The sequence below is a fragment of the Natator depressus genome, chromosome 2 (genome assembly GCF_965152275.1).
Source record: "Natator depressus isolate rNatDep1 chromosome 2, rNatDep2.hap1, whole genome shotgun sequence".
Lineage (NCBI taxonomy): Eukaryota > Metazoa > Chordata > Testudines > Cheloniidae > Natator > Natator depressus.
The window spans coordinates 240,608,112-240,680,200 of NC_134235.1; the positions used below are offsets into that span (position 1 = coordinate 240,608,112).

A 72,089-nucleotide genomic window follows, 5' to 3' on the forward strand; every position below is an offset into this window, starting at 1 on the left:
TAATCCTGTATGCCTGCCACTTTCCCTTGAGAAATTCAGAATCCCAGCGGTTTCTTCAAAGCTGCCACCTGGATATGAAATAGGCTCCTCCAATCAGAGAACAATAAGAAAGTTATTTGCATCATGTGTTCAATCACAATCAACAAACAACTTGAATACTGAATATCAAATATTAACAATGAACTGTCTGCATAGAGGTTACTCACAGCTGTTGGGAAGATGTGAGGAATTGATACTTTTGAACTCTTAAAATGTATGCATTAAATGAACTCTGGAAGGACAAATATGAAATGATTTTCATAGTAATTACAACTATTTTTAAACGCTGAAAAACAAGAATTATGTTTACATATTGGTTTAAAAAGCTTTTAATTTCAAGGGATGTGGGTGGCTTGGGCTCCTCCCATTCTCTTTAGTTCTGATCCTGCCTGAGATTCTCTAACCCTCATGTCTACACTACAAAGTTAAGTCGACTTCATGTAAGTCGACATTGAGCCTCCGATTTAAGCAAGTCGATCTTGCGTGTCCACACTATACTCATTGAGTCGGCAGAGTGCATCCTTACTAGCAGGGTTTGCATCGATGCATGGAGCACTGCACTGTGGGTAGCTATCCCACAGTGCATGTAGCTGAGTGAAATTTTGGGTTGGGCTTGCAATGCCTTATGGGACCAAAACATTGGTGCGGGTGGTTACGAGAACATGGCGTTAGCCTCCCATGATGCACTTACTTCCCTCCCTTTCTGAAATCAACAGCAAACAAACCAAGCCTTTTTCACGCCTTTTTCGTAAACCTGGGTTACCTGTGCAGGCACCATACCATGATAAGCATGGACCCCACTCAGGATTAGGGTACATTGTTGTGAGCATTACAAACACCTCGCACCTTATCCTGCAGTATTTACACAGCCGATACATGAGCCGCCACACAGAACAATGTGATGCCACGCAAGCAGCCCTGCTGGAAGACATGGAGCGGAGCAATTCTCAGGTGCTGGCGACAGTCACGCATCACCTTGATACGGTTCAGCACAGTTTTTGGCCCCAGAAAACAAGCACTGACTGGTGGGATTGCATCGTTATGCCGCTATGGGGTGACAAGCAGTGGCTGCAGAACTTTCAGATGCATAAGGCCACTTTCCAGGAACTGTGTGAAGAGCTTTCCCCAACCCTGAAGCGCAGCAATATTAAAATGAGAGCTGCTCTGACAGTGGAGATGTGAGTGACGATAGCGCTGTGGAAGCTTGCAACGCCAGTCTGCTATTGGTCAGTGAGGCATCAATTTGGAGTGGGTAAATCTACCATGGGATCTGTTGTGACCCAAGTTTGTAGGGCTATCAACAGACTTCTGCTAAGAAGGGTAGTGACTCTGGGCAATGTGCAGGACATAGTGGATGGGTTTTGCTGCAATGGGGTTCCCTAACTGCGGTAGGGTGATAGACAGAGTGCATATCCCTACCTTGGCACGTAACCACCTTGCTAAAGAGTACATAACCTGAAAGTGATACTTCTCAATGGTTGCAAGCGCTGGTGGATCACAGGGGCCATTTCACCGACATGAACATGGGATGGTCGGGAAAGGTGCATGACGCATGCATCTTTAGGAACACAGGTCTGTTCAGAAAGCCACAAGAAGGAACTTTCTTTCCAGACTGCAAAATAATTATTGGTGACATTGCAATGCCAATCGTGATCCTGGGAGACCCAGCCTACCCCTTGCTCCCATGGCTTATGAAGCCGTACACCAGCAGTTTGGACAGCAGTAAAGACCCGTTCAACCATAGGCTAAGCAAGTGCAGAATGGTGGTGGAATGTGCCTTTGGATGTTTAAAAGGTCACTGTCATTGTTTGCTTACTAGGTTAGACCTCAGTGAAAGCAATGTCCCCATTGTTATTGCTTCCTGCTATGTGCTCCATAATATCTGTGAAACAAAAGGAGACAAGTTTCTGACGGAGTGGGGGGTTGAGGCCAATTGCCTGGCAGCCAGTTTTGAGAAGCCAGACAGCAGGGCAATAATTAGAGCACATCAAGGGGGACTGTGTCTCTGTGAGGCTTTGAAAACCAGTTTCAGCAAGGAGCCAGAGTAATATCTTATCTGTGTTGTTCCTTACCAAACTGTCCCCTCCATTGCATTTCCTCCCTTGTAAACTCCATCCCACAACCATGCACCATGTGTTGAATGAATAAAGAGCCTTTTCTCCTCAATCCGTTAGGTTTTATTATGCACACAAACATACAGACAGCGAAGAAAAGTAAGAAAAGTACTGTTTGGGGAGAAACAAGGAAAGCTGGCTTATGGATGCACTGCAATAAAAATCAAAGGTGTGGGAATGGGCGCCTTCTGGGCCTTGTATCCTCCCCTGGTGTTGAGTGCAAGGGATACTGAACTCCTGCCCCCCATAGGATGTTTGGGGGAGGAGGATATAGAACTGGGCGATGATGGCAGCAGGTTCAGCATAGGCTGCAGAGGGACTCTAGCATCCAGCTGCCTTTCTTGAACCTCAACAAAATGCCTCAACATGTCTGATTGCTCCTTCATAATCCATAGCATCTCTTCCTGCATGGCACGCTCTTGTTCCCAGCAGGGTCCCCTGTCCTCCCTGTCCATGTCCAGGTTCTCGGAGAGTGTAATCCTCCATGCTCTGAGCTACATCTTGTCACTCTCAGAGGCACCCATTAACTCACTGAACATGTCCTCCGAAGTCATCTTTTTCCACCTTCTAATCTGGGAAAGTCTCTGTCACGGTGTGGAGGATGCACCGACGGACAAGGTTTCAGCTACAAGGAATGCAAAGTACAAGGGTAGCATTGACAGTGCATATATTCTTTCTGGTACAAGGTTGCCAGTTTTGGTTGGACATATTCCTGGAGGTTTCATCACATGACATAGTCTTCAATTAAAGATTAATCTTTAATTCCTGGTGACTCTAGGATAATCCTGGAGGGTTGGCAGCCTTAATAGGGGTATGTTCCTGGGTGGGAGGAGGTGAGCTGGAACAGAGTACACTTCAGTGACCTCCTACCAATAGAAAGACTCTTAGGGGCCACTCTAGCTGGCACAATTTAGAGCAGCCTAAGGCTCTCAGTTAAGCTGGGGGGCACTGAGGGCCACTTTGTTCCCAGGGGGGCCAGGGATCAGGATTAGAATGGTACCTTCAGCCATTTTCACACACCCTTAATATGGGGTCTGTTCCAAGTACTACTTGGTCAGACCCAGATATCTGGCCTTTAGTCGAACACTCTATAAATCTTCTTTTTTAATATATGAGCCAAATCCTTAGATCCATCCATTTTTCACTCTGTACCTACTCAGGTGAACTCCTGTTGACATAAATAGAAGTTTTCATGGGTATCGAGTGAGTAAAATCCAAGTGAAGAGCAATGTTCCCTCTAATATTTTACATCCATGTATGGAATGAATTTTGTTATGTGCACCAATATGGAGGTGATGTGTGGCGGGGGTAGGGCCGACGGGTTCGGAGTGTGGGAGGGGCTTAGGTCTGGGGCAGAGGGTTAGGGTGGAGGGGGGTGAGGGCTTTACCTGGGGGTGAGGACTCTGGAGTGGGGCCAGGGATGAGGGGTTTGGGGTACGGGATTGAGCTCAGGTCTGGGGCAGAGGGTTGGGATGCAGGGGGTGAGGGCTCTGGCTGGGGGTGAGGGCTCTGGGATGGGGCCAGGGATGAGGGGTTTGGGGTGCAGGCTGCCCCATGGCTGCGGTGGGGAGAGAGGACTCCCCCCAGCCCTCTCTTACCTCAGCAGCCTGGGGCCGGGGGAAAGGTGTCTCTCCCTGGTTGCGGCAACTCCGGGGCTGGGGCCAGATTGGGGCCTGGGCCTGGGCCTGGGGAGAGGTGCCTCTTCCCAGCAGTAACTGTTCGGGGGCTGGGGCGGGGGGAGAGGCACCTCTCCCCTCCCGCGTCGCTCCTGCACTGCCCTAGAGGGAACTTAGGTGAAGGACCTCCCATTCTGAATGACTAATTAGCTTCCAAACCAACCTGGAATTTTAATTTGTGGATTGTTAGCACTTATAATACTTTTTGTTAATCTTACGTATTAGTAGTGATGTTTTAGAGAGCACATTGTATCAGCTGAAATATCTGCATTAAATTTGAGTAATGCAGAAAACTGAATGCAGATCATCATTTCAGAATACATAAAGCAAGCCACGAGCAGATGCGTTTCTATACAAATATGTCAGCTGATAAAAACTGATAATGTTCTGAATCATTTCAATATGTATACTCATCCACCAAATCATGCAGCATACCTGGATGTACCAAAATGAGGTTCGTGACAATCGTTTGCTCCCAAGTGCAATAAGATTTAATGTGTTGCTGCTTGCCGAGTTCTGAACCTTTTTCTTTTTGGAATGAGAAGGATGTTCAAAAGAATATATATCATATTATAATCTCTGTATCATCTGCAGTTTACATTCACTACATAAAAGCCCACAAAACTAAGGAAACTCATAGTTAAGGGAGTAAGGGGCCAATCCTGCAAGGTGCAGAGCACCCCCAGCTTCTGCTGATTGCAAATGATTGCCATCACCCTTGTGTTGTATACAACGGGAGGTGGGGATGCTCAGCAAATTGCAAGAAGTACAAGGCACCTTGCAGGATAGAATCCTAAAACTCCCATTACTTATACACAATAGAACTGTAGCTTAATATTATCTTAAAGTCAGTCAGGCTGCCGAAAGATTTGGGTTCAGTTACTAACTGAGAATTTCTTTGCCTTTACGGGTTTGTTGCATTTTGACTGTACATTTGAAATAGGTTTCACTGTGAAAATTAAATCCTTTTTTCAAATTAAATCTATTATCAATTCCTATACAAAAAACTATGTCAAGATGGAGTTTAAGGTTGAGAATACATATCAGTGATTTACGGGTGAAAATAAAACAGGGACACCGACTATCCCAAAAACAAGCCCTGGGAATTCAGAGATAAATTGAAAAGAAATCCAGATATAATGAAACATATGGAAATGCACAGCCAAGGCATCCAAAAGTCTTAACTCTGCCCTTTTAATGACATTTTGCAATAACCATTCAATTCACGATAAGTGCATTTTGGTATTTGTAGTTCCACAAACTGTAAACTCCACTGGCTTCTATTTGCTGCCCCAGTTGGAGTTCAAGGTATTGGTTTTAATTTCAAGCCCTTAATGATCTGGGATTGGATCTCCCTCTCACCCAGTGCAGTACTGGTTCTCAAACTGGAACATCTTCATTATAGATGGAAGAGTATGCTGGGAGGGCATTTTCCAAGGAGGGGTCCTCTGCTTTTCGCTTGCTTTCCCCTGAGGTCTGCTATAGCCAGGAGTTGATAACATTCCGATCATGTTTCAAAGCTCACCTTTTCTTGTGAGTATCTGGAGAGGAGTTAGGTTTATGGAATGAGACAGCAGGATTTTTTATGAGTAGTGTTGTTTATGGGGTAATATTTTGTATTGTTTGTGGCTACTTTTATTTCCTTGATTTCATTGTGTGAAATAAGAAGGTAAATTTTGTAGAGCACTCCTAGTTTAAGATGGGTGCTTAATCTAAATAAGTGGATAAATTACCTTTAAACATTCTTACTCTGGTCCTGCAAACCTGGTAGGAGCCCCATTGAATGGGAAACCAAAGGATTATTTTATAAAGGACAAAGTGACAGTAATATATCTGTTAAAAACATGTTTTTGTTCTTAGAGGACTGAAAAATGTAACTGTTAGCAATTCTTCAGCTCGCCCTATTTCCATTCTTCTTTTTTATTCTATTGGACAGTGTTGTGACATAATTACAGATTGACTTCAGCACATAAAACCTTTCCAATAAATTTCAGTCTTGTTTCAGATATTGGCACAGTACTGGAACTACTCTTGTGAGGGTTTGTAATGATGAAGTGTTGCTTCAAGCTAACTGAGATATGCTTTCTTTCATCGTCTTACTTGATTTATCAGTAGCTTTTGATACAGTTGAGCATGGGGTCCTATTATGTTGCCTTTAGCACTCATGAGTTTTTCTGGCTCGGTGCTGGCATGGCTTACTTCTTATTTAATGGAGCACCATCATTACAATTATGTATCACATCTCTCTTACCATCTTGATGCCTAAAGCTTTATTGTGCAATTGGATTTTGATGATGCAATTTGCCATGACAATACTGCAATAACTGTAAAATCTTCACTATTGTGTGTTAATTTTGTTATCTATAACATATGCACGACATGAGCGGAGGTGATAGACATGTGAGAAACTGTGGAACTATGTAGTACATTTTGTGATAATGTGACCTCTAATGAAACCCAGAACTTGAATCTAGCCCTGAAAGGCTCTACAGATGCAATTTTTTTTATGTGTAGAAAAGCTATTTTAGGCTATTTAAAGAGGTACTTAAAATGTATTAGTTTTATTTTTCTCTCCCCTGAGCCCTGTGTTGGGCACTTGGTAGTGAAGTACTGCTTTTCTGTAACATGTATGGCATCTACTGAATACAGTGTTTATATACTCATTCATCATATATAGTATGTACATGGACTAAGCAATGTGTTTATGTGGATGAATGTATAGGGATCAGCAGGGTAAGATCTGCCACATCCCCAAATCTAGGGCTAAGATGGAATGCTATTGGGCAGTCCCCTGTGCCTGCTACTTCAGCCTACTTTCAGGAAGCATGTTGATAACTTGGAGAGTGTTCAGAGAAGAGGCACAAGACTGATTGCTGTATTTTGAACCCATTACCTCTTGTTCTGTCCTCTCTGGCAAGAGAGAAACTTTTCTCCATCTTTCTTCTGGCAGCCTTTCACATATTTGAAGGCTGCTATCATGTCCCCCCTTAATCTCCTCTTTTCCAAACTAAACTAACCCAGTTCCTTCAGCCTTTGCTAATATGGCTTGCATGCCATCCCTTTGATCATCTTTGTCCCTTTCTTCTGGATCCTTTCCAGTTTCTCTTCATCCTTTCTATACGTTGGTGACCAAAACTGGACACAGTACTCCAGCTGAGGCCTAACCAGCGCCTGAATAGGGTGTGAATAGCATCAGGCCCCACTGACTTGAATTCATTCAAATTGGTCAGAAGATCTCTAACGTGTTCTTTACTTATCCTGATTTGCATCCCTTCTCCTTTATCGTCTATGGTAACTTTGCTAGTTGTCCAGTCATGTGGTGGGGTTTTTTTGTTTGTTTTCCATTACCAGCTCATCTTCTCCATTGAGCAGTGGACCCATACCATCCCTGTTCCTTCTTTTTTGTCTGACATATTTCTAGAACCCCATCTTGTCATCTCTAATATTTCTTGCCCACTGTAACTTATTCTTTGCCTTGGCTTTCCTGATTTTGTCCCTACACACTCGCACTATTCCCTATTCGTCCTTGGTGACTTGCCCCTCCTTCCATTTCCTGTATGTATCCCTTTTGGTTTTTAGATAGCTAAAAAGTTCCTTCTGCAGCCACATGGGCTTCCTGTGGCTCTTCTTATATTTCCTCTGTATATCCTGGGCCCAACAGGGCTACAACAATGCAGCATAAGAGCCATTATATTTTATTAATAAGAAGAGTCATAATTTCCCTTTTGAATCACATCTTAATATGTCATCTCTAGACACAAGTCCCTATTATTCATTGAGAGATCTGGGTACATATTTGATTCAGCTTCTACTGGGCAGCTCAGATGGTGTTCAGCACCCTATAAAAACTTGGATATATAGTCAGGCTGGGGAACCTATTTAACTTCCTTACTCTCACTTATTTGAGGGACCTTATATTCATTGCCACCTCCCCATCCCACAAAACATCACTATGCTGTACTACAGTATATTAGGTTTTGGGTTTTTTTTAAACACCCACGACCATTGTATATTATAGTACCAAAAAATTAACTTGATTTTTTTTCTTAGCCTTTTCTTCTCATTATTATGGGAATCCTGCAGGAATAGTAGTCAGTTCCTACTGGTCAGTGAAGAATTCCCTAGTATTTCAGACAAATCTCTCTCACCTACAGTTATTGGAGAACTTACTATCTTAAAAAAAAGGCTAGTTGATTAACTCAACACAAATGTATATGTAATTAACCCAGGGAACTCATTGCCTCAGGATGCTATTGAAACAGATACCACAGTAACATTCCAGAGTGGGTTAGACATTTAAATGATGAACAGCAACATTTTCACTTACACTGAATCTGAATCCTTCTTGATCTGGCAGGTGTCATTAGATAATCAACATGCTCCTCCATCTCTCTCTGTTGAGCTACTTGCCAGGATGGCCACCTTGTTGTGTCTCTGTAATAAATATATATATTTGAGCAATAAGGTTGTTGACTTATTGCTCAAGCTCTAACCTGGAGGACCAGTGGACTGTTTTTGTCTGATCCATACTCTTTGACCTGTCCTTGGGTGACCTTACCAGGATTTAAACCTCCTGCCAGCATAGCACACAAGATCATTGGAACACACAAGCCTTCCACCATGTCAAGGTGCAGTTCCCAGGGAAGTTTCACTTACATTTATGAAGTTAAATATGGCAAGGGATATCAGTCCCCATGCTTCAGAACATAAAGTGATCATGGGCTCAGGCTAGGAAAGGTACTTTCATAGATTAGTAGTTCACAACTGAGTATGTTAAGGCAGTGGTTCTCAACCAGGGGCCTGGGGCCCAGTGGGGGGCCCACAAGCAGGTTTCAGGGGGTCCACCAAGCAGGGCTGGCATTAGACTTTCTGGGGCTGAGGGCGGAAAGCTGATGCCCCACCGCCTGGGGCTGAAGCCTGGGGCTCCCAACCCTGCCACCCAGGGCTGAAGCTGAACCTGAGCAACTTGGCTTTGCAGGGCCCCCTATGGTGTGGGGCCCTGGGCAATTGCCCTGCTTGTTACCCCCTAACGCTGGCCCTGGCTTTTATATGCAGAAAAACAGTTGTTGTGGCACAGACAGGCCATGGCATTTTTATAGCATGTTGAGTGGCGGGGGGGGGCGGGCAGAAAGAAAAAGGTTGAGAACCCCTGTGTTAAAGGGTTGCAGTGCTGTCTTCTGAAGAGTGTGGCATTGTTTATTCTTGTAGACAGAGGATACTGGACTAGAAGGACCATTGGTCTCTTACAGTAGTAATCATAATATATTGTAATGGCAATATGTCAAGTCTCAGGATATATTTTCAGAGGGACTCTTGCAGTTTTTCTAAGATAAGATGCAAATTTTGTCCCTGCCTTTGGCCTAGCCTACATTATACAGGCATAGCTGTGTCAGTCAGACATGCAAAAAACCACACCCCCTAGCGATATTGTCAAGGTGCCAAAACCCTCAGTAATTATGGATGCAGCCATTTCAGCAGAAGAGGACTTCGGCCAGCATAGCTAACATCATTCGCAGAGGTGATGTTCCTATACCATTAGAACTCCTCCTTCTGTCATTGTACGCTGCAACTAAACCTTTTGTAGTGATAATCACCCATTTTTTCATGGTTTGTGTGTATAAAAATGTCTTCTGTACTTTCCCCAGTATGCATCCGATGAAGTGAGCTGTAGCTCAAGAAAGCTTATGCTCAAATAAATTGGTTAGTCTCTAAGGTGCCACAAGTACTCCTTTTCTTTTTGCAAATACAGACTAACACGGCTGTTACTCTGAATCCTGTCATTGTAAGGAGAGTGATCACTTTAGATAAGCTATTACCAGCAGGAGAGTGGGGTGGGGGGAGAGAAAACCTTTTGTAGTGGTAAACAACCATTTTTTCATGGTTTGTGTGTATAAAAAGATCTTGTGTACTTTCCACAGTATGCATCCGATGAAGTGAGCTGTAGCTCATGAAAGCTTATGCTCAAATAAATTGGTTAGTCTCTAAGGTGCCACAAGTACTCCTTTTATTTTTGCAAATACAGACTAACACGGCTGTTACTCTGAAATATGCCAATATAGGCTCTGTAGTGTAGAGGTGGCCTAAGTGGCTACAGAGGGTGGCCTAAGTGGCTACATAGGCCATAAAGGTGGAATATCTGTCCTTCATAGAATTGTTCCATGGCCTGTGGGGAAGGGAAGGAGAGCATGCTTCCTTCCGCACATCTGTGTAGCACCCAGCCTTGCTACTTGGCCTGGGTTTTAGATATCCCCCTAAATGATATTTTTGTAAAAATGTATGGAACAAACATAACATTTCCTATTACCATTACTATGATCATTCTTCTTGTGCTTTGTGTCCCTTGCTTCCATCTTTTGTCCGGCATACTAAGTCTCTGTTCTCGAGTGCGGGATCTAGGCTCTAATGTGATATAAATAATAACAAGTTAGATGAGGTTGTCTTGCATGATAGAATTCATGAACTCAGATTTTAAGGCCAGAAAGGGCCATTACGGTCATAAAATCTAGCCTGCAATCAGTCGTAGGATAAATCTGCTTCTCTCTGTTCTCATTAGAGATGGGCTAATGACATAAAATTCAGCCAGATTTACAGAGTATTTGGATCCAGAATTTTGGTATAGGTTTGTCTGTGCTTCTTCATACTTCCCAGTTTGCATTAGTTTGTTGAAATAGAATTTTAAAATGTGGGAAGAAGCCCCTTTTGAAACAACTAGCTATTATCCTTGTGAGGCCCACATTTCCAAGCGTAGCAGGGCAAAGCAATGTGGAATCCATTCATTAAATGACACATTAAGCAGCAAGAGCCTTTTTTCTGTATTGCCTGCAATAAAATATATTCAAATCACTCCATATTTCATTAAAATTATCAGTGAAATGATTTTCATCTAATGTTATTTCTGCTTTTAATAAAAAAGGGCCGGACAGAATGAATAACTGAACATTTTTTCTCCCTTTCTTTCTCTTTTACAGTTATGATATTGAAAATATCCCACAAGTGAGGGAATGACACATAAATTGAGTTATGAAGGTCATATGCTATGAAGTGCAGCTATTTTCCATATTTCTGCAAAGGTATGATCAGTCCCATTGGGTATAAACTATTTTAGTTCATGGTAAGTTTAAAGACTATGTGCATTGAGCTTGATATAGAATTGTTTACAGTAGGCTGTATTGACTTTGAAGTGCAGGTTTTGAAAGCTTGTATGTTCTTGGTTCCTGTTTTTTAAAAGTATATGAAGTATATTAAGCCTTCAGCAATAGGCTTTACTGAAATTGTCAAGTTTAAAGTAGTTTTGAAAGCTTTTTTTTTTGGATCCCAGAGCTGTGACAATTAGATTATTTTACTGTGATGCTGCCCATTGTTTGCTGATTAGAAGAGAAGCTTTGAAACCACAGACATGATTAAATGAGAAATGGTCATTTGAAGAAAAATAATACTTGGGAGACAGATTAATTTTATTTCTTTTGATCTTAAGCTTATTGTGAACATAGATAAATGTAAGCTTTGCTGCAGGTATCCCAGATGGGTGTCAGATACCCTATAGGAACTGAAAGGAGGTGTTAGCAAAGCAAGAAGAGATTAGGATTGTCTCCTGGTTGTGTACTCAGAAATAAAGATGATTCTGAGGAATGTGTATAAAATAATAATAATTACAATTGAGGCAAAAATAGTTGTCAAAATAGTACAGTAAGCAAAGGCTAGTGTTGTGATGAGACAGACACCTTGAAAGCTCTTTTTACTTGTAATAAAATAATCAGTCCAGATTCTTTCTCTTTTAATTTTGATCATTAGCATAATAAAAAACAGAACATATCAAGGAATGGGCATCATCATAAACTATCCCCTGCAGCAGAGTACTGGGAATTAATGTAAAGCACGGGGAGGGGTCATCACATAATAATGCCCATGAGCATTTTTTTTTCTTAACAGCTTAAATATGTTCTTAATTATAAGCTTCCGTTCTGCAGAATTAGTGAAGAATACGAAGATAAAGAAAATAGAATTATTTAATTTGGGTCAAGAAGTTAAAAGGACTAAACACAAAGCACAGGTAATTTTTACATACGACTGTGATTTGAAAACTCATAATCATATTACATTTCTGTATCCGGTAAAGACATGTTGAAAGTAAAGTACAAAACTTAAATAGCATAGGGAGAACTCAAGCTGTGGATGAAATGCCACATTGAGAGAAATTATTTTAGTGGCAACTTTTTTTCTAATTTAAACTAAATGTTAAGCCTTTGATGATCCTCCTGAACTAAAATGTAATTCTGTCTGTGTTGCGATTAAGTGGAAGCAGAAAATAGTTCCAGATTTTCACAAGTTGTTGTTGATTTTGATGCTTTTGTTACCTAGCCTGTTCTGTTTCAGTCCTGTTTATCAGACTTCTTTACAAACCACCTTAATTGCTTTCTCTTGGATCAGCTTGTTTAGTTACTGCACCTCACACGCTGCAGGTGTCCCCTTAGAGATAGCAGGGTTCTGGCCTCATCAGTACCCTGCCGAGACCTTTATCAGTTGTAGGCAGTGAGTTTTCTGATTGGATTAAAGATTGATTATATTCTAATCACACCATCTAGACAGGCAGCTTGTGGTCAATGGGATCTTGTAATCAGTGCTGGGATAATGAGATGCATACAGCTGGGCTTGTTGAACATCAGGTTTCGGCCCACAACCGCTGCTGTGTTCAGAAAGAGACCATTTACAACAGCAACATGTTTGAGAAGAAATGGGATAGTCAGTTTGCCAGTGGGAACTTTAGTTTAAAGTATTTCCCAAAGCATTCAGGCTGCTGTTAGAATGACAGTAAGTGCCTTAATTTCCAAAAGCTATCTGCAAAGGTCTCCCTGCAAAAAGTCTGCTAAAATGGCTGCAGCCTCCAAGCTGTGTACTTAAAAGAGCCTGGAAGACATCAGAAATGTGCCAAATCCCAAATATTTCAGACAAACACAAAACAGGGTTTATTATTTTGAGCCAATTCCATTTTGCCTTCCTCATGAAAGTAACCCCACTGAAGTGAATGAAGTCACAGTGGGATGAATTTGGCACTCAGGTCTCAACTCATGAGAGAACCATGAAGATTTACAAATAATAGAGTATATATAGAGAGAGTATATAGAGAGTAAACATAAGATATTTGGTTTTGTCTCCATTGATTATTTACGCATTGATGTGTGCTCAGTGGTATGTATACAAGGCAAAGGTTTCTCCAAAAAAGGACTCTACAACTTGGAAACTTTGTTAGCTGCATATTGTTTACATATATGTTTCTGTGACAATGAACTATGAGTGTCCAGCAGGTAGGTTCAGGACCACCTCTTGTTTGTTTACTGTATTAAAATTAATTGTCTAAATTTGTTTCACCATCATCTGCCACTACTTCAGACGGTGATTCTGCTTTGGGTGATCTTGGTTTTCCAGTTTTGGGGAAAGCTGTCCTAGTCAGCTGGGTTTGATTCTGTTCTACGCTATGAATCCTTTAGGGCAAAAATCAACAGGATCATGGACCGGGAACCACTTTTAAAGAAGATTGCTGTATCCTTACATTCTGCTGTAAATGAACCAGTCAAGAGAGTCTGGCAGAAACCTTGCACCTCTCTTTCCTTATTCTGAGTGGCTGAGAAAAAGTACATTTTATCTTCAGGCAGCTGTGTATCTGTCTCACACATACAAATGCACATAAGAGCTTCAGCAGTCAATCAGTAAAGCACATTGTGGTGAGCAGTACTTTTGGAGAGGAAAATTCACAACCGGGAATTCAAAATTCCAGGACATCAGTACTATAAGTGAGGTTATGTACTTCTGGAAATGGCAATCCAAGCAGTGATATGGCATCATCTTCACTTGCCCCCTGAATAAAGAGGAGGGTGTGTTGAAAATATTTCTGTATGCAATATGGCCTGAGTGGTACCCTAAAGTTCAGAGGTATTTACCCAAACTTTGGAGAAACTGCACAAGAAAAAAATGTAGGAAAAGAGATTATACAGGCTCACAAAATATCTGTATTATACCGATGTACATTGTGTCAGAGCATGAACTGTTTAAATATAGAGTTTTAAAACTATTTCAGCATTTGTTGTAAACATCAGCATTTATTGTAAACTGGTGAAGTAGTGATTATCTTGTGCGCTCAGTTCGCACACTATAATTACAGTACCTAATCCTAATCATGAAAGGAGTCTGTTACCTGCCAGAAATTTAAGTAATATTTTCTTTTTTAAAGGTGCATAACTACAAAATCTTAGCATATCAGTAAAATTCACAGCAAATGGATAATTTCCTCTAGATTTCTCACTACAGAATAAAAAGGTTCACTTTTACAAGTCTGTCATAAACTCTGCACTGTCTTAATGCAGAATGCCATTTAGTTCTGTGGATTCTGCCCTTGATGAATAACAAGCATGAAGTCAGTTGGCTAAATCCTGGAGTCCTTACTCAGACAAAATACTTATTGGCTAGGAGTGATTGCTTGAGTAAAAGCAACAACCTCAGGTTTTGGTCCCAGGATTGGGCTCAATAGATTCTTGTTTGATGTAGAAAGCTTGTTTGCAATATCATCATAACCATCATTCCATTTAAAGTCCCCTGCTTAATACTGATACTGATGGACTAATTATCCAGAGGTGGAATTTTTGGGAGAAAAACATTTTAAATATATAAAGGTGAATGCAGAATATAACATTTCCTAATCTCTGTTCATTTTAAATTTGAATAACCTGCTACAGACTCCAGGTGCTCTCTTTGCTGAGCTCACCTTTTCAAGCAGAATAATCTGAACTGTATTTTACAATAGCATCTCTTATTCAAAGGGGTGAATTTTTTTCCCTAAGTTACACGTGTGCAATCCTACTTAAGATCATGAGATTTCTTGCCTGTGACTGAAAGTAGAATTTGGTCTAGTATATTTTAAAACTGTCTGAAAACCAATAAACTAGATATGGCAACTAAGGTGGTTGTAGAGGCAAAGGTGGCAGCTCAGCTACTAAGCACTCATTAAAGGTAGAAAACATTTAGCCTGGGACAGTAGGAGCTCTTTCACTGAGGAGGGAATGTTGTACAGGAGAATATCACTCTTTCTCCTTTCCACCATGGGGGTTTTGGTAGCCAATTAGCAAGGCTGACCTTTACTGACTTTTAAACATGCCTCCATTATTGAGAAGACCATAGTTCACCCAGATACCTTTATGGTATTGACATGCTATCCATGCTGATTGTGCTGCTTGCTGCCTGTGTGCTGCTACCCAGTGCGTGGTTCGACACAGCATGCGAAGGATGGGTTGAAGATTCAGTCACTTTGAAATATGCCATCTTCTATAGCCAGCTGTCTCTCAGGTGGAGACAAAGGCTGCTGCTGGGAAGAGGAGAAGGAAATAGACTGTCACTCTCTCTAACCTGGAGATGGGGGAGGAGTGGGAAAGCCACTTCCTCTCAAATGATCACAGGGGAGCCCATTTCCCAGAATCTCTCCAGCACCTGTACTACTTTTAGAAGGCATCCACATAAATGGGCCTGTGTATTGGCATCGTCACGTAGGGAGGGAAGATGAAGTCTTGGATCCTCCTGATGACACTTCCAAATAGCTACTGGCTGCTAGAGCAGATTCTTGAGGGGAGTGCATCAGAAATGACAGCTCCACTGGTGCTGCTCCTCTTTGGAGAGTCGTAAGGAAGGGATGCTGCAAGCTGGTATTTGATTGAGGAGCTCTGGGAGCAGTGACATTCTCTACTTCTACTCTGAAACACGCAGGGTCTGTCTCGATTCCCACTACAGGCAGGGGCGCAGCTGGCAAGGATTCTTGGAAGAGCAGAAGGTTGTGATTCTATTCTCATTTTCAGAAACTGTGACCAAACTTCCTGGCAGTCGCTTTGTATTTTGAAGGCAGTCTCCAGAAGGAAAAGGTCTAGAGACTTTGGCCTTTTAATGAAAGTTTAGGATTCTACCAGTTATCTGGCACATTAAAAAGTGTATTAGGAACCTCTGGGCTGTTCTGACCATCCTAATAACTTCCCAAATGAGGCTTTACTTTCTCAGAACTGTTCCTGTGTACTAGAGCTCACCACAACCTCATCAAATAAACCTCATTGTGAAGTTTTTAAGATAACCTGTTTTGTCCCATTCCCCCCCAAATTAGAAGTTTTGAAACACAATTGCACTCCATTTTATTGAAGTTCCACCCAAATCAAAGTCTGTTGTCCAAATTACCGCAAAACATTGTCTTGTGGCTGTGGACCACACATACAAAATTTGAAATAGAATTGACCTCTTCTAGGGACTTTTGGAAGGTTCTGGAGTGACAAAATAGGTCCAGTCTTTAATGCTGGAGATGCAACTCTATCACCTCTCCATAATATATAGCATGTACAAGATCTGACAGACTGATCCTAGTATAAGAACAGCCTGTATATTTCTGCTGTTGTATCCAATGACAGGAATTTTGACATCCTGGGAGTTAGATCATAAAATTAGAAATAAAATCCATCGGCTGAATGGTCAATGGATAGTTCAAATGTCTGAAAAAAATGATTATCATTCAATGCTATGTAGTAATCATTCAATGCTAGTAATAATCAAGACAAAGAGGACGTAAACTTTAGCAAACTTATGACAGCCATTGGGAAAAATCTGATAGTTCGTTACTGTGCCTTTCTCACTCTCTGACAGTGAGTGCCAACCTCAGGGTAAAAGCGGCAACAGATCCAGACTAACACAGCTACCCCTCAGCTGCTTAACCTCAGGGCAGACACCTCAAAGTGGGTGTGTGTTCTATAATTAGCTTTTACCAACCCAGTAACAAGTGTGAACTCCTAAAGCACTATACCAGTCTTACCATGGAGTCACAGACAGTCCTCTTCAGCATTCCAGTATATCTTGCCATCCAGGCAAGCGGTACTAAGAGATAGTTGGTTGCCTTACTCCAAGGATCACAAAAGATACAGGTTGCTTCCAGTCCGCAGAGACCAGTCACATACCCCAGGCCAATTTGTACCATAGAACTCACACCAAAGACAACATTTGTAGCCAATCCTATAGTAAACTAACTAAGGATTTATTAACTAGGAAAAGGAAATGAGAGAATTATTTAAAGGTTAAAGCACGCAATATATATGCACAAATGCGTTACAGTCTATCGTTCCAAAAGGGACAGAGCTGTAGTAATTTCTCCGCACTGAATGTATTTTAGAGCTAACCCAGGTTGACCCTGGGGATCTCTGCCCCTGTTTCAGCTGCAGCCCTGTGAGATTCCAAACATCAGAGAGAGAGAGAGGGAAAAATTTTCTTGTCATCTAGTTTTAGTTTCTTCTTTCAGAATTCAAGCTGATGGGATGAGCCTTTTTGCCTCTTTCTCAGTGTGATGAGGCAATTGACAAAGCCGTTGTGTTGTGATGTCCCATGATGCCCCATTTGGATTCAGTAGTCCTTCCTGATGGGCAGGAGATAATGTCTTTTATAAGCATTCAGCATTTTGCATTAGGTGAAGTGTTTTCCCTGTTTGGTGAGTTACATAGTTCAGACTGGTTTCAGAGTAACAGCCGTGTTAGTCTGTATTCGCAAAAAGAAAAGGAGGACTTGTGGCACCTTAGAGACTAACGAATTTATTTGATCATGAGCTTTCGTGAGCTACAGCTCACTTCATCGGATGCATACTGTGGAAATTGCAGAAGACATTATATACACACAGAGACCATGAAACAATACCTCCTCCCACCCCACTCTCCTGCTGGTAATAGCCAAACATTTTACAGTTATGGGGCAACTTAAGTATTACCTCATAGCATGGGATACAGACATTCTAAGTAGGATTAATACATGCAGCAACTTACAAGCATTTCATAAAGTCTAAACACACTTGTAGAAGTCCAGTACTCATCTTAACCATGCTGACAAATAAGTGAGCTTTACTGCTTTCCAGCAATGAATTTGTAAGTGTTTGACTTGCTAAAGCCTTGGCAAGAGCTGGCACCTTGTGTGCCAGCATCACAATGCCTTTGGGGAAGGGGGATTGTGAGAAATTGTAGCAGAAAATAAACAGTGGTCTTGCTGAACACATATTTTGTATTTAATTAAAATGTTCTCAAGGACAAAATACACATCCTTTGGATTCCAGGAACGAAAGAAGGTTGCCGTTCTGCTCCATAATAGGGTAGTTTCAAGTCTCATAAAGATTGCATATACAGCACACATTTCCTTTAAAGTTCCACCTCTTGGAGTAAGAAGCATCTCAGAATGGATATCCTCAGATAGGTCATAGCACAGGGACTGGCAACCTATGGCATGCAGCCTGCCAGGGTAAGTCCCCTGGTGGGCCGGGCCGGTTTGTTTACCTGCCATGTCCGCAGGTTTAGCCTATCACAGCTCCCACTGGCCGCAGTTCGCCGTTCCAGGCCAATGGGGGCTGCGGGAAGTGGCATGGGCCAAGGGATGTGCTGGCCGCCGCTTTCGGCAGCCCCCATTGGCCTGGAACGGCGAACTGCAGCCAGTGGGAGCTGTGATCGACCGAACCCGCGGACACGGCAGGTTAACAAATTGGCCCGGCCCGCCAGGGGCTTACCCTGGTGGACTGCGTGTCAAAGGTTGCTGATCCCTGTCATAGCACATGAAGTTCTTTTAGAGATGCAAACCACAACACAAACATTACTTATTTTTACTTGTCATTCCCCATAAATCAATACACATTTTGCAATGTAACTTAGGTTCAGAAGAAAAAGAATTGGAAGTTAATGCAAGATGTGAAAATGTGCCATAAAAATGATATTGGCAGTGATCTCTAACTCCTAATAGCATAGTTGAAGATTAAGCTAAAGGTTGTCAAAAAGAGAAAAGTTGCTCATCATTTAATGTTCTGCTGATGAAGTCACAAAGTAATAATATCAGTGGGGATTCTGAAATTGGTACAAAGCATTAGGGAAGGCTGAAGATGAAATGATATGGAAGAAGTTGTTGAAGATAATAAAGTAGCAGTTTCACAGCTGAAGGAGGAACAGTGGAGACTTTCAACTCAGTTGATGATAGGACTGAGCTAGACTGTAATCATAAAGCATGAACAAACAACCTGCTAGAAATAAAACTCTGAGTTAACAAGGCAGTATGCTAACAAGTACTGAGAAATCATGTGAAATGCTTCAAGGCGTAATAGGATCTGCATAGAGGAAGTGAATTAGGCAGTGAAGAGCTCTGTTAAAATTTCAGCTGAAAAGAGCTCAGGATGAACATTTTGTATTGGGAATTGAAAAAATACTAAATTATTAAAGCTAAGTAAGGTTTTGACATGAAATCACAAAACCAGTCACATTCTGAGTTAAGTTTCTCTGAACCATCTTAATTACGCCCTGCCCGACAGAACCAATGCAGTATGCAATATTAAGCTTATCCATTGTTTCCATGTTAACATTTTAATACATTATGGCAACTGTGGTGATGGTGAAGTAACCCAAACTGATATACAGACATGTATGCGGGTATGGGTTTCCTTGCATGATTTAATTTGGACACAATTTCCCTATTCAGTTTCACGGATAAGGGCCTCTCTGATTAGAAAACTAACTACTAAGCATATGCCTACAAGGAATTTGGTATGTTTGGGTTTTGGACTTCATTTCTTGCAACTGATGGAATTTGATTCACCCTTATGGGCAGTGCACCAGAAAAAGATTCACCCCGCAAGGAGGCCAGGTATAGCTGGACCAAACTCACCCACTAATCTCAAGGCCTTCTTACTACTGCTAGTTTCATGCTGCCAGTGGCTCTTTTTTCTTCTAGAAGTCTTCCACCTTCATTCCTTAGAAGACCCATCAGTTCCTTTACAACCTGTGCTCTGAGGGCATTTGTAATTTGATTCTTGCCTGGAACCTGCACTGCCTTTTTTGTTTCTCTGCTCTTTCCTTCACTCAATTTTTTCTGGCTACATGCTTTGCAGATCAGCTCCACTAGCTTGTACAGCTCAATACTGAATTTTTCTGTACTGTATTGTACTTAAATAGTTTGTTTTTTTATTATCCTACTTAATCATATGTAATTTCATTGGGTGGTTGCAGGTTGCTACTCTGAGAGTTGTTGTGATAAATGAGCCCACACATTTACCCTAGTTGTGAGCTCAGCTAAACAGTGAGTGCAGGTTCATAAGATGTCAAAGTAACCTATAACAACAAATGTTGGTGGAAAAAGGTATGAAAGGGAAACAGACTGAATTAGTGCAAACAAAAAGGCTTGCTTTTTTGATATAACTCAAGGATTGTGTAAACAAGAAAAGTTTGGAACCAGAATGCAGTGAACCAAAATTGATGTGTTAGATACTAGGACTAATTGGTGGACAATATACTGTGGGGATGGGCTATTTCCACACATCACTACCTTTTGAGGTCCTTAAAGAAAGAGACTTTGCGGAAAATTGATGGCTGGAGCGAGGTTCACTATCTTGACTGCCACCACCACTATCTCCTGGGACCCCAGACCTTCTTTGTCCTTATCCTGGGAGATGTCCTGACCAGATGGGGCCCGGGAGAGGGATTGAGATGACATCACCTCCTCCTAAATCAGGAATACCACCTGGGATGTGAGGCCCTGCCCCTCCCCATGTGTCATTTTTCTTCTCCACCTTATTTCTTCTTTTTACTATCCCTCTCCTTTTCCATTTTGTTTAATAAAAGTCTGGCTTAGCTGGCCAAGACTGTGTATTTTGCACCACTGCTGTAAACATGTGACCAGGAAGAGACAACTAAAACAATGTTCTACATAGCATAGGCGCAGATTTCATGGGTGCTCTGGGGCTGGAGCACCCACGGAAAAACAATTGTAGGTGCTCAGCACCCATCAGCCACTTCTGATCAGCTGTTCAGTGGACCCTACTGATCAGCTCCTCCCCCTACTCCCCAGCGCATTCTGCCCGGCACTGATCAGCTGTTTAGCAGCAGGCCGGAGGCATTTGGGAAGAGGGGGAGGAGCAGGAGTGGGAAAAAGTGGGACGGGGCCTTAGAGGTGGGGCAGAGAGAGAGTAGGAAGAGGTGGAGCAAGGGTGGGGCCTTGGGGGAAGGGCCAGAGTTGGGGGAGGGTCTTCAGCGCGTAGTGGGGGTGGAGCACCCCCAGGGAAAGCTGAAAGTCGGTGCCTGTGCTACACATCCCAATGCTGGTACATGTTTGCTAGGTCTCAGAGTGGCTGGTAAGGCCATGTGCTGTGCTGGTGTTTCTCCAGCAGTGAGGTTGCAAATGACAGTCAACATCAGAGACAGAAGCTGCATTGTCTATCTTTGCTGCATTGTCTATCTTTATATTTCTCTCTCCTTCTGGGTGTGTCTTGTTTTGTCTTCTAGGGTGTGGAATCAGACTTTAGTAACAACAGCAATGACAGCTCCAGCCTGTCTCTACTAACTTCTTCTCTTTTCCTCAAAAGGACAGTTACCACCATCTATAATACCATATAAGAGTTTGTCAAACAAGGGGTTTGTTCCTGCTAAAAACTCTCACCAGTTAAAGACAAAGGGAACAAGGGATGTTGTTAAAATGAAAATGTCTTTAATACTTTACAATTCAAATGTTTTAACTGTTTTCCTTTTCTGTATCTTCAATAAAAGGTTAACATGGTTTTAATGGTTTGTTTGCTATGGTGCTAAGCAAGTTGAGGTCTGTGAATACCAAACCCTAAATCTTGTTTAAAACAGTTTGATGTTGGACAGCAACTGGGTTATGTTAACATCTTTGGGCCCCTATATTCCATCTAAATTAATACATTAACGTCATCCTCACACTTGTGTTATTTCTCAGGTTCCTGAGCATACTTTTTCCTCTTCCAACTTCCCTGTCTATTCCCTTCTTTGTAAAATTGCCAGAATTTATTCTGCCATTGATCCTTTACCTCTGTTTGATACCCTGATTAATGCTTTAATAGCTTCCCATTTTCGCTGTTTCCAGTGGGCTGAATCCTGAAGTCCTGATGCTGTCAAAGTCACTTTGAAGTCAGTAGAACTACTTGAGTGCTTTTGTGGTATTTGGGATCCTTAAAGTTGCAGAATCAGGGCCTTTGGAATTCACTCTGGCACTTTTGTAGCCCCATTGACTTGTCATTCTCTCCTCACATTCCCTCTCTCTGAGCCAATGATTTGTTTCGTAGGGGCAGAATTTCCCAGAGAGTTTGGGATGCTGAAAACATCCCTGCTTACCTCATAATTGCCTGGTGCTCAGTCAGGCAAAAGCATAAGCAACTTACTAGACAAGGGAAAGGCCCAAGGATGATCTCTACCAGGGAAAAGGCATGTCTGCTGGGGCCAATATAGAAAAAAATAACAGTACTGTACTTAAAAGTAAATTATATTGTAAGACATGAAACTGGATTGGCATAACAGCTGTTTACTCCCAAAGATACAGCGAGGTGTGTACCAGACAGCAAGATCTGGAAGACTGAGCCTGGATTTTCTGCCACCTTAGTATTTTGACTGAATAATGTATCCCACATCACTGCACTCTTCAGAGAAAATCTTCCCTTCTGAATTGTTTTGAAAATCCCTCCTGAATTATTTTAAAGGAGATCACAAAACAGAGTGGTATAACATGGCATAGAGACTGCAGAAGGCAAAGAAATCTTCCTTCTTTAAAACCGCCAAATAGAATGCTCATTATTTTTCAAAATAGAATTCCACATTTTGCCATCTACTCTTTATTACACAGTAGGCATTGAATTTAGTTTAATAATTCCAGTTGTTACTCCACATGAAAGCTATCGGAGGTACTGACTTTCCAGTTAGAATAGTTTAGGTGATATTAAGATGGTAGAGCATGGGGGATGACTTAAATGAATAATAACTTGTTCAAACGAAATCCAGTCCATTACTAGAAACAGGATTATGTGGAAAAGCCAGTTCACTTCCTGTCTTAGGGTTAAAATGGAGACAAATTCAACCAAAATGCCACACTGAGTTCAGAATAAGAGTTTAATATTATTGTTTTCAGTTTAAAATGTGCATAGAAGCTCAGTAGGATAACATGATTTTTTTGTTTAAAAGGAGTAGTTTTCTAAGGCAGTAGTCTAAATTGTTCCTCTCTGTTGTGGTTATAACAGGATAATCCATAATAGCCATCCATAAAGATCTGGGACAACTAAATGCAATGGTAAAATTTCATTATAGAAGCCTAGGACATGACATATGTAGTGCTTATTGGTTTTGGAGCACAGTGCTTACACAGCAAACATAGCCGACAAATTAATCTAGGAATTCTTTTTTTAAAGCAGTTATGACACTTAATTATGCAGCGTTCTCTCGATTCACCATTGCCATAAATATTGCTACTTGTCCTACAGCATGGCATGGCCATGTGTTGCTAAGCAATTCTTGACATTAATGGAAAGAAGTTAAATAAACATATAGGCTGCATGGAAAAGCATGCATATGCAATCATGCAATCAACAAGAGTCCTCCTTAGCTCACAACAACAGCTTAAAATAGTTGCTCTATATTTTCTTTGCAGTAGTTGTTTTTTTGCTAATTTGGAGCTCCATTCTCCACTTACTCATGCTGAGCAGCACGTACTCCACAGATAGTCCCATTGAAGCCCAGTGGGGTTCTCTCACATGAGTGCAGGTTGATGAATTGGGCATCCGTGGAATTATTTTACCTGTTTACTGGCAAAATATTTTCAGTATCATCCAAAAACTTATGGAAAACTGGGTTTCACAGAAGAGACAAAAGTATCAGCTTGTGGGTACAGCAATGAGTACTATTAACATCCATTGGTTTGTGTAATGTATCCTAGAACCAGATTGCGCTTGGTCCTTCTATAGTGTGCAGTAGGGGTGAAGAACAAAGGAGCCTTCCTCTTCCCTAGGGTAGGCCCTGTGAGGGCCAGGCAGAATTCTCATTTCAGCAGTCTGGGGTGCACTAGATTGCTCCCTTCCTGCCTCCTGGGTGCACAGCAGGGATGAGGAGAAACCATGCTTCCAGCTCAGCTTCTCATAGGCAGGCCATTTATGGGGCAGGGAGAGGCACCCTCAAAAGGAGCCTCATTTTGGAGTTCCAGGAGGTGCTCTGCTTCCTTGAGACACAAAGCCTCCAAGCACCTCACTGGGGCAGTGTGGCACCACACCATGCCTGACGCTGGGCTTCCCCTATAAGTCACAGTCCAGCCTGCCTGTATACGGACTTTGTCTTTGCATTCAGGTGGCTTGCAATTTATTTAAAGCTGCCATGCCACTTACACACAGCCTGCTTTGTGGATGGTACAGAACCACCCTACACATGGGAACACTGTGTATCCATTGCTACACTCTTCAGGGATTGCAGCAATCTCTCCCAATGTACTAGGCTGTAGGGTCAGCATACTGGAGGGGAAAAGGGGTGGATCTGTGATGAGGTGTAGGTTAGGCATGTAAGAGGAAGCTCCTTATTTCTGCCTTCCCTATACATGTAAACTGGGCACAAACTGACCCTAAGTTAATTTACTGTTTTCTATTGAACTTTTAAAAAGTGTTAATGGTATAAATTGAAATTTCCTATCGTAGGTAGACATCCTTTTCCTGCTATGTGTGGCATATAAGGAGTCGAGCAGCGGAAGGACACCCCTCTACTACCCAGTAGAATCGATGAGGTAGCCACTGTTTCAACAAGTAGTTTGCTTGTTCAAGACAAGTACTGCCAAAGTGACACATTTCTGAGGATATTCAAAGATCATTCTCTTTTATCCCAGCACAGAATCAGGCCCTAAAGATTAGCTAGTGCTATTCTAGTTCACTCCTCAGCATCTGGATCACTTAAGACCATTTCACACCAAGGTTAGTATGTTTTCTAACACAGAAATTCCAATGTGCAGTAATTCCACTTCCAATTAATATTTTCTCGACTTCAGAATCTTTAAAATCATGCAAGTTCTCCAGTATTTAATGAGGCACTTGAAGCTGTGCAACCCTGAATAGGAAAATAAAGTCAGGAGAAAATATATGTATATTGTCAAGGTTCCTTCCCCACTCTGAATGCTAGGGTACAGATATGGGGACCTGCATGAAAACCTCCTAAGCTTACTTTTACCAGCTTAGGTTAAAACTTCCCCAAGGTACAAACTATTTTACCTTTTGCCCTTGGACTTTCGCTGCCACCACCGAATGTCTAACACCGGTTACTGAGAAAGAATTCGTTTGGAAACGTCTTTCCCCCCAGAATCCTCCCAAATCTTACCCCTTTTTTTTCTGGGGAAGGTTTGATAAAAATCCTCACCAATTTGCATAGGTGACCACAGACCCAAACCCTTGGATCTTAAGAACAATAAAAAAGCAATCAGTTTCTTAAAAGAAGAATTTTAATAGAAGAAAAAGTAAAAAGAATCACCTCTGTAAAATCAGGATGGTAAATACCTTACAGGGTAATTAGATTCCAAACATAGAGAATCCCTCTAGGCAAAACCTTAAGTTACAAAAAGACACAAAAACAGGAATATCCATTCCATTCAGCACAGCTTATTTTCTCACCCATTTAAAGAAAACAGAATCTAACGCATATCTAGCTAGATTACTTACTAAGTTCTAAGACTTCATTCCTGTTCTGTCCTGGCCAAAGCATCACACAGACAGACCCAGACCCTTTGTTTCTCCCCCCCTCCAGCTTTGAAAGTATCTTGTCTCCTCATTGGTCATTGTGGTCAGGTGCCAGCGAGGTCATCCTAGCTTCTTAACCCTTTACATATGAAAGGGTTTTTCCTCTGGCCAGGAGGGATTTTAAAGGTGTTTACCCTTCCCTTTATATTTATAACATATATAAAAACTCAGACTTTCCAAAAAGCTGCTCATGACTGTTACCAAAGAAAATGGAAATTATCCCCTGGTTTACAATATTCTTTGACCAATGTGTTTAATTCATTCTTTTCGACTGAATTAATGTTCTCTTTCGTGGAAAATTCCATGGCCAGCGGGAATGAGAATGATATCAGCTCAAAATCTGGCCTACTGTATATCAGAACAAACATGAACCACTCTTGTATTTAAATGAAAGGCTGGCAAAGTGATTTAAATACAGTTTGAGTTGGTTTTAATGTCTCAGGTCATCATAAACATTTGCCACTATTTGCGAGAATTTTATAAAATGCTAAATACATTACCTCATAGTCTTATGTTGTATATCAGTACTCTAGGCCACATTCTGATATCAGTTACACCAGTTACACCTGAGTAATTTCTTTGAATTTATTACTGCATTCACAGCAGTGTAATTGAGATCAGAGTCTGGCCCATAGTTGTACCACAATTGTGCCTCAAATACCAAATTCTACCTCCAATTGAATGGGGTTACACCAAAGGCAACTAGATTAGGAAAATTTGCATCAGTGTGACTACGCTGGAGCAATCTGTTAATATAGATGAAATGAAGCTTGCTCCAGTGCAATATCTTGGCCAGGGCTCTGCCTACCCTGGAAGAAGCCAGCAGGACACCACTGAGTCAGAGGGCAGGCATCGCTTTTACAGGCAATCTGATAATAAGGTGCTCAGATACTATGGTGGTGGGTGTAAATATAAGAACTTGGAGGGATGGATGGAGAGGTAAATAATGCTGTAGCCAATCCATTGCCCAACAGTTCTCTGCCCATCTCCTCACTGAAGGTGTTAATGCTTCTCAATGTATTATCCCTGAAAGAAAATCCTGCCTTAGTATTTTGTGTGCTTTCTGTGGTAAAGCTGTTAAAGCATTGCATATAAAGCTCCATGTCACTCTATAGCTCAATGAATACGTCTCAAAATTGCACGTGAAAGTTTGCCATTTCATGCGCACAGATTTAGCCCAGCAAAGGATGCTCTTAACTCTCACATCTAATATATTATAGAAAATATGTATTAATTGCAACCCCCCATATATTGGATTTGAAGTCTTCAGTGCCCTAAAAATTCCAAATAATTTTGTCTCTGAAGCTATGGCACACCATACGATCGATCGATCGATAGATAGATAGATAGATAGAAACAGAATGTTGCTTAGTGTTAGTTCTTTTGTTCTGTTTTAAAGATATAACAATGAAGTACCTGTGCCCAGGTAGCTCATAAGAAGTAAAAATTCTGTCATTACAGAGATTTTCCCAAAATTCAGAGACAGTTTGTCCTGCAATTTCTTACTGCCTCTGGGATCAAGGAAGAAGCATAGGAGGAACTGTGCATGTGTCTGACTCTGTGCCTCCTGGGGCTACCCTTGTAGTGGTACAGAATCTGATCAAGGTAGCACCCAATGTTCTAGAGACTTTCCAAGCACAGTCATCAAGACAATACATTTCTTGCTATAAAGTAGGACTTGGGTGGTGGTTTTATTGGTTGCAGTTTCTTCTTTCCTCACATTTCTTATAAGAATGCAGAAAATGGGGGCTATCAAGTCTTTCCATTTGTAAAAATGAACATGAAATGTCTTTGTCATCTGCATGTGCCTTCGGTCTTGTAGAGAGCCATCTTTAGGCTATATATAGGAGACATGGGTTGGTGAAGTTCATAGGCACTCTCCAAGGAGATAAGTCTTGTAATATATTAAAGGATCTGATGTGCATATACCTGGTAACACAGTCCAGTCACTCAGTTCAAGCTTTAGTCTCCAAAGGAAACTTTACAGGGAAACTTAGAGTAACCCATTTACACTAGTGCGAGTGATCTGAGGAGTCAATAAAACACTGAAGGACAGTAAAAGCACAGGAGTGGGCAGTCCATCCTTAGGAACTTTATTTGAACTAACGAGGTGTAAGAAACTCTAAATGGAACTTTCAAAAAAAGCTGATTAAAAATGTATGCAAATTGATTAACAATATAAAACCCACAATCTAATCTTCTCTCCTCAAAACCCTCAAAATTCGATACAAGTTTTCCATAAATGGTGTGTGCGCTTCCTAACCTGAATCTGGAGTAGATGGATTTGCTGGTCTTGAAACCTTTATGAGTCAATTATTTTTATTTGTTTTCAATTTGCATTGCCGCAATCTCTTTCAGGACTCCATAGACTACAGTTGCTGGAGGCTCACTCCTTTTAAGACATTGGAGTAGAAAGAAATCATGCTTTTCAGTGTGGAAATGGAATAAAAATACTGTTCTGGTTCCTAACTAAGCTCTCCCCACCATTTTAGAAGCTTGTTGGTGCTACCAACTAGATAATCACAGCTGCTTTTTCCCAAGCCTTTATTGTTTTTCCTTTTCAGGATTTCAGTAGCTAATTCTAAAGACAGGTTACTTACAAAATGAAGTTTCCTCAAAAAATAAAAAAGCTCACATGCTGTTTTTTGTCATGCCGTGAGGTTAGATGTACATGTACATTCATAAACGTGCTGTGAATAGAACCTTCAGCAATGAACCAGTTTCCCAAGACTTGTCTTGTCAGCCATGTGATATACTGTCACACTTGTGACAAACACTTGTATAATTTTGTTCTGAAAAAGTCTTCAGATTTAATTCACAGATTCCAATGAGTAAAAAGTCTCTTAAACTTGTTACAGTAGCTATTCTTGTGTAGTACTTCAAATATTTTCTACACAGAGAAAATGCACCTTCCTTCAGAATTTAGGGGCAAATTCCTGTAAAAAGTTCCAATAAACGATGGAAATACATTTCTTGCTGTTACATGCAATATGTAAACTAAGGATCCTCAATTTTAAACTAATCACACTTTTTATTCGAGTGATAATAATATGTTTTTTTAAAAAATTCAGAAGATGTCTATCATTTATTGAACTAGCAGCAATATACAGCAATTCAGCCTATTAAAAACCTCTAGAGATAGTGGTTTCTGTGCTTGTAATGAACCCAAGCCTTTGCCGCCACTCCACCATGCATAAACCTTGGGCAAACAAGGAACATTTAGAAATTTCATTGATCTGATATGAAATGAACTCCATGGTAACTGGAGATACTAGGATGGGTTACAGTGCAAGTTTTTTCTTTGAAATAATTCTTGACCCCAAAGGTTTTAAACCTGTGATCCACGGATCCTTGGAGGTCTGTAGACTATGTCTAAGGGGTCCATAAAAGGTTGTCATTACCATAGAACAGTGGTTTTCAACCTGGGATCCGTGGACCCTTGGGGTCTGTAGATTATATCTAAGATTTCCAAAGGGGTCCACACCTCCATTCAAAAATTTTTAGGGGTCTACAAATGAAAAAAGTTTGAAAACCACTCATCTGTCCTAAGCTAAACTTGGTGGAAGTACCAACAATATTCAATAACCAAAGTCAAAAGTGAAAGAGAAACTTAAAGATTAAAAAAAAACAGGCTTATTTAATTTGCTTAAGAGTGAGAATGGTTTAGAAAAAACATATATGTTACAGCAAATGCAAGAATCCATTAACTCAGTTAATATTGTCCCCGGGGGTTCTAACTGAATGAGAATCTGAAAGGTTACCGTGTATATTGTTCAACAGATCTTCAAAAGAGCTTTTCCAGATACTTTGTATAAGCACGCATTAGTGCAAATGTGTGTGTTTTAGAATTTGTGCTAACATCTACTCCTCCTTTGTCTCCACTTAAACATTAACTCCATTCATTCATTGTGTAAATGAAGTAGCAAAGAGTTAAATAAAAGGGTTTGCTTTCTGTTGAATGTCATAGAATAAGATAGCCACGGAGTTATTCCAACAGGTTAATCCTGTGCAATTCTCTCACCGCAGGTAAAGCAGTTGAAAAATCAAATCATAAAAAGGAGATATTGTGATCACAGTCGACAGAGGAGGGAGGAGGAGATTTCTTTAAGCTTCTGCAAAAGATGCAATGTTATGGTGAGAAAGGTAAAACTTGTCTTCAGCACAGCTTTTTCTCTAACAGTCCCAACCCGTAGCCCTGGAACCAGTGCTGTGTTTTGGCCTGCAAAAGCCTGCAGCTGCAGAGGCCCGTTCACTCAGCTATATTTCAAATATGTAGTATTTTCTTTTCCGATTTTCTAGGCCCCACGCTCTCCTGAGAGCTGATTCCTTCTAGCCTCCCTCCTGGGATTTGGAGCTGTTTAGAATAGAATTTAGGCTGCCAGTGGGAATAGACTGTAGCTAAAATAATAAAATACTGTACTTTAACGTTGATATTATTGGTGAATTTCTGATATTTCTAAATAGACCTGCTGAAAGGTAGCTTGGCCACTAAGGATGGACTAGGAGACTCAGGGGTTCTTTCCCTGTCTTCCAGATTTATTTCACATAAACCACTAAAAGTCTTTCAGAGGGTAAAAAGTTCTGTTAATAATTATCCTGAACTGGTGAGCCTGTATTAGAATGTTGGGAATGCTTTGTAAACATTCTTAGAATTTTAAGAGTATAATTTGGAATTATACTTGAACGGAATGTCATTTTTATTACACTTCTCCCATCCACCACACCCCCACTATCATCACTAGAGCTATGCGAATAACTGACTTTTTTGGCGTGCTGGTAGTTCCAGGGGTTTTTTTTTAATGTAAAATAAATACTTTTTTTCTGAATTTTGGAGTGTGACACTGACAGGTCAGCTCATAACAAAACCACAGACTAATTCACTTGTGGATGAATATCAAAGAAATGTTAATATTATTGTCTTCACTTACTTATAACCTATCGTTTAATGTCACATTACATTATTTATACCCAGTAATTAGATAACCCTTGTAGGATTCATAAAGGTTTATGCGCTTGGCAACATTCAGGGCACACCCGGAGTGTTGTGTAGGAGTAGTGCACACACTGCTCCATCCAAGGGCATCAACCTTGGAATCTCGCCAAGATGATATGTATCGTGGGAAGCCTCTCAGGACTGGGCTCAAGGCCCGAGAGTAAGGAATGCGGTAGATAGAAATTGGTAAATAAGAATGTTAAACAAAGCCAGTGTATTCCTTTTATCTGTTGGAGAATGTAATGCGCGGGGAGAGAGAGAGAATAAAGGGGAAGGTGGAAAGCTGACAGGCGGAAGCCCGTTAGCAGAGACCAGCCTGCTTGCTTGCTAAAAGCTGTGTTCTGTCTTGTCATTGAACCGCCACAAACCCTAGATTAAAATGTGTTGTAGTGTTAAGATGTAAATGTACTGGATGTGTAAACTTCATGAAAACTAATGAAGGATTGTTTCCGGCTATCACATTGTGTTTAGATTATGTTTACCCATCACATGAGATTGGAGCTTTGGAAATGTAAAATTGCTAACTTCAATGCATGGGTCATTATGTTCGACAGTGGAAGTTCACAGATTCGGTTTGCATTTAGTCAACAAAGGAAGAGCACATGCTGTGATGAAAACACTTTCCACATTGCTTTCCATGGAACACAGCTATAAGAATGGATCCAGGAATCAATCCTGTATTTCTGAGCTGTTTGTACACTTTCAGGGAGCATTCCAGGTGCAAAACAGAGATCGCCAAAGTTATTTTGCAAAAAGAAAAGGAGTACTTGTGGCACCTTAGAGACTAACAAATTTATCTGAGCATAAGCTTTCGTGAGCTACAACTCACTTCATCCGAAGAAGCTCACGAAAGCTGTAGCTCATGAAAGCTTATGCTCAAATAAATTTGTTAGTCTCTAAGGTGCCACAAGTACTCCTTTTCTTTTTGCGAATACAGACTAACATGGCTGCTACTCTGAAAGTTATTTTGGGGAACCATGAAAGATTTATGGAAAACTAGCAGATCATTAAATATCTGCTATCATTTTGGACTTACAAACTTTGACTGTCCTGCTATTGCATTTTACCTGTTTTAATCTCTCAATAGGGTTGCAAACCCTCCAGGATTGTCCTGGAATCTCCAGGAATTAAAGATTAATCTTTGATTAAAGATTATGTTACGTGATGAAATCTCCAGGAGTTTGTCCAAACAAAGTTGGCAACCCTATGTCTCAGTAACTCTCATTTCTTTTCTTTGCTAATAACCCTTTAGTTAGTTTACTAAAGAAATTGGCTACCAGCATTGTTTTTGGTGTGAGATCGAGAGTATGTGATATTTGATATTAGGGACTGTTATCATAAAGTCTAGTTTGTCTGGGTGGCAAGGTAGGCTGGAGAGCCTCAGAGGGACTGTTTGTGATGCCATGGTGAGACTACAATATTGTTCCATGAGTGCATATTTGTTACTGACTTGGTGAAGTCTCATTATAGAATATACCTCCAGCGTGAGGTGTCTGCCCTGTTTTCTGAGAGTCAGACCCAACACTGGCACTTGCAGTTTTGGGCCACTTCAGACAGCATGATGTGGAGAATCAAAAATGATTTTAAAAAAATTGTTGGTCAAATTAAACATTTTGTTGCTGGGCACTTTTAACCTTTTGTAATAAAAGCAAAGGAAATGATGGGTTAGATCTGCAAAACCAGGGGGGTAGGTTCCTCCTTTATACTCAATAGCAGAGGATGTGGGAGACCCAAGATTAGTTGTCTGCTCTTAATCATGCACAACATGAAGTTGTGTGAGTGCACTAACCACTGGGCTACTGCTTATGGGTCACCCTCAGTCTCTCCTGTTGAAGCAATTCAGTGTTGTAAAAATACTTAAATACACATTGGGCCAGAGAAAGTAAGTGAGAATGACTCTATAGCCTGGCCGTTAGGCCTTTGATCTGAGACAGTAGACAGCTAGGTTCAAGTTCTTGTTCCAGAGTGGGGATTTGAACCTGGGTCTCCCACAACACGGGTGAGTGCCCTAGTCACTGAGCAAGTCAGTAAAACAGCATAGCACTACCTTCTCCTCTAGTTTTGTGAATGGTGCCTAAGACCCCTTTTGAATCTAGCCAGATTTTTTTTTTTTTGGCTGAAACTATTTGCCAAATTTGAGAATCGCTTTAGTCGACCCCGAACTGCATTTTTCGACAAATAAACTATGCATCCAAACAAATTCACCCAGCTCTCATCTTCAGTTTGTGTTCTACTTCACAGAGGGGCTTTATCTGATTCTTTTACAGCTGAAGTTCAAACGGTTCCAAACTGTAATCTGTCTGCCAGTTGTTAAAAAGGATATCTGTATATCTCTCTCCCTCCCACCTTCACCTCCTCCCACCTTCTCATGCCAAGTTTCTGTATCTCCCTGGAGAGTAAAATGCTGTTAAGATGAAACAAACAGTACCCTGGGCTCACAATCCAGCATCTCAGTACAGCAGCTTAAAGTTTGACCCATGCTGGGCAAGAGGCATAGAAACTATATATGCCACTTCAAACAACTCTTAAAGGAATGTATAATAAGCATCAGCAACTCCCTCAATAATGTGAACCATTTCTGTCCAGCATCATAAGGCAAAAGTGAGCCTTTTATAATATCACCAGTTAATTATGTGGCTCCTCTCCTCAACAGAAGCATAAAAGAAACAGTGAAGAGCAAAAGGAATAGACTGCAGCAGTAACAGATTGAGACTCTTCTTGTTAAATTAAATCTGTCCGAAGATACAATGTGTTAGAGTGGACAGCAGTGATAATGGGTACTGTTTCTTTAGTGTCTCTATGTATAAATTAGCTACCTTCAATTGCTATTTGGCCAATAAAGCTTCTGCAGTTTTGCTTCTAGTTCCATATACGCTGCAGTAATTACAACTGTGACTTCATTTACTTCTGACGGCAAATATAAATAAATTATGTCACATCACTTTGGCCCTGTTATGCCTGGTCTCTCATTCCATTATATGTTGTGTCATGTCCTATATCCCAATGATTCTATGCAACATGATGCCTGTGGCAGATGTGTCTCACTGTGGCACAGTTCCCTTTCAATCAGGTCTTTAAACATTAGTCTACCTATTTTCTGAAAGAAGCTTCAAACCCCAACAGAAATAACATATCTATAGTGTCCATACAATGTAATGGTGCTTCGTCACTGCCAAAATTACTTTTGTTTGCAGTGTTGTTAGAACAATGTTGGTCCTAGGATATTAGAAAGACAAGGTGGGTGAGGTAATATCTTTTATTGGATCAAATTCAGTTGTTGAAAGAGACAAGCTTTCGCGTTTACACAGAGCTCTTTAAATTAATTTGGAGCGACTTAAAACATTGTTGGCTATTGCCCCTTTGTACTTTTTATGGGGCTCCCCTTTCTTAATCATAGCACCATGCCATCAGTACTGAAACTAATTCTTCAGTGGCCCTTATACTTTGTGGCTAAATTGATTTTTCTCTTCCTAAGTCCTGTTTTTACTTCCATTACAAAGCCCATCAGAATTCCCACATGGGCAATGGATCAGTGTTTTCAGACAGCTGCGTAAAAGAACTGAGCATTCTCAGAGCTTTCAAAAAGTAGCCTAAAAGTAACACACAGATATCCAAAGACAGCACAAAAAGTAGGCTACAAAGAAGACAAGAGATTGTATTTTGCCAAGTGAATGTAAAAACTGTGAAATCCTGTGGTGAGTATATTTGTATTGTACCTCCTTTTCTGGAGCTACATTTTCAGCATTAATTCTAACAAAATATACAAAATTATTACTTTTGACAGATAAATTTTTAAATAAAAAAATCATTTGAAATGTATGGTGGTTTCAAAAGTCATAGAACATATTGTGAATCTTTACATAAAAGTATTATGTTAGCCCTTTATAGTTTTTGTTTGTTTTAAACTTCTCTTTTGAATCTTTGAGCAATTTTCAAACAGAAGGAAGGTAATTGGAAGAGCAATATGTAATCATTACAAACATCAGGCTTTTTTAAAAAAAATTGCTTTAACACCTTTGTAGTAGAGACAAATGAACATATTTCAGAAACATTACACTTCTTAAGATTCAGACAGTCCAACAAAAGCATCTTCCAATTTTTAAATAATTAGCTCTCCTAGTCTGAGATGCGAACATCTGCAAATCAGAACTTTACTCAGCAAGCAACATCAACCTCCTTGTGCACCTCCAAAGCACTAGAACAGATGCTGCTTACCACTTCTACGTAATACTGTTTGGAACATATTATCAGTAAGTAATATGCTCTTTCTGGATTGAAAAATACACGTAGGGCAAACTAATGTGAAATGACAGAGGGAAATGAAATGCCATATGAACAAAATTGTTAATGCATAAAGCTCCTCTTAACAGGATGAATATACATATGTGTTGTGTATTTTCTCTTGCAATCGTTATTGGGCAACCAGGCACTGTTCTTTATTCTTTCCTGTATCATAAGAAACAGTCAATTAAATTAATAGGCAACAAAGATAAAACAGATGAGTAGCTACAAATGCAATGTATTATCTGTAGAATTCACAGCCAGATGATATTGAGGGAAATAATTTCTTAAGATTCAAAAGACTTAGACTCTTCAGCTCAAGCCTGCAAACCCTCTGAGCACAGAACTCAGTGGGAGGTATGTTTGTGGAAGGCTTGTAAGACTGAGCCAAATGCTGAAGCCTATATTAATCTTTACACAGCAAGCTCCCAGTTTGCCTGCATTTTGATAATCCCACCAAATCAGTTCCCTGATCCCTGTTTTATATATTTGGCTTTTCTTTGAGGTAAAACAGATAATCATTTCTAGACTGAAAAAAATGCAAGATTTGATCCTAGCTCTTCTGCACATACAGATTCTTCTATCTCCAGCTTTGGTGATCCTAAAGTTACTTATGTTTCAAAAGAGAGAGAGAGAGACCATTAGATATGTAGCAGCATTGGAGTTTCTGCACCTGAAGTCAATGAGAGTTCTGTCCCTGAATTCAATGAGCAGAGACTCAAGCCCTCAGTGCTCACAAGATAATCATATGACAGGATTCCTTTTATATTTTGTTAATGTAGTTAAACAGATTTTAAAATGGGAATGGAGTCTTGCTGTCTTTCTTAATTAGTTGGTGAAAACAATTAATTCCAATTTAAAGTTCCAGTTCTGCAAACACTTAAGCATGTTTCAGAGTAGCAGCCGGGTTAGTCTGTATTCGCAAAAAGAAAAGGAGTACTTGTGGCACCTTAGAGACTAACAAATTTATTTGAGCATAAGCTTTCGTGAGCTACAGCTCACTTCACGAAAGCTTATGCTCAAATAAATTGGTTAGTCGCTAAGGTGCCACAAGTACTCCTTTTCTTTTTGCGAATACAGACTAACACGGCTGCTACTCTGAAACCTATCATTATGCAAGGCACTGAATTTAGCCGTATGGAGTGGAAATCTATCAACTTCATGAAAAAACTCGTACAGATACAGACAGACATCATCTTCCTTTCCAAATGCAAAGATGGACATCATACCAAAAGGACTGAAGGTAAAAAATCCATTACAATCTACATACCACACAGACTGTGCTGACAGCTTGTGCCACATTCTCTCAAAGAAACTGCAGAACCACCTGATCAACATCCTCTACAGCAAACAGGGAAAAATTAAGAATGAATGCATCTGATGAAGTGAGCTGTAGCTCACGAAAGCTTATGCTCAAATAAATTTGTTAGTCTCTAAGGTGCCACAAGTACTCCTTTACTTAAGCATGTGTTTATCTTTAAGCCTGCAAGTCGTTCTATTTGCATGTTTAAAGCTAAGCAAGCTTGTAGGTATCTGCAGGATAAAGGCCTTAATAAATTCTAATATTTCTTTATTGGGAATCCATGCTGGCTCTTATGTAATTATATGAAATAGCAAACTTTGTATCCAAGTATATGATCTTTAAAGAAAAAATAGATCTCTGCCCTATTTATGTAGCAACGTTCGTCTGAAGAGAATTCCATCTGTTCAAAATAGGAATATTACTGTTTTCATCCTGATTGATATGTGGGTATTTTCAATATTACTTCCTAAAATTAAATTCAAAAAAGTTGCTGAATAAATCTCCATCTTGTACACTCATTATGAACTGTTAGTTTCTAGGTAGGTGGGGTTTTTTCTTTTTCCTTTTTTAATATAAGCTAATTTCCAAAATCTCAAAATAAATGACTAAGGTTTCATTTAAAAGTAGGGCTGGCTCACATATAACTGTGTCTGGATCCGTATAGGTTGTTCTCCAGATCTTCAATAAGAAAAACAAATTTTGAAGCTAATTTAGTGCTTATGGGTACTGTTATTTTGACTGCACTGGGAACTAAGGTCTAATGCACAGAACATGGAGTAGCAATGCAAGTTACCACAGACCACTTAATACAATTTTTCCTTGACTTAGGAGAGACTACATCTCTAGTTTCTGTGCCTATTCGGTAGTATTTGTCCTCTCGGGTGAGGCTACCAACTGAGGTGCCTAATAGTATCCATTGTGATTAGGGTTGTGTTACCGATTTGGATATGTTGAAAACAGATTGATACCATCAACTCATTGTGTGGGCCTGTGTCAGCCATTAGATGTAACAACTGACCAAGGGTCAGATTCATACAAGTGATGTAGTGATAAAAAGCTGCATATCCTGTTGCAATTCCCTGAACTATTCATCCTCCAAAGCCAAGATTTCAGAGGGCCCAAATACCTTTGAGGGTATGGGTCCAAGAGTCTTACATTATCCATTCTACTTGGACAAAGATTCAAGTAAAATTAAAATAGGTCTTATTGTAGCCCATAGGGCTAGCTTGCCTTCATTATATTCAGCTGTAATTCAAGGAACCTACAGCCTTTATCCTGTAAGACACTAGCTTCAGCAGTTTTAGCATAAGGATTGAGGCCTATGAATTTTGGCACAGATAAATGGCCCAATGGAAAACCCCAAATATTGGGGAGCTGAAAAAAGAGTGTTTAAGGGGAATTTCCAACCAGAGGAACATGAGTCCAACCACAAGAGTGTTATGGCAACAAATTGACGTACATAACAATAACAGATACATGAGCTACATCTGCAGATACTTAACCACAAGAGGGCCATGGCAATGAACTGGCGTATATGATAATAAGTTGAGATCATCGATATACTAACCTGTAGGAGAAGGATGCTCTAACATGAGTAAGGGGAGGAAATTCAAATAAGGAAAAGGGGCAAATCCCCCATTGAATATGCATCAAACATAGTAGCGTCAGCGTAACAGATTATAAAAGTTGTATACCAGCCCAGGAGCAATAGGAGAGGAAGATGTAGGCCGTGGGAGGTGCCAGAATGATGGCCGCTGGTGACGGGGGAAAGATGATGGTGATGAGGAAGATGATGGCTAACATTTCAGGTTGTTCTGCAAGGGATGGTGTGAGTATATGGCTGTGCAGATATACATTCTGTAGTATCTCTGTCCACCTTACTGAGTTCAAGTGTTTGTGACTATGCTAAATATATTAATAAACTATTTATAAATATAGGAAAGTGACTATAATGTGTGTGTTGCAGCTGTTCACATCTGCGTTCCCAACTATATAATAATTTGAATAATACTGGGCCAAATCTTGTCAACCCTTGAAGTGATAACTGGGAATTCTTAAGTAATCAACATAATTAATACATAATCTATAGATCAGGCTACATTAGGAAAATTATCTTTATATCTTTTTACATCATTCTTTGTGTTGTTAGTATAAACACTAACCTTCAAACTTAAGTTTGCCATGATCTGAGGACCGCTCCAATACGCTTTTTCCCCCCCTCACACTGAGTTAAATGTAGTGCCAGCCTTAACTTTGAATATCCAGGCTATTTTCAGTACAATTCAGAAACCTCAACATTCTTCAGTAGTTGTATATTTTTAATCTCCAGATTATCTGAAAAATCACAACAGGCACCATTTCAATGAAGTAGCACCACCCACAGGATCCATTAATGTCTTCATTTCGGGGCTCTGTTTGCACCAGAACACATATTATTTGTATGTTGCTTTCCCCTCTCCCCCAATTATCCCTTTATTGCCCTGCAAACAAAAACAAAATAAAGCAAAGGGGAACTCCCAATCAGCACCTCAAAATCTCCACTAGAGGAACCAACAGAGGCCTTAGTTCAGCACTTGAGCACATGCTAAACTCCCATTGACTACTTTGCTGAATTAGGGCTATAATGACAAGCAGTCAATGAAAAAATAAGAGCAGCCTATGATGTTCATAAAACAAAAACAAAACTATAGCCATCTAGGAATATCATGCTTGTCTCTATGCTTCACAGAATGGTCATTCATAACGTTATGGTGACAGCAGGAACCTAGATCTTCCTGCTCAAAAAGTACCACTTGAGCTGAAATAAAATCTCTATTTACTGTAAACTGTATAGATCTTAAGGTGCACAGTAGGGCAGTTCTGATTCTGTCCAATAGATGGCAGTAAACACAGCATAACTGTGTTGATATAAGCAAAAACAATGAGGTGTCCTTGTGGCACCTTAGAAACTAACAAATTTATTTGGGCATAAGCTTTCATGGGCTAGAACCCACTTCATCAGATGCATGGAGTGGAAAATACAGGAGCAGGTATAAATACATGAAAGGATGGGAGTTGCCTTACCAAGTGTGAGGTCAGTCTAATGAGACAAATCAATTAACAGCAGGATATCAAGGGAGGAAAAATAACTTTAAAGTGGTAATGAGAGTGGCCCATGTCAGACAGTTGACAAGAACGTGTGAGTAACAGTAGGGGGAAATTAGTATTGGGGAAATTAGGTTTAGGTTTTGTAATGACCCAACTACTCCCAGTCTTTATTCAGGCCTAATGTGATGGTGTCCAGTTTGCAAATTAATTCCAGTTCTGCAGTTTCTCATTGGAGTCTGGTTTTGAAGTTTTTTTTGTTGAAGAATTGCCATTTTTAGGTCTGTTACTGAGTGACCAGAGAGATTGAAGTGTTCTCCTACTAGTTTTTGAATGTTAGGATTCCGAATTTCAGATTTGTGTCAATTTATTCTTTTGCATAGAAACTGTCTGGTTTGGCCAATGTACATGGTAGAGGAGCATTGCTGGCACATGATGGCATATATCACATTGGTAGATGTGCAGGTGAATGAGCCCCTGATGGTGTGGCTGATGTGGTTAGGTCCTATGATGGTGTCTCTTGAATAGATATGTGGACAGAGTTGGCACCGGGGTTTGTTGTAGGGTTGGTTCCTGGCTTGGTGTTTTTGCTGTGTGGTGTGTAGTTGCTCGTGGAGTATTTGCTTCAGGTTGGAATAGTCTCTAAGGTGCCACAATGACTCCTCGTTGTTTGTGCTGATACAGACTAACACGGCTACCACTCTGAAACTTGTGTTGATATAGTATACTTATGCTTCTGTAAGGCATATGACATGACATTCTGAATTAAAAAAAGAAAAAAGAGCATGATACAAAAGCAACGTAGCACAGATTAAATGGATTAAAAACTGGTTAATAGATTTAAATAAATCATTGTAAATGGTGAATCAACACCAATCGTGGGAAAGAGGGGCACAGATCTAGTGGGGTCTTGAAAGGATTTACTTTGGCCAAATCTAATCATATATTTATCAGTGATCTGGAAGAAAACACACAATCATCGCTGGTAAAATTTGCTGATGACGACACTAAAAAATGGTGGAGTGATAAATAACGATAGCAACAGGTCAGCTGCTTAAAGCAAACTGTATCAGTTGGCAAGGTAGGCTCCTTTTACCAAGAGTTTTTAGTACAGCAAAATACAGAGTCATACATCTAGGAACAGAGAACGTAGGTCAGGTTACATTTAAAAGATGGGAGACTATGCCCTGGTCTACACTATGAGTTTAGGTCGAATTTAGCAGCGTTAGGTCGATTTAACCCTGCACCTGTCCACACAATGAAGCCATTTTTGTCGACTTAATGGGCTCTTAAAATCAATTTCTGTACTCTTCCCCGACGAGGGGATTAACTCTTAAATCAACATCGCCGGGTCAAATTTGGGGTGGTGTGGATGCAATTCGATAGCACTGGCCTCCAGGAGCTATCCAGAGTGCTCCATTGTGACCGCTCTGGACAGCACTCTCAACTCGGATGCTCTGGCCAGGTAGACCAGAAAAGCCCCGCGAACTTTTGAATTTCATTTCCTGTTTGGCCAGTGTGGCATGCTGATCAGCACAGGTGACCGTGCAGATCTCATCAGCAGAGGTGACCATGGAGTCCCGAATTTGCAAAAGACCTCCAGCATGGACCGAACGGGAGGTACTGGATCTGATCGCTGTATGGGGAGAAGAATCTGTGCTATCAGAACTCTGTTCCAAAAGACAAAACGCCAAAATATTTGAAAAAATCTCCAGGGCACGAAGGACAGAAGCTATAGCAGGGACCCGCAGCAGTGCCGCATGAAACTTAAGGAGCTCAGGCAAGCCTATCAAAAAAACAAAGAGGCCAACGCCCACTCAGGGTCAGACCCTCAGACATGCCACTTCTATGATGAGCTGCATGCAATTCTAGGGGGTGCCCCTACAACTACCCCACCCCTATTTGTGGACTTCTGCAAGGGAGTCTCACGCAACAGGGATGAGGATTTTGGGGACAAGGAAGATGAGGAGGAGGTGGTTGAAGGAAGAACACACCAGGCAAATGGAGAAACCGTTCTCCCCGACGCACAGGAATTGTTGATCACCCTGGAGACAGTACCCTCCCAACCCGGGCTTCTGGACCTTGAAGGCAGAGAAGGCACCTCTGGTGAGTCTGCCTTTGTAAATATAATAAACAGTTTAAAAGCAAGTGTGTTTAATGATTAATTTGCCCTGAAGACTTGGGATGCATTCACGGCCAGTACAGCTACTGGAAAAGTCTATTAATGTGTCTGGGCATGGAGTGGAAATCCTCCAGGGACATCTTAATGAAGCTCTCCTGGAGGTACTCCGAAAGCCTTTGCAAAAGGTTTCTGGGGAGGCAGCCTTATTGCATCCTCCATGGTAGGACACTTTACCATGGCAGGTCAGTAGCACGTAGTCTGGAATCATTGCCTAACAAAGCATGGCAGCATATGGTCCCGGTGTTTGCTGACATTCAAGCAACATCTGTTCTTTATCTCTCTTTGTTATCCTCAGGAGAGTGATATCATTCATGGTCACCTGATTGAAATAGGGGAATTTTATTAAGGGGACAGTCAGAGGTGGCCGTTCCTGCTGGGCTCTTTGCCTGTGGCTGAAAAGAAATCATCCCCGCTGTTAGCCATGCAGTGGGGGGAGGGGGAAGCAATCATCCCAGAAAACTGGGTGTGTGGGGGGGAGGGTTAGTTGAGATTTTTTTAGAAAAAAATTGATATTTCAAAAAAAAGCATCGAAGTAGATATCATGGGAAAAATCAGAACTTTGTTAGACTTCCTTACACTCCACTCCACACTCTTCCCCCCTTTTTCTGTTCTCTTTTTATTACTTATTCCCACCTAAACCAGGGGAGTGTCCTACTAATGTACATCGAAATAATGCGAGGAAATCAGATCCTGTCATGTATTACAATAAATTTATATTTTATTATTGATATATTCTTCTGAGTTATACGTACTTGATTCATTTTTTTCCACACACACACAAAATAGTGTACGTTGTGTAATTTGGTTTTTTTTTTTTTAAAGTTCAGATAACTGAGATAAGGGGCAGGATGAAACATAACCAACTGAGGGGAGCACAGAAACATAAACTGGCAGAAGAAACAAAAAACTAGTGAAATTTTCCAAAATCTTCCAAAGCTGACATTTTTCAAAGCAAATCCATCAGAAGCAACATCTTCTCTCAGTAGCACAGACATTGTTCCAAAACCTGTAGGTGTTTCAGAGATTGTTTCACCAATAGAAGAAGGGTCAAACACCATTCCAGAACATGTGGATGTCTCAGAGACTGTAACTGATCATCCTATTCCTGGTAGGATTGTAAAACAGACATTGTTCTAGAAGGTGTGGATGTGTCAGAGACTGAACCTGTTCATGCTGTAAATAATAGGAGAAAAGATCCTAGTATGTGGGTTGATTTCAGTACCAATGATATAGCTTACTGGATAGATCGTGGACCAAATGACTGTCAACACCACACTGGGCCATTTGAGAAATCACGTTGGACTTTTACCAAATGGCAAACAAACAAAGAAGATATTGTCCACAAAAAATATTTTTTGGCATGAAAGTGAATGGTGAGAAATACACAGGAGAATGGCTACTGTATTCACCATCAACAGGGTCTGTGTACTGTTCTGTTTGCAAACTTTTTGCATATAAACATCCCGGTTTGCTGCAGGTGGATTTAGTGACTGGTGGAATATTGCTTTAATTGAACAACATGAAAATAGCACTACTCACAGAGATTCAATGTTGAAATATATAAATCGAAGACAGGGCTTTAGATTGACACAAAAATTGGAACAAAAAATTAAAGGGGAACGTGAATACTGGCAACATGTCTTGCAGCATGTTATAGCTGTTATTCAAACATTAGCTGAACGTGGTCTGCCTTTCTGGGGATCAAATGACACATTTGGATCTTTGCAGAATGGAAATTTCTTGGGATTGTTGGAGCTTGTGGCTCAGTTTGACTCATTTTTAGCAGGCCATATCTCAAAATATGGGAATGCTGGCAAAGGTAACCCATCATACTTATCCAAGACAATATGTGATGAACTCATTGGTCTAATGAATGATCAAGTTTGTTCAGCTATTGTGGATGAAATAAGTACTGCTGGGTACTTCAGTTTATCTGTCGACTCTATACCTGATCTTTCACATATTGATCAATTGAGTATTGTACTAAGATATGTGTCTCCCACAGATGGAAAACCAGTTGAACGATTTATAACATTCCTCAATTTGAAAAGCCACATTGGTGAAGAAATGGCAAATCAAGTACTGCATTATCTGTGCCAAGTTTGCAAAATAGATTTCTCAAAGTGCAGAGGTCAATCTTATGACAATGCTGCCAACACGTCAGGGCGTTATCAAGGAACGCAGAAGAAGCTTTTAGAACAGAACAGATATGCCATATTCATACCATCTGCTGCACACTCTCTCAATCTTGTTGGCCGCAGTGCTGTTGATTGTTGTCCGGTGGCAGTAAGTTTTTTCTCAACAGTCCAGTTACTTTATACATTTTTCTCTGCCTCAACACACCGATGGGCAGTTCTTAAAATATATTTGGGCAATGATCGTGTGTTGAAATCTCTTTCTAATACTCGCTGGGAGGCACATGCAGTGGCAACAAGTGCAATTCTGGAGTCCTACTCAAAGATTGTGGATGCATTAGAAAGTATAGCTGAAGACCAACCACAAAAAGGGAGAAACTATACGTGAGGCAGAAAACACTGCAAACAAGATGCAAGAACTAGAATTTGTATTCATGTTGACCAAGTGGAATGAAATTTTACAACATTTTTACCACACAAGTCAAGCTCTCCAAGAAAAAGAATTGGATTCGAAAACATGTGCAGACCTCCGTCAATCATTAGCAGACCACGTACACACTTTGAGGAATGATTCTGAAAGATTTGAATACATATCAAAAGATATCTTGCCTGATACTGCAAAGAAGCCCAGTCCCGCAAGCAAATCAGGAGGAAACAAGCAAATGATAGCAGTGCAACAGAAACAGCATTGAATCCTAGAGACAAATTTCACGTATCTACTTACTACACTAAGTGATACACTTGAAGCTCATATGAAGAGGAGAGGTGAAGCGTACAAAGAAGTAGATTTTCTATTCTAAATGATATGGACTTATCTGATGAACAATACTCACAAGGTTCCCAAAAGCTAGTTGTCTCATACCCTGTTGACTTGAACATGAATCTCTGTGGAGAAGTGTGGCAGTTCCACTGTTATATGCGTGCAAAGTTTAATGAAACAGGAAAAATGAAATTCAGTCACATTGATCTTCATGACACAATAATGAAAGATAGAATACAATGTGTATTTCCAAATGTAGAGATCGCACTACGTATTTTTCTAACATTGATGAATACTAACTGCACTGCAGAAGACTCTTTTTCTCAGCTGAAAAGAATAAAAAACCCTCAGAGAACAACAAAGTCAAAGACAGACTTGATTCACTTTCCCTATTGTATATGGAAGCGGACATGCTTCATCGAGTCAGCTTTGCAAAATTCTGGGTAAGTTCATCAATCAGAAAATCTAGAAAGAAACTATTTTAGTTTCAACATACATGTAAGTTTTGTGTCATTTCGAAAAATAAAATTTTCTTTTATGGTATAGTATTGTTTTTATTTTGAATTACATATGGGGGGGGCACCATAATCTTTTCAGCGCTTAGGGCCTCTAAAGGTCTTAATCCGGCCCTGCACAGACCACCACTGCAGCCCCTGTGTAACCAACCACCCTCCTCCCAAAGTTCAATAGCCTCCTCGCCCAGACGCCCAAGAACACGGGGGAGCTGGGGGGGGGGGGGGGCCGGGAAGCGAGGCTCCGGGCACCCAACCACTCCACCCAGAGGACTGCCCAAGCAACAGAAGGCTGGCATTCAATAAGTTGTGAAGTGCAGTGTGGCCTTGTCCTTCCCTCCTCCCCCACCCCACCCAGTGCTTCCCTCCTCCCCACCCCTCCCAGGCTACCTTGGCAGTTATCCCCCTATTTGTGTGATGAATTAATAAAGAATGCATGAATTTGAAACAATGACTTTATTGGCTCTGCAAGCGGTGATTGAAGCGGGGAGGGGAGGGCGGTTGGTTTACAGGGAAGTAGAGTGAACCAAGGGAGCAGGTTTTCATCAAGGAAAACAAACAGAACTGTCACACTGTAGCCTGGCCAGCCATGAAACTGGTTTTCAAAGCTTCTCTGATGTGCAGCGTGCCCTGCTGTGCTCTTCTAATCACCCTGGTGTCTGGCTGTGCATAATCAGCAGCCAGGCAATTTGCCTCCCACCCCACCATAAACGTCTCCCCCTTACTCTCACAGATATTGTGGAGCACACAGCAAGCAGTAATAACAATGGGAATACTGGTTTCACTGAGGTCTAACCAAGTCAGTAAACTGCGCCAGCGTGCTTTTGAACGTCCAAATGCATATTCTACCACCATTCTCCACTTGCTCAGCCTATAGTTGAACAGCTCCTTACTACTGTCCAGGATGCCTGTGTATGGCTTCATGAGCCATGGCATTAAGGAGTAGGCTGGGTCCCCAAGGATAACTATAGGCATTTCAACATCCCCAACAGTTATTTTCTGGTCTGGAAAGTAAGTCCCTTGCTGCAGCTCTTCAGATAGACCAAAGTTCCTGAAGATGCGAGCGTCTTGTACCTTTCCTGGCCATCCCAGGCTGATGTTGGTGAAACGTCCTTTATGATCCACCAGTGCTTGCAGCACCATTGAAAAGTACCCCTTTTGGTTTATGTACTGGCTGCCTTGGTGCTCCGGTCCCAAGATAAGGATATGCGTTCCGTCTATCGCCCCACCACAGTTAGGGAATCCCATTGTAGCAAAGCCATCCACTAGGACCTGCACATTTCCCAGAGTCACTACCTTTGATAGCAGCAGCTCAGTGATTGTGTTGGCTACTTGAATCACAGCAGTCCCCACAGTAGATTTGCCCACTCCAAATTGATTCCCGACTGACCAGTAGCTGTCTGGCATTGCAAGCTTCCAGAGGGCTATCACCACTCACTTCTGAACTGTGAGGGCTGCTCTCATCTTGGTATTCTTGTGCTTTAGAGCAGGGGAAAGCAAGTCACAAAGTTCCATGAAAGTGTCCTTATGCATGCGAAAGTTTTGCAGCCACTGGGAATCATCCCAGACCTGCAACACTATGCAGTCCCACCAGTCTGTGCTTGTTTCCCAGGCCCAGAATCAGAGTTCCACGGCATGAACCTGCCCCATTACCACCATGATGTCCAAATTGCCAGGGCCCATGCTCTGAGAGAAGTCTGCGTCCATGTCCTCATCACTCTTGTCACCGCGCTGCCGTCACGTCCTCGCCTGCTTTTGCAGGTTCTGGTTCTGCATATACTGCATGATAATGCGCGAGGTGTTTACAATGCTCATAACTGCCACGGTGATCTGAGCGGGCTCCATCCTTGCCGTGGTATGGCATCTGCAGGAGAGCAGAGTTGCAGGGGAAGCGGTGGTTGGATAACTAGTTTTGCAGACCTACTGCACGGTCTGCAGCCAGGACACAACAGCTGAGCGGGCTGCATGCTTGCCTTGGTATGGCGAGACAGGAGCAGGAGAGCAGAGTTGCAGCGGAAGCGGCGGATGACAACAGTCATATAGACAATCTGCGAGACCACCAGGAGAGCAGAGTGGTAGCGGAAGCTGTGGTCAGAAAAACTGATCTTCTGACCTACTGCAGTGTCTTCTCCCAGAGCAGGAGAGCAGAGTGGCAGCGAAAACAGTCGTTCGATGGTGACTATTAGCAGTCCTACTGCACCGTCTGCTGAAAGCATTAGGGCGCCTGCACGGAAAAAAGGTGCAAAACAATTGTCTGCAGTTGCTTCCACGGAGGGAGGGGCAACTGATGACATATACCCCAAACCACCCGCGACAATGTTTTTACCCCATCAGGCATTGGGAGCTCAATCCAGAATTCCAATGGGCGATGGAGACTGCAGGAACTGTGGGATAGCTACCCACAGTGCAATGCTCCGAAAGTCGATGCTTGCCTCGGTACTGTGGACGCACTCCGCTGACTTAATGCGCTTATTGGGGACACACACAATCGACTGTATGAAATTGCTTTCTAAAAAATCGACTTCTATAAATTCAACCTAATTTCGTAGTGGAGACATACCCTATATCTTCACATGCAGTGACACTGAAAAGAACTTAGGGATCCTGATGGACAACCACCTGATCATGAACTCCCAGAGCACTGCTGTAGCCAAGAGAGCAAATGGGATCCTGGGACATATAAGCAAAAGATTATGGAAACAGAAATGGGGAGGTAGTCGTACCTCTGAATACAGCATTACTGAGACCATTACTGGAGTGCTGTGTCCGCTTCTTGTGTCTACACTTTAAAAAGAATGTTTACAAATTGGAAAGGGTTCTGAAAAAGTCTGCAAGAATGATTTGATGACTGGAATAATTTGATGACTGCACTGTCTACACTGGCACTTTACAGCGCTGAAACTTGCAGCGTTCGGGGGGTGTTTTTTCACACCCCTGAGCGAGAAAGTTATAGCGCTGTAAAGTGGCAGTGTAGCAAGGCCTTAGTTTCTCCAAGAGTTAAGAGGTGATTTGCTCACAATCTACAAGTATGTACGTGGATGAAAAGATTTCTGATAGTTGTGGGCTCTTTAATGGAGCAGAAAAAGGCATAATAAGATTCAGTCATTGGAAGCTGAAGGTAGACAAATTCAGACTAGAAATAAAGCACACGTGTTTAACAGTGAGGGTAACTAACCATTGGAACCACTTACCTAAGGACTTGGTGGATTCTCCATCACTTGAAGTCTGTAAATCAAGACTGGATATACTTCTAAAAGGCATGTTATTTCTCAGACAGGAATGGTAATTGCTGGCTGACGTTCTATGGCCTGTGTATACAGAAGGTCAAATTAGATGATTTTAATGGTCATAAGGTCCTTTCTGAGCTTAAAAATCTATGAATCTATGCACAGTAGTCTATTACAGTAGTATATTTAAAGCCAAAATTATATTCCATTGTATTCACAAGGAATAGGGGAAGAGAGAGCCTCTAGGGTTCCGTGTTAAATAGCAATGAAGTTGTAGAGTTACATTAAAAATGTAAAATTATACTTCCCAAGTGTTACAATGTGGCTGTGAAAATAGAGATGTTTCACTCCAGATAACTCTGGGTGACACTGTACTCCGGATTTTCAAACAACTCCCTGTTCAGTGGAGACGTGTTCTATTGAGTGGATGGGAAAGTATGGCCCTTGGGCTCATCTATCCTTACAGCACTGCTCTGCTGTCAGCATAGGTACTCTACCTCCCTGAGAGGCGGTAGCTCTGTCGACAGGAGAAGCTCTCCCGTCGATATAGCACTGTCTATACTGGAAGTTAGGTCTGTATAACTATGTTGTTTAGGGGTGTGGAAAATCCACACTCCTGAGTGATGCAATTATATCAACATAAATTTGTAGTGCAGACCAGGGCTTATTTCTTATCTCACACCAGTTTTTCACTTGTGTCATTCTGACCTCAGTTTAGTTATGGCTGATTCTCACCGGTTCGTGACGGAAGAATCAGGTCTGCAGAGCACAGCTTTAAAAGCTGAGAGTTGGCTGGCACTGTGCTTATTGGAAGATGAATATTCAGTCTCAAAGAGGGCAGTGTTGATAACTATCAGGATTTGGGGCATTTTTCTCAGCTATTGGAGTCATTTAATTACATGAAAATTTCAGCTTTCTTGTACTTTAAAAAAAAAAAAAAAAAAGGTGTCTAGCCCTCATGGTTGTGGACCAAAGCTTGAAAATGTGAACCCTAAAGGCTCAAACTCCAGAGGGCAAATAAAAAGACCCTATGGCTTCAAAATCATGACTTTTTTTTTTAAATAAAAAAAATACAATCTCAATTTATGGGGCTTGATTGATATTTGGTTGGAAATACAGAGATGGCAACTGAAAGAAAGACTAAAGTTATGGAACTACTGTGGGGACCCCAAAAGGGATTTCATTTCTTGTTGGTATGTGCTGAACATAGTACTTTTGAAGGCCTTGTAATACTTTATTTTACAATCCAGTGTGAAATCTAAATTGAACGGGTTTCCCTTAGAAAATTTTCCAGTGCTGTTCATAAGAAATAATAGCCAAGTGCAGTATTTGAAAGTTCATTTGAAAGAATTTACTGCAGTTGATTAATTTGACTTTTCCAATATTACCACCTTTGAGGTTCGTGGCTAACCTTTACTAGAGGTCCCTTGTGAGCTCTTATCAGACATATATTCATTTTTTAATGGCACAAAGGCATTCTTATTGAGGACCAGAAGAAAAGCTGAGTGGTTTCCACATGCATGGCAGAGATTTATACCTCTGGGAAGAAAATACAAAGAAAGGGGAGGAAGAGTAGTTAGGAGACAACGAAATATAGTTGTGAGTTAATACACTGGGACAAACACTGACACGTCTCCCATGTCATGCAACTGGGGAAGAATTTGCTATGTATTTACAGAGTACACAGTAAGAGAGACAAACAAGTACCTTGGAAAAAGAAGGGTCAATATTACATACTGAAGTAGTTGAAGATATTATATCAGTCACCTACCAAATTTTAGCATATACTAAGCACATAATAATTAGAAGGCCATATCCTAAACTGGATTAAACTAGTGTGGCTCCATTGACTTCAACGGAAGGCATGGTACTAGCCAATTTAAGCCTTTCTGAAGAACAAACCTAAAGATGCTAATTACCATGATATCAAAGCAATATCTTACTGTTGACAAATTCTTTAATGAGATGGTGTAAGTTTCAAAATTAAGGGTGGTGAAAAGAAAGGTGGCTCTACCAGAATGACTCTGCGATTGAGAACAGAATTAGACAAACAGTGGAAAGTTCATTCAGAAGGAAAGAAAATTAACGTCTATGTTAAGAGCGAATTTCTTAGTGCCATGATGATATTTTAGGGAAAGACCAATCTCTCTTTGTGGCTTTCCAAAGTGTCCCAGAAAATGAAGTGAGTCGGGGAGAGATTGATAAAGAAGAACTGGAGGGGAAAGAGAAATCTGAAGATAAAAGAGGAAGGAATATTACAGATTTAAAGAGAGAGAGGGAAGTTTTGATGCAGAACTTCACCATTTTCAGGTTGCATCAAAGTTTCCCAAAATATGAATTTTGACCATGAAACAGTGTGGTGTATATAAAGTGACCATACATCCAGGTGTTATAGGGACAGGTTTGCTTTTTCATATGATGTCATAGAAACTTCCTTTGAAACACCTGAAGATTTCACTTTCTTATCACTACAAAATGTTATGACATGACATTATATTACATATCATAGATATGACAGATAATACAATCACATGCAGTATCTTTGGGGACCATATTGTATGACATTTATAAACATTCTGTATACATTGTGGGCCAGGCACTGTATTCAGCTCCATGGGAGGAATGTTCATCTAGGAGCTAAAGACAGGGTGTGCACTGGTGATTTCTGCAGTTCATGAGACACAAACATTTCCAGAAAAATACCATTCCTGAGGCTGTTCGCACATACTCGGTCAAACAGGCACCAGAAGCCCAAGGAGGAAGAAAAGAAAAAAAAGGGGGGCTTTTGGCATAAAAAGCTGGTTTAAACAGAGTTAGGGCCTTTATTTTAATCCAGTGAATGGATAGGACCTTTTGTCTAAAGGGAAGGCGGGGGGAGGGGGGAGCTCTGTTGAAGGACTTTGGTTCCCTTATGTGAAAGATGGACTATTTCTGCTACGTTTAGGGTGTGTTTAAATTCTTGTATTAATTTTATGTGTCTGTGTTTTAGATGTAAGCAGGGTCTGAATGAGCTCTCTTCTGACAGCTTCAGGAGCACACTGTATTTACATGAACACACCTGCTCTGCTTAGGTATCCAGCAGACAGAGCAGTGTTGCCCAAAGTGATCAACTTTGGCTGGTGTTGGGTTACAAATCACTTTATTACTGAATGCAGGGATAGTGAAATGTTGTTATCAATGTAGTTATCTTTATTGTCTGAGTAAGCACAGTTCTGCTGCGCTTTAACCTTCCCTGATTGAGGGGGCCACCCTCAACCGAAATGAGCTCACTAAGCCAGGGACTTGAATGCCAGACCCCTGTGAAAGCAAGAGGGGTGGGGACAGGTGTCCCTGCCAAGAGGTATGGGCCCTATCGCAGAACCCCAGGCATGGTTTAACCTGCCCTGCCTCTGTTCAAAGACAGAGCTAAGTAAGGCTCCATTAGGAGTCTTTTGTTTTGTTAAGTACTCACTAGAGCTGAAATCACTTGTGGTGGGACAGCGTTTCTGCCCAGCCTGCTTCAGCAATGAAGTTCACCCACTGGAAGCCGACAATTGCTGAGAGCTGAAAATCACTGAGAGTTAGGGGGAACTTCAAGCAACTGACCTGAAGAGGTCACTGTACAGAAGCAGGTGGCAGCAGAAGGTGACTGTGTGCAGCGCAGCAGCCTGTAGGGTGGCCAGTGGAGTGGCGAGCGGCTAGCAAGGCAACCCAGCAGAGCGGAATGGAAGCCAGCGGAGTGGAATGGCGGAGCTGGGAGTGACTGGTGGGGCAGCCAGCCAGAACAAGTGCTCAGATGGTGGAGCAAGCAAGGCCCTTTCTGCCCCCTGCTCCCTCCCCCGGTGATCAACCTCCCAGTGGGAGGTGAGTTTACAAGATGCACCTCTGAACCCTGGGTCCTCACTGACCAAGGACAATTCTTGTGAGTGGGGTATGGTGAGAGAGCAGAGAGGGGTATTGTAAAGGAAATCTTGGTTGTAGAACTCAGGAACATGAGGCAGAAGACACTGCTGCACACACTCTGGGATGGGTGTCCTGCTCACGGTTTTATGTTTATGAATCCTTCATGTGGCATTTTCCCTAACTAATGTCCAGTGACTTTCTTTGTTTCATTAAAAAAAGTTTTTCCTACACTCATACTCTGCATACGAGAGGGGAAGTACTGCCTCTTAGAGGTGCCCAGGCATAGTGTGTAATTCTCCCAGGTCACCAATTGGGGGATCAAGCCGGTTCGGTGTTGTATTGTTGAAAAGGAACCCCTAGATGTAGAACCCAGCCCTGATTGCTGCTGACTCCACCTGGCAGAAGGGTTACATAAATATAGAATCATAGAATCATAGAATATCAGGGTTGGAAGGGACCCCAGAAGGTCATCTTGTCCAACCCCCTGCTCAAAGCAGGACCAATTCCCAGTTAAATCATCCCAGCCAGGGCTTTGTCAAGCCTGACCTTAAAAACCTCTAAGGAAGGAGATTCTACCACCTCCCTAGGTAACGCATTCCAGTGTTTCACCACCCTCTTAGTGAAAAAGTTTTTCCTAATATCCAATCTAAACCTCCCCCATTGCAACTTGAGACCATTACTCCTCGTTCTGTCATCTGCTACCATTGAGAACAGTCTAGAGCCATCCTCTTTGGAACCCCCTTTCAGGTAGTTGAAAGCAGCTATCAAATCCCCCCTCATTCTTCTCTTCTGCAGACTAAACAATCCCAGCTCCCTCAGCCTCTCTTCATAAGTCATGTGCTCTAGACCCCTAATCATTTTTGTTGCCCTTCGCTGGACTCTCTCCAATTTATCCACATCCTTCTTGTAGTGGGGGGCCCAAAACTGGACACAGTACTCCAGATGAGGCCTCACCAGTGTCGAATATACTCCACTTGTGAAGACTATCTGGTCACTGATAAGAACACTGTGATTGTCCTTAGATGGAAGCCAAAGAGTACAGGCCAAAAGATTGTCAGACCAGCTTAGGGAGAATCACAATGAGATCCAAGGGGATTGCAGCCTAAAATACTCAGTGGTGGGTGGATGTGGGTGAAGAGAAATGGCAAATGAAGTAGATAATATCAAAGCTGTTCTTTTGCTCAAAATGAACAATAAGATTTGTTCTGTGGTTCGTAAGAAACTTCACTTAGGGCTCTTAAGTTACTGGGGTGGGGGAAATCCTTCTTTCTGAGAAATATGCCCATGTTGGTATTGATTTAGAAGCTAACAGTAGAGACACCAATATACATTTTTTTAAAACCACATTGTCTTTTGTACGAGTATTTCATAACCCTAAAAAACATATTCCCTCCAAAGTCCCCCTGGCTTTTTTATTCTGAAAATATTGACACCTTAGAATGATGAATGTATCTTGTATCGGTTATGATTTGTTTTCTGTGTATTGCATCTTTAAATCTAGGAAAGACCTACTTCCTGTAGCAGAAGCAGCTACCATGTAGTCCGCTACCAAGGAGAGAAACACACTGTGCTCTCTCATTGAGACTTTTGTTCATTTGTGTTTTCCTTGGAGCTTGTCTACACTGGCACTTTACAGCGCTGCAACTTTCCTCGCTCAGGGGTCTGAAAAGACACCCCGAGTGCTGCAAGTTTCAGTGCTGCAACGTGCCAGTATAGACAGTGCACCAGCACTGGGAGCTACGCCCCTCATGGAGGTGGTTTTTTAGAGTGCTGGGAGACCTCTCTCCCAGCAATGTGCTGCGTCTACACAAGCCACATTAAAGCGCTGCCATTGCAGCGCTTTAACGTTGCCAGTGAAGACGTGCCCTTAATCGGACACACAGGATTTTACACCTTAAAGTATGTGTGTATGGAAACACAGCAGACAGCACTGCAACGTCCTAGAAACTGTGTCTCGGCCATTTTACACGTTAGCGGTCTTTAATACTCAAAAATAGTACTTCTTAAAAACAAGCTAAAAACAGTATCAAATTCCTGTGAAATTATTTCTCTACTTAGCATGGTATAAAACCTTTTGGGGAATGCATTTTTAAGACACTGCTACATCTGACTATAAGCTTAAATTTAAGAAGATATATATATATATATATATATATATATATATATATATACACACACACACACACACACACACACACACTTTACCAAGTGTTATACTTTAGCACTAAACAAGTGATAAAGTATAATCCTATTCTATGTAAATGGCCAGATTATGAAGTAGATCTGCTCCTGAATGGAACAAGAATATTCTTGTTCCTCTTTTAAGACTTTTGATTTGCTTTATTTATGTTGTTGTAAATGTGGTGTGCTTTTCGGAGTTGCATTGTACAAACAACCTATGAAAACCTGAAATAAATGGAAAGTAGAGTAAATCTATTTAATCTGGCTAAAATCAGATGTAGTATCAGTTTAACGTCCAATACATCCTCTGTGGGATTATAGTAGTCACCATTAAAAGGTCAGTTATGCCCCATTCTATGTATAGGTGACCACATATTTCACATACCATGGAAAGGAAATTGTTGGCAAATACTGACTTTTTAATGGCAAGCAGTATTGCATAGTGGTGATGGATTCGCTAATCTAATAAATTCCCCAGTTTTTTTCCCCACAGTTAAGATTCAGGAGGAGGCATACTGACAAATCATTACATATTTTACCACTGCAAAATCTGCTTTCCAGATGATAAAAAAGTATCTTAACAAGGGAGTTTGGTGAAGTATGTAATTAAAAAGAGTCAGCAACATTTTTTTGCTTATGTCCATATATGCATTCACACAGTCTGATATTCTCCTGAAGTTTCTATCTCCCTGACCTCTGGTTCCTTTTCATCCTTTTAGTGGATTGTGCTTCTCAAGGAAATAAATACTCTGTTACCACCGCAGTACCGTAATGCTATAAAACTATTCCCTAACAAGCCACTTTACTGATGCTGAGTGCTACTTACATCTGGAATATTTAAAACAAACAAAATAAAACAACTTCGGAAAAACACACTATATGCAAGAGAAAGAGGACTTGCCTGTACCCTATGGGTCAGTTCCTTCTGCCACAAAGCTTTCCAAAATCTCTGATTTCACAGTGATGCATTCTGGAGGCTAACATGATCATACCAGAGTTGCTCAGACCTGGGGCTCTCAAAAGAATTCTTACAAGGTTAGGTTTTTGTCAAGTGCTCTGGTTGAGGGTGCATTTAATGCACATGAAGAGGACACTGTCATTTTCTTTACATTGCACCTTGAAAGCCTGGAGTTGTGAACTTCCTTATTACAGCCTCCCTTCCTTACTCTGATTTGCATATACTAAATTCACTGTTTGAAATTGCTTTCACAAAATGACTGCTTCTCTAGTGGACCTAAATTGTCAATGTCCTTAACAGGCTTCTTTATTTAAAGGGCAGGCTTCACTCTGTACCCTTCCACTGCCTATTACCTCCACCCCTTTTCAGTTAGTTCTACAACCAAACTTTCTAAATCCATCGACATTGCAAAATGTTACCAAGTTATCTTATTCCACTACATGCAATTAGCACACTGAAATCACTGCAACTAAGGTGACTAACTTGTGAAAGATGTTTCTTTTGTTCACTTGGACGGGCCCGGGGAGAGCAGATCACCAGAAATATCAGCAATTAAGAACAGTCTGACAAAACCTTCTAAAATTCTAAGTACTCTGTACTATAAACAAACAGAATCAGACCTCCCATAAGGATATAGCGGGGCCACAATTTTCCATTTTTTTCCCTTGAGTCTAGAGTTTGGTTATGTGTATTAGTTCATTAGTTCCTCTTCTTTTGTAATTTTGCAAACCAGAATGTGTTCCTTACTGCCATGGGACGCTTCCTTTCTCCTGCTGTCATAGTACTACATAGGCACTAACAGGGAAATTGGAGTTGGATCTCTTTGGTATTAAAGAGCAGAGATACCAGCAGGCAGGGCCATCCTTAGGCATACTCAGCTGCATAGAGCACCATGAAATTTGGGGCACCAAATTGCCCCAAATTTCATGGTGCTCTAGGCAGCTGTGTGCTGCATAAGCCGCAGCCACTGTTTTCCCCAGGAATTGAAATGGTGGGCGGGGGGGGGGGGGGGGGGTGTCAGGGCCTATGAGTGGTGAGACCATTAGGGTGAAGGTGGCTCTATGGCACCATAGTAAAAACTGAAAAATGTTTCATGATCATTTTATTTGAGTTAACTCATGTTTTAAAATCATCACAAAAATTAAAAGCTGTCTAACCAAGCCTTCTATGAAGCACTACATCGACATCCTTCTTGTTATAATTTTGCACAACTCTGTTAATGAACTTCTTGAATGCAATGCGTTCATCTTTGGTGGCTTCTCATGTGTCCGGTACTTCCACTCCTTCAATTGATATGCTCATTAGATCATTCACATGATCAGGCAGAAGGCGACTTCTTTCAGAACACAAAATTCAATTCAATGAGGCAAAAGAATACTCAACTGTAGCTGTTGTGACTGGGAGTAACAAGAGATGAATTCCTACTTCTTTCATCCCAGGAAACGTAGCACAAAGATTGGATCAAGCCACTAGTGATGATAAAAAAAGAAAAGGAGTACTTGTGGCACCTTAGAGACTAACCAATTTATTTCAGCATAAGCTTTCGTGAGCTACAGCTCACTTCATCGGATGCATACTGTGGAAACTGCAGAAGACATTATATACACAGAGACCATGAAACAATACCTCCTCCCACCCCACTCTCCTGCTGGTAATAAGGAGGAGGTATTGTTTCATGGTCTCTATGTATATAATGTCTTCTGCAGTTTCCACAGTATGCATCCGATGAAGTGAGCTGTAGCTCACGAAAGCTTATGCTCAAATAAATTGGTTAGTCTCTAAGGTGCCACAAGTACTCCTTTTCTTTTTGCGAATACAGACTAACACGGCTGTTACTCTGAAACCCGTCATAAAAAAAGAAGAAGTTGAAGTCAAATCTTCATTCATTCATCATACGATATTCCACTCTGAGTTCAAATTCTCTATTCTGTCCTGAGCACGTGGCAGCCCCATTGCTGATAGCGCCTCACTCCACTCAACTGTCTGTGTTTTATAGGACAGGGATCTGTAAAAGCTACATAGAGGTTGAGTAGAATCTATAAGTCGCCATTGTAGATTTTTAAGAATCAAGTCTATGTACTTTCAGTTATCTTAAAACACTTCTTGTCCTCTTCACTTAAGGATTCAATATAAATGCCTTCATTACTCAACTTCTGGACTGAAGTCTTTGCTTTTTCCAGTACTTTTTCAATGGATAGCTCTCTGATTGATCCAAATGTAGCTTCTATTGCTGGACAAAGATCTAGTACTGTTGTAGCAGATGCCTGGAAGCCATTGTTTAATGACCCAAGTAGTTTCAACAGTAGACTTACAAGGGAGAGCATGGCAATAGTCTTCTCTGAATGTAGTAGCAAAAGTAATCCACCAGCCTCACTACTTAGATCCATCCCATCTTGGTACCTAGTTTCCAAAGCCAGTAATAATGACTGGCTTAATTTTAAGACAACAGCCAAGCTCATGAGAAAGCCAGAGGGTTTTCCCAGGTTGGACTAATCTTCTATATTTTCCAAGATATTCAGTCTTTTTGGACTCTTGCTGAAAAAAGAATATAATGAAGACATTAAATTTATAGCTTTTTAAATGTCTTTTGAAGAGTCTGCAGCTCATACTAGGGCTAGTTGGAGTAGACGGCCTCTGCAGTGTGCATAGGAAAGATTAGGGTTACACTTTTCTCTGAGCAAAGCTTGTACTCCACCAGGTCTTCTAAAGAAGTTTGCAGCTCCATCAAATGCACAAGCAGCCATCTGTTTGGGGTCCAATTGATAAGCATTTAACTCTAAGATGTGGGTTCTCACAGATACAGCCAATGTATCTGGAAACGCATCTACTGGCCTACCACTGACATTAAGATAACGTACACAGTGACTTGATGCCCATTTGCATCGGTGCATTCGTCAGCCATGTATGCTAATTTTTTTTTCTGGTGAGAGTTCTTCACTTTTTCAGCTGTTGAGTCTTTCACTGTTGCACCACATGCTTCTAGCCAGTCAGCTGAGTTTCTTGCAGAAAGATAGTGAGCATTTGCTGGTCTTGTTCAGAACCAGTGTTCAACTTCAGGATGAACAAGTGACAAGGCAGTTAACATTGGCCTCCAGTTTGTAGTGTGTGGTATCTCTTACTTAAATAGAAAGTACGACGTCACAGCCATGTTTGTTCACATGAACTGTGTTGTGTCTCCAGCATTCTTAACAGCCTCATTAACACTCACCAGTGTTGTCCTTGGTCAGTGGAGACTCAGAGTTCAGAGGTCCTTTCACATGAGCTCACCTCCCAGGTGGGGGGCAAAAAGGCACCTTGCTCATTCCTCCAACTGCTCACTGTTCACTCTGGCCACTGTTGTCCGTTGTGCCACTGTTCACTCCATCGCTCTGTTGCCAATGACCCTGCTCCGTCACCTTCTGCTGCCACCTGCCACTGTGACCTCTGCGAGTTGGTCTCCTGAGGTTCCACCCAGCTCTCAGTGATTTCAGCTGAGCTCTCAGTGCAGGAACCTCGCTGCTAGTGCAGACTGGGCCATCTCTTCCACAGAAACACTGTCCCACAGCAGGTCTAAGCACTTAGACCTGATTATCAGTGATTTCAGCTGTAGTGGTCACTTAACAGAACAAAAGACTATCTATGGAGCCTAGTCAGCTCTGTCTTTAAACAGTGGAGAGGGGCAGGTCATATAGTACTTGTGACTCAGGCAGACCATCAAGCAAAACACCTGTCCCCACCCTCTCTCTCAATGCCCTCAATCAGCACAGGCTAAGTATAATTCTACTGCCCTTTACTCAGACAATAAGAATAACAACATTTCATTACCCCCCTCCCCCACTCAAGTGATTTGAAACCCTGCCCCAGCCAGAATCTATCACTTGGGCAACACAGCTCTATTTGCTGGATACCTAGGTAGATTAGGTGTGAATGTAAATACAATCTGGTCCTGAATCCTTTCCCCCCAGCCCCTAGCTCATTACTAGCTGTCAGGGAGAGCTCATTTAGACTTTGCTTACAAATCATAATTTGAAATTATTAGGTTGGCCAAGGTCACCAAAATGAATGCACTGACATGGTCATAAAAAACAACAGCTGTATAAGGAAGCTAGTCTATGTTTACACTTTTCAAATCTATGATACTTTTTCAGATACACCTATTTTATCATACACCGTATATGCTTTTAAAGTGTGTATTAATGTTTCAATTCACATTGAAATAAACAGGCAATACTTTGCATGTAACTAGTTCACAAAACTGGGGGGTGGGTGTCAGAGAAATTCGGGGGGTGGGAGGGAAGGGGAAAATCCCTACCACCAACCCGGGCAACGAGCCCTATCCCCCGACCGCCCCCTCCCCGCGGGCTGTGCCTATTGCAACGGGGCAGGGCCGTCCCTAGGGGGGGTACGAGGCCCCAGACAACTCCCTCCATCCTGCCCCTTACCCCTTACCCCTCTCCCCTGCTCCGCCCCCGGCCCGCCCCCATTCCACCTCTTCCCCCAGCGACCCCGCACTCACCGTCAGCGGTGGGAAGCGGTGCGACGTGGCCCAGCCGGTCCCGCTCCGCCAACTCCCAGCCGCGGCGCTCCGCTCCCCACTGCCAGTGAGTGCGGGGAAAGGATCAGCCCCCCGCACTCACCGGCAGCGGGAAGCAGAGCGACGCGGCTCCAGCCTGCTCCTCCTCCCTTGCCCCGGCCCCAGCCGTGTCGCTTGGGGGCGGGTAAGGTACCCTGCACCGGCGCCGGGAAGCGGAGCGCTGCGGCTGGGAGCTGGCTGGGGCCGGGCTGCTCCGCTTCTGCAGCTCCCGCTGAGTGCAGGGGGGAGCCCTTCCCCCAGGCCCCGTCCCCTGAGCGATACGGCTGGGGCTGGGGCTGGGGCTGGGGCCGGGGCCGGGGCCGGGGCTGGGGCCAGGGAGGCAGAGCGGGCTGCTCACAGCCCCCTGCTACTCCCCCGGGCCACTCTGGGCCTGCGGGGACCCCAAAAGTTCCCCCCGCCACAGCTCCTGCCTCCCAGATCCTAGGGGGTGGAGGCCTGGGGCCCCACACAGCTCCCCCTGCAGGGGGGCTGCGTAGGGGTCTCAAATGGCTAGAGATGGCCCTCCCAGCAGGGCATTCTCCCCGATGGCTCCAGGACTCTGGAACCTACCACCCCCCAGATCTGAAACAGCACCTAACTTCAGGGGTGAAAGTAACTTAAAGGCCTTACCGCCACTCCAGAGTCCTGAACAGGGGGCATGGCCTCAACCAGAAGAGGCGGGGCCTTTAAATACCCAGGCCTTTAAATCAAGGTTTAAAGGTCCCAGGGCTCCGGCTGCTGCTGCTGGGAGCTCCTGGGCCTTTAAATCACCCACAGAGCTCCGGGGAAATGTAAAAGGCCGCGGGCTCCGGCCGCTACTACCACAGCGGAGCTCCGGGCCCTTTAAATCACCGCCAGAGCCCTGCCGCCGCTATCCCCGGGGCTCCGGCAGCGGGGCTCGGGCAGCGCTTTAAAGGGCCCTGGGCTCCCCGCGGCGGCTGGCGCCCCGGGCCCTTTAAAGAGCCGCCGGAGCCCTGCCGCCGCTACCTCGGGTGCTCCGGCAGCAGGCCTTGGGTGGCGCTTTAAAGGGCCTGGGGCTCGGGCTGCTGCGGGGAGCCCAGGGACCGTTAAAGTGCCAGCCTGGGGAAGCCGGTCCGGTCCAGCACGGTGTACTGGCTCTTGCCAGTATGCCATACCGGACCATACCAGTTACTTTCACCTCTGCCTAACTTGTCAAACTTCCAATCATGCTGCAAAAGCCATTCATTTGATAGGGTTTGGGGGTATGTATCCCTGAGAAAGTAGAAAAACATAGGTGCTGACTCCATGGGTGCTCAGCATGCACCAGCCACCCGCCCATCGGCTGTTTGGCGGGCCCCGCCAAACAGGTACTGGGTGGAGGGGGCGGTGAGGGAGTAGGAAGAGGCAGAATGAGGGAGGGGCCTGTAGGGACGGGGTGGAGCAGGGGCAGGAAGAGTTAGGGTGAAGCATGGGGCCTTGGTGGAGTAGGGGCCAGGCCTCGGGGCGGAGTGGGGGTGGAGTATCCACACAGAAAAATGTTTTGGAAGCTGAGACAGCAGGAGAAATATGAGAGATCAAGGAGAAAGAGGACAAAAAAGAAGCCAACAAAGGCTCAACTAGTTAACTAGTCTTTTTTAGTATGATGCTGTTTAAATGGCTAGCAAGCAGCTCTGGTTCTTGCTCCTGCTGAAGCAGTGTTCTTGCATAGATTTGTTAATAATACTATCTTTGTTTTATTACTTCAATTTCTTTTACAAAGAGCTGTGGATTTCACTCTCCCTGACTTTCCCTGATAAGCCTGTGTGCTAAAAGGAGTACAATGAGACTATTGGTGCAAATTACTGAGCAGATAATGTTGTCTGACATTAAGGTCAATAGTGTTGTTTGCAATGGGGAAGGTAGTTAAATTTAAATAGAAGATTGTTCAAATTAGAGAGACCCAGTGTTATTGGCTAGTCACAAAGGATAAAATTATAAATATGGTAATAAGTCCTTCTACCACAATATGTTACTTTGTTGTTAATGAAGTAGTGGAGAAATGTAATCCTGGTTAAATATAGTAAGTTGTTTTCAAATTATTGTCTTATGTTTTGACTTATTTTAATTTTTTATTCATGCAGTGTGCCACGTTAGAGAAAAATTCAAAAAAGATGTCAGTAAAATGTTTTGCTTTTTCTTAGAGTTTCTCTGAGGATTTTGAGAAGAAATTTAGAAAGTATTTTGCATTCAACTAATGAAAAACAAATTCCTGGGAGCAGGTCAAGTTCTCCTATACTTCTGCTCATTTGGCTTTGGCAGTGGAATGTACGTGCAAAGCACAAAGTGGAGGAGGTAAGTCCTATTTCACTGGGTTTCTTATTAGGCAACTTGAGAGACAAGTCCATTTTGCATGAAAGTCTAGGACTGAAACAATCTTATTCTGGCCACGGTGAAGTTTTACAGGATTTAGAGGGACATTATACTAGTGCCACTATTGGCTTCCCTGGTAGCATAGAGAACAAAACTGTCACATTGTCTCTCCTATGCGCCCATAATTCCCTGATTATGACTTTTTTCCTTTCTTTTTGACAAATGAAACAAAAATGAGGTTTGATTAAAATTGCTTTCATATATGTGTGTGTGTAATTTAAGTAAAGGTTTAGGAGCAAGATACACACTGTCATTTAATAAATCCTTGCGTTGCAGAAAACAGGAAAAAAGAAATACCCCAGATAAATCAGAGAAGAGCCAAAACAAAAAGTCCTTTTCTTCTAGCTCTCAAAATGCAGGTCTCTATCACTTGGCCTAACAGAGCTGTCCCTTAGCTGATGGCACTAGAAGCTAAAGGATGATCTTGCTCACACACAAAGCCTTAGGGCTTATATGTTACAAGAGGGCTGAACTTCTGCAATGCTTTGGCTGGCATAGTCCAGTGAACAGTCCATGGGATTGGGAGGTAAGAGAGCAGCGTTTTAATTCTGTGTCTGCCACTGACTTGCAAAGTGATTTGGGCCATGTTACTTCCTCTCCCTGTGCCTCAAGTCCCATATGTGGAAATGGACACAATGATTTCCAAAGCTGGGCAAAATGCTTCCAAGATCTAAAGATGAAAGGTGCTGAGCATTGTTAGAATAGGGACACTGGGGGTCCAAAGTCACAATCTGACTGGATTTGTCTGATGATATCTCATTATAGGGAAAGGAGGGGGTATAGAGCTGAAATACTTAGATTTCTGTAAATCGTTGGACTTTGTACCACACAACATTTTGATTAAAAAACTAAAATGATACAAAATCAGCATGGTACACATTAAGTTGATTAAAATCTGACTGACAGGTCTCAAAATGTCAGTGTAAACGGGGACCCATCATAGAGTAGGTGTGGTTCCTGTGGGATCCCGTAGAGATTTGTCTTTGGCCATACACTATTTGACATGTTTATCAGTGAACCTAGAAGAAAACAAAATCGTTGCTGATAAAAGTTTGCAAATGACACAAAGACATTTAAATAATGTGTGGTAAATAATGAATCCGATAGGTCACTGATATAGAGCAATCTGGATTGCTTGGTAAACTGGGCTCAAGCAACCAATATGCATTTTAATACAGTTAAATGTAATATGTGTAAATGAACACATCTAGGAACAAATAATGTAGACCATACTTATGGGATAGGGGACTCTATCCTGGGAAGCAGTGACTCTGAAAAAGACTATGGTGGATAATCAGCTGAATATTAATTTACAATGTGCTGCTGTGGCCACAAGGGTTAACATAATCCTTGGATGTATAAACAGGAAAATATCAAGTAGGAGTAAGGAAGTTATATTATCTCTTTATTTGGGAATATTGTGTCCAGTTCTGATGTCCAAAATTCAAGGAGGATGTTGAAATGGTTCAGAGAAGAGCCACAAGAATGTTTAAAGGATTGGAAAACATATTTTATAGGGAGAGGTTCAAGGAGCTTAATCTATTTAGCTTAACAAAGAGCAGGTTAAGGGCTGACTTGATCACAGTTTATATGTACTTACATGGGCAGAAAAACTTTGATAATGGGCTCTTCAATCTAGCAGTCAAAGGTGCAACATGAGCCCATGACTGGAAGTTGAAGCTAGACAAATTCAGACTGGAAATAAGGCATATCTTTTTAACAGTGAGGGTAATTAGTCATTGGAGCAACTTTACCAAGATCTGTGGCAGGTTCTCCATCGCTGTTAAATTTAAATCAAGATTGGATGTTTCCTTAAAAGTTATGCTCTAGTTCAAACAGGAATGAATTCAAGGAAGTTGTATGCCCTGTTTTTGTGCAAGTCAGACTAGATGATCGTGGAGGTCCCTTTTGACCTTAAAATCAGTGAATCTATTAATCTCTTCAACCCCAAACTGTTCTAATTTATATTGGGTATGGAGCAGATTGAGTATCAGGGAGGCATAATGTGCTCCCTGACTGCCATCCTTCTACTGTGCCAAGAGTTTGGTCCATATTGTATGTATATAGGTTGACTAATGTACTATGTGCTTTTATATTTGAAGTTTTATTCTATCAAAGCACTAAATTAGTGCTTTTATTCCCTCTGTAATACTAGGAACAGGCCAACTGTTATGTAAATGTCAGTATATGTATGGTTCATTATACGTTTGGCAGACATTGCTTTCTTCCTACTAGCATCACCTCCATCCTGCACACGTTTAGTATTAGCCAGCCAGTTTCTTATTTCAGTGCCCTTTATCCAATAGGGTAGCTGGATGAGAGAATTTCCATGTGTGCACCTTACTCAATTGAATCTCATCTCCAAGACATGCATAATTGTGATCTGAATGTTTGAATCTCGGACCAATAGTTTTCTATATATAAATCCAATATTTGTATATTGTTCTGAAATAAACTTTTAATTCAAATACCTGTGCTTAACTTCAATATGAAAGGCTACTTATATTGATCTCACTATTTATGTCATTTGTGTATCCTGCCGGATTGATGCTTCTCAGCTCGTTTGCAATAATCCATTGGCGTCTTTCTTGGAAAGCAGGAGTTTATTTTGGAAAAATAAATTATTTTCTCATACATAAAGAAAAGGAGTACTTGTGGCACCTTAGAGACTAACCAATTTATTTGAGCATAAGCTTTCGTGAGCTACAGCTCACTTCATCGGATGCATACTGTGGAAAGTATAGAAGATCTTTTTATACACACAAAGCATGAAAAAATGGGTGTTTACCACTACAAAAGGTTTTCTCTCCCCCCACCCCACTCTCCTGCTGGTAATAGCTTATCTAAAGTGATCACTCTCCTTACAATGTGTATGATAATCAAGCTGGGCCATTTCCAGCACAAATCCAGGTTTTCTCCCCCCCACCCCCCACAACCCCACTCTCCTGTTGGTAATTGCTATTACCAGCAGGAGAGTGGGGTGGGGGGAGAGAAAACCTTTTGTAGTGGTAAACACCCATTTTTTCATGCTTTGTGTGTATAAAAAGATCTTCTATACTTTCCACAGTATGCATCCGATGAAGTGAGCTGTAGCTCACGAAAGCTTATGCTCAAATAAATTGGTTAGTCTCTAAGGTGCCACAAGTCCTCTTTTTCTGTTTGCGAATACAGACTAACACGGCTGTTACTCTGAAATTTCTCATGCATATACTTGACTATTTAAGAGGTGCATTGTTGTTCCTGCCTCTTGATCTACATTCCAATTCTATTTCTCAAGTGTTTGAAGTTTAGTGCCTGTTAGTCATGTCAGTCAAGTAGAAGGGAGAATACACTGAACTGCTCTTAAGTATGCTTTCTGTCCCATAAGAGATACTAAAATGACTTACATAGCTGGGTACTCCTAGCTAGCTTGTAATCATTTGGAATGCACACCTTTTATTTATGTCACTTATTTAGGCTGAGTACAAAAATTGAAATAATTTCTTAAAAGTTTTCAATAGACTAAGAGCTATCTGCTTCTATTATTATTATAATATATCCCGGTTTTAAATGCCATGTAGAACTAAGATATTTTTAACTTTAATTAATGTTTAGGTACAATAAAATATACACAATCATTATTTTGTGACTTTAATGAATTCTATTTTTCTAGCACAATTTGAATAGGCAGTTGAACAACCATGCACTAAAATACATTAACACCAGGTCATCTGCTTTGCATTTCTAACAATAAGCCCACATTTTCGTAAAGGGTAATCTTAAACCACACTTATTTCAGTACCACCAGAACATCTTTATCTAAAATTTCCAAATGTTACAACAATAGAAGATGGCTAAGAATTAGACAATTCTTCATCGCTTAGTGATTTATGACACAAAGAATGACCTTTCCTTGAGAGACTGTAAGGGTGAGGGGGAAGTATTTTAAGAGGGCAGCTTCTCCCCTTTCTCTTTATTTACTCAGCAAGGCCATCATGTTAGAGAAGGTTGAAGTTTCGTGATTGGACATTTGGCTGTGTGTATTCAACACACACACACAAACACACGCATACACCTCTCTGTATATTGCACATGTTTACATAGGTATAATATAAAATAAAATGTATATTTCTGGAGTTGTTAAAATAGAGAAATAAAAGGAATGGAAGACTAGGATTTCCACAGTTCATATGAGTTGAATTATTTATCTTTAGTAGCACCCAAAATGTGCTAGATCCTTCCCAAAAATAGAAGAAAGCACACGCCTTGTTCCAAGAAACACACACTTTAACCATGAATAAATAAACAGCCATAGGAAGAAGGGAAGGAACAAACATACAGTAGTGTTAACAAATACTTGAAATTATACCCATGTGAAAGGACAACTCCTTGGTCGTCAGCCTTTGAGTTTATTTGCTAAAAATTATACTGCCTTTGGCTTTGGGTTTTTATTTAAGGCTTTGGGTTTTTATTTAATAGCTAATACTAATTTAACAGGAAGTACCTTCAAGTTGTTGCTATTATAGTGTGTAACTTTAGCACTCTCGTGGCCAAAATGGAGTCTGCTCTGCAGGCAGCTCTGGCCAAGAAAAGGTGCATGCAGGAATGCAACACGGAACATCTCTTCCACTCCAGGGTCACCTGTTCCAACCCCCACCCCAGGTGAATACCCACTTCCCCCCCGCCCCAAACAGTACAATGTATATAGGAAAGGGAAATATTTATTTACAGAGTGATGAAAGGAGAAAAACAACAGGGGAAATGATAGGGGGAGTGGTAAAACCTGGCCAGCAGTGACCATGAGATGGTCAAGTTCAGGATCCTGACACAAAGAAGAAAGGAGAGCAGCAGAATATGGACCCTGGACTTCAGAAAAGCAGACTTTGACTCTCTCAGGGAACTGATGGGCAGGCTTCCCTGGGAGAATAACATGAGGGGGAAAGGAGTCCAGGAGGGCTGGCTGTATTTTAAAGAAGCCTTATTGAGGGTGCAGGAACAAACCATCCCAATGTGCAGAAAGAATAGCAAATATTGCAGGTGACCAGCTTGGCTTAACAGAGAAATCTTTGGTGAGCTCAAACACAAAAAGGAAGCTTACAAGAAGTGGAAATTTGGACAGATGATTAGTGAGGAGTATAAAAATATTGCTTGAGCATGCAGGGTGTAATCAGGAAGGACAATGCACAGTTGAAGTTGCAGCTAGCAAGGGATGTGAAGGGCAACAAGAAGGGTTTCTACAAGTATGTTAGCAACTAGAAGAAGGTCAGGGAAGGTGTGGGACCATTAGTTACAGATGATGTGGAAAAAGCTGAAGTACTCAATGCTTTTTTTGTCTCGGTCTTCACAGACAAGGTTATCTCCCAGACTGTTGCACTGGGCCGCACAGTATGGGGAGGAGGTGAGCAGGCCTCAGTGATGAAAGAAAAATTGGACATGCACAAGTCCATGGGTCCGGATGCAATGCATCCGAGGGTGCTGAGGGAGTTGACTGATGTGACTACAGAGCCATTGGCCATTATCTTTGAAAACTCATGATGATCGGGGAGGTCCCGGATGATTGGAAAAAGGCAATATTGTGCCCATCTTTAAAAAAGGGAAGAAGGAGAATCCAGGGAACTACAGCCTCACCTCAGTCCCCGGAAAAATAATGGACCAGGTCCTCAAGGAATCCATTTTGCAGCACTTGGAGGAGAGGAAGGTGATCAGGAACAGTCAACATGGATTCACCAAGGACAAGTCATGCCTGACTAACCTGGTTGCCTTCTATGATGAGATAACTGGCTCTGTGGATATGGGGAAAGTGGTGGATGTGATACACCTTGACTTTAGCAAAGCTTTACTATAGTCCCCCACAGTATTCTTGCCAGCAAGTTAAACAAGTATGTATTAGATGAATGGACTATAAGGTGGATAGTAAGCTGGCTAGATCATCAGGCTCAACAGATAGTGATCAATGGCTCGATGTCTAGTTGGCAGCCGGTATCAAGCGGGGTCAGTCCTGGGGCCAGTTTTGTTCAACATCTTCATTAATGATCTGGATAATGGGATGGATTGCACCTTCAGCAAGTCTGCGGATGACACTAAGATGGGGGAAGAGGTAGATACTCTGGAGGGTAGGGATAGGGTCCAGAGTGACCCAGACAAATTGGAGGATTGGGCCAAAAGAAATCTGATGAGGTTCAACAAGGACAAGTGCAGAGTCCTGCACTTAAGATGGAAGAATCCCATGCACTGCTACAGGCTGGGGACCCATTAGCTAAGCGGCAGTTCTGCAGGAAAGGAGCTGGGGATTACAGTGGATGAGAAGCTGGATATGAGTCAAGAGTGTGCCCTTGTTGCCAAGAAGGCTAACAGCATATTAGGCTGTATTAGTAGGAGCATTGCCAGCAGATCGAGGGAAGTGATTTTGTTTCCCTCTATTTGGCACTGGTGAGGCCACATCTGGAGTATTGCGCCAATTTTGGGCCCCGCACAGAAAGGATGTGAACAAATTGGAAAGAGTCCAGCGGAAGGCAATGAAAATGATTAGGGGCCTGGGGTACATGACTTAGAGGAGAGTCTGAGGGAACTGGGTTTATGTAGACGGCAGAAGAGAAGAGTGAGGGGGGATTTGATAGCAGCCTTCAACTACCTGAAAGGGGGTTCCAAAGAGGATGGAGCTAGGCTGTTCTCAGTGGTGGCAGATGACAGAACAATAAGCAATGGTCTCAAGTTGCAGTGGGGGAGGACTAGGTTGGATATTAGGAAAAACTATTTCACTAGGAGGGTGGTGAAGCACTCAAATGGTTTACCTAGGGAGGTGGTGGAATCTCCATCCTTAGAGGTTTTTAAGGCCCAGCTGGACAAAGCCCTGGATGGGATGATGTAGTTGGGGTTGGTCCTGCTTTGAGCAGGGAGTTGGACTAGATGACCTCCTGAGGTCTCTTCCAACCCTAATCTTCTATGATTCTATGAGTCTATGAAAAAAGGGTTACGTTCAACACAAGGCCCCACAAGCTTAATGGCACCACAGTCTGAAAGGGCAGACACCGAGCAATGTGTCTGCACTCAGAATTCAGGAATCCTGGGCAGAGTTCCAGTTCGATGGCGAGTCTTGGATGCTACTGGTCATGTTCGGAGCCAGTAAACTTTCCATAGCAACCCCCCCCCCCCCCCGTGCCCAATTCTGCCGCTCTCTGCAAAGCCACACAGAGTGACAACCTCTCCACTTAACTAGCTATAGCCTTCCTCCTTATTCCCAATGCAAAGTCACAAGCCCCAGTACTCATGGCCCCATGTAGCTCTGGGCAGCAGTGATACTGGGTCCAGCTCCGGTGTGTCCTTCTTGGGTGATTCCTCCTTGGCACAGAGCTCCTCCTGGCTCCTGTCCTGGGGCGTCTCCGGTCAGCTGCTCTGTCCTTCCCAGACTTCAGGCAGATTCTTGGCTGCTTCACTCTGTGAGGGCCTGATTGCTGCAGCCCTTCTGTCTGGAGTTTCAGACACACACCCTGTCGCTCTCCCTCTCTCCACGTCCCTCACCCCCTCTGGCAAATAGCACTTCCTCTTCCTGGAATAATCAGCACTTCCCTCCTCAGGACAAAGCTTTAAAGGGGTCATGGTCTTTAACCCCCAACGGGGTTACAATTGTCATTTTAGTTAAACTCTAAGGATAAAATCCTGGCCCTACTAAAGTCAATGGGGATTTTACCATTGACTTAAATGGGGCCAGGATTCCACTTCAAATTGGTAAATGAAACTAGAAAAATTTACCAAAAAAACGAATTGCCTGTCAACCATCGGAGGACATAACGTTAAAAAATCAAGTGCTAATATTTTGGGGCCTTCCTTTTCCCCACCACTATATCTCCTCCTCTTTTCTTGTCCCATGCCCTTGTTAACTAGGTATTCGACTCTACTGTCTGGCCCAAAATAAGAAACTATCACCTGATGAAATCACACTGTAGCTCTAAGTAGTAGAGGTCTATGCATATCTTCTGAAAGTCCTTGGTTTGTTCCTTATTAAGAGCATGTAGTGTTCTGGCATGGTGATAGAACCCCAGCATCTTAGGCCCTGAACACAGACCTTTATTACTTTGAGTTTAAAAGGGCACTCTGTTGGTTGATATCAGTAGTTTGTATTCAACCCATATTCAGACTAGCCACTAGAGAGAGAAACAACAGATTTAACCAGTGTTTTTCAGCAGAGGCTTGTCCCAAGTATCTGAGGCACACTGTACTCCAAATACTCATAACACCAAGGATCATCGCTGGGGATTGAAGCTGTGACAATCAGAACCAGAAACCAATTCCATTGCCCAATGAAGTCAATAGGAGTCTTTCCACTGACTTCATTGGACCTTGGCTCAGACTGGAAGTGAAGGAATTTAACTGAAAAATAGAGGTTCTGATGATGTAAGCCCCAAGCTCTAGCCTCAGTGATGATCTGCACTGGGTGGATCATTACACTAAGTAGTTCAGAGCTCCTCATGCCGGAGGACTTTTCCCCCACATCTCACAGTTGTGCCTGAGCGCCACATTTGCATGTTCTCATGCACCATAGTGAATGACTGTGCTTGTATTGTGCTGTGATTTTTTGGAAAAATCTGTGACCTAAAAGCTCTCTTGTTTTGGTTTATTCAGAATAGCCAGAAACCACCTAAAAAGGGAAATAAGATGGTCTGCTGTTCATAGTGTTCTGTTGCCTTCATTCAGTGAGTTGAAAGAGCTAAAACCAGGATATAAATTGGGTAATGTCCTGCTTCAGCACAGGAGGATGGACTAGATGAACCCTGGTGGTCCCTTCCAGTCCTACAGTTCTATGATTCTATCTCCCAGTTCTATAGCAGTCATTCCAGATGAAAAAAAGGTATTTTCTATTGGCTGGAAATCTGCAGCCTGTCAGACACGTTTTCAGCAAATTTTGATCTCTATACATTAAGGCTGACAGACAGGCACCCAGTTTAGATGCTAAAATAGCTTTATGTAGCCATGTATTCCCAGCTGACCTGTAATCACTTTGAGATTTACACCTTTTATTTATAGCTTGCATCATAGATAGGCATATGAAATGCATAGAATTCTTAAATAGTATTAAATGGACTAAGAGTTATCATTATTATTATTATTACTACAAAAAAGATTTTATACTTCTATTTTTAAACTCTGTGTAATGCTGTGATGCTTTGCCATTTAATTAATGTGCCAGTACAATAAAATAACACACAAAATCATTATTTCATGACATTAATGAAGTCTACTTTTCCAGCACAATTTGAATAGGCAATTGAACAACAGTGCACTGAAACACATTAAAACCAGGTCATCTGCTTTGCATTTCTAACAATAAGCCCACACTTCCATGAAGGGTAATCTTAAACCACATTTTTTTTTTTTTTTTTTACAGAACAGCCAGTACATCTTTATCTTAAAATTCCAAATGTTTCAACAATAGAAGATTGTTAAGAACTAGACAATTATTTTTCAGCACCCATTGATTAATGACTTAGTCTATGACACAGAGAGAAAGTGTAGAACAAAGGAGTCCATTATAATAATGCATAGGCATTAAACCATCTTCATTAATAGGGTCTTTTTGGATTCTGCTTAGCATAAAACAAAATATGCCATAAAAAAGTGAAGTATTAACTTTAAACATCTCTTTAAACTCAATGAAAGGGAGACCTAAATAGTATTCCTGCAGTAGTCTTAAAAATGTTTTGTTTGCTTCTGTTCACACATGTCCTCCAAGTGAGGAAAAATCGTGAGCCCAGATTTTAGCATCATCATGGGTAGGATGTATTTTTCAAATAAATGTACAGTTGTAAAATTACTACTTTTTTCATTTTGGAATACTGTATTTTAGAATTAAAAGCAAGATACAATAATAACATATGGTCAGATAGTTGCACATCTAGTCACATTAATTAACTCATAATCCCTACTCCTTTGTGGCTGTTGGATACTGCTACTCAACATTAATACAGGTATCAGAATATGGGCCATTAAAACAATTCACTTCTTGTGATTCAGTCATCTAAAATACCAAATCTGGAATAATCTGAAAATAAATCACAACAATTCAAACAATATTAAATAGATCAGACAATTCTGCTCTTATTCAGATGTACCCACATGATTCCAGGAGCTGTCTCTGGCCACCACTTGAACTATGTTGGCCAATCTAGCAAACACTTACACATAGGCTTAACTTTAGTACCATGAATACTCCGATTGACTTCTGTGGGATTTCTGTTCACAGCAGTAAACTTAAGCACATGTGTAAGTGTTTGCAGGATCGAGACCTTAGACTAG

At 41.7% G+C, this 72,089-nt stretch overlaps 1 protein-coding gene and 1 long non-coding RNA gene across 4 annotated transcripts in view; one reads left to right on the forward strand and one right to left on the reverse strand.

The window, feature by feature from the left end:
• Positions 1–2,212: 2,212 nt before the first annotated feature.
• LOC141983274 (uncharacterized) lies at positions 2,213–59,579 on the reverse strand. Of its 3 annotated transcripts, XR_012638340.1 has the most exons (7): positions 59,394–59,579; positions 47,842–47,958; positions 15,012–15,182; positions 10,134–10,228; positions 8,157–8,263; positions 4,265–4,357; positions 2,213–2,778 (listed from the first exon to the last, which is right to left on the reverse strand). It is a non-coding gene; the product is annotated as an uncharacterized LOC141983274 (long non-coding RNA). The 3 variants fall into 3 exon arrangements; XR_012638338.1 differs by lacking the exons at positions 10,134–10,228; positions 15,012–15,182; XR_012638339.1 differs by lacking the exons at positions 4,265–4,357; positions 10,134–10,228; positions 15,012–15,182.
• A 1,827-nt stretch (positions 59,580–61,406) lies between these two features.
• Positions 61,407–72,089, forward strand: part of LOC141983273 (uncharacterized) — a 15,277-nt gene continuing 4,594 nt past the window's right edge. The window contains exons 1-2 of the transcript XR_012638337.1: positions 61,407–61,470; positions 61,592–61,742. The gene's annotated coding sequence lies outside the window, so the exon portion shown is untranslated. The remainder of the gene's footprint in view (positions 61,471–61,591; positions 61,743–72,089) is intronic.